Source organism: Ambystoma mexicanum, unplaced genomic scaffold, assembly GCF_040938575.1.
Source record: "Ambystoma mexicanum isolate Mex_15411 unplaced genomic scaffold, UKY_AmexF1_1 Mex_scaf4, whole genome shotgun sequence".
NCBI lineage: Eukaryota > Metazoa > Chordata > Amphibia > Caudata > Ambystomatidae > Ambystoma > Ambystoma mexicanum.
The window spans coordinates 5,313,863-5,385,951 of NW_027182455.1; positions in this window are offsets into that span (position 1 = coordinate 5,313,863).

The following is a 72,089-nucleotide window of genomic DNA, read 5'->3' on the forward strand; positions in this document are numbered from 1 at the left end:
GCTAAGGGTCCCCGTACAGGATGACCAAACAGAAGTTTGAAGGGGCTGAAGCCAACACCCTCCTGTGGTACCTCTCGGTAGGCAAACAGTAAGCATGGTAAAAGAAGATCCCATTGTCTTCTCTGAAGCTTCTCCAGAGCCCCAATCATGCTTTTTAACGTTCTGTTGAAACGTTCCACCAGACCATTGGTCTGGGGGTGGTATGCAGAAGAGAACTTGTAGGTGACCCCACATTCTTTCCACATAGCCTGCATATACTTTGACATAAAGTTGCTGCCACGATCTGACACAACTTCTTTAGGGAAGCCAACCCTAGTAAATATGCCAAGTAAAGCTTTTGCAACTGACTTGGCAGTTACAGTTTTCAATGGGATGGCCTCAGGATATCTGTTTGCATGGTCGACCAGCACCAGGATAAACCTATTGCCCGAGGATGTTTGCGGGTCAAGGGGACCAACGATGTCGATTCCTACCCTTTCAAATGGTACCCCCACAACTGGGAGCGGTACCAACGGAGCTTGGATTGTCGAGCCAACCTTACCAGATAACTGGCAGGAGGCACAACTCCTGCAGTGACTTTCTACTTGCACCCCCATCTTGGGCCAGTAGAAGTGCATGGATAACCTTTGCTTGGTCCTCTTAATACCAAGGTGACCAGCAAGGAGCACTTCATGCGCCAACTGCAGGAGGAAGGGCCTAACAGCAAGGGGAACCACCAACCTCCTATGGTCTCCTTCTGTAGACTCTGTGGGCTCACTATACAGGAGTCCACCTTCCCAATAAATCCTATGCGTCCCAGGAGGTTCACCCTCAAGCTGGGAGCAGGCCTGTCTCCTTAGGCCTTCCAGAGATGGGCACTCACGTTGGCCTTTACTGAATTCGTCCCTATCAGGACCTCCTTCAACTAACAAGTCTTTTAGTTCAGGATGGTCGTTGGGGTCAAATACTTCAGGCATCGCCACCTCCTCGTCAGGCCCGGGCGATTGACCAACTTCCTCCACCGCAGTGGTAGGCGAGCTCGGGGGAATATTCTCTTTCCCTCGTCTTGACTTGTTGACTCCTTTCGCCTTGGGTTTCCCCTTCGGCTGGGGCGGCGTATTGGTCTTGGCCAATGCTGCCCGTGCTTGAGACCGTGTGTAGGGTCTTTCGGCAGTGTCTCCTACGAGCCCTAAAGCTCTGAGATCATTACCTAACAAGACCTTTCCCGGGACGTTTCTCTGAATGCTCACTGGAATCCTGACTACTGTACCATTTAACGTAAGATTTACAGGTATTACTGGGAACATACGGAGTGGGCCGTCAGCCAACTTAGTGGGCATCAGAGTAGCTCTGGCAACTTCCTCTGAGTCTACCAAGGTAGAATCCACTACAGTTCGACTGCACCCACTATCCCTAAGAGCTGGAGTATCTACTCCATTGATCAGCACACTGGCCCTCATTACGACCCTGGCGGAAAGTGACTGACCTGACCGCCATAGCGTAAATAGCGTTTCCGCCATTGCACGACGTAGCAAAGTTTGGCTAATTCCGACCCATCGTGCACGAGCACTACGCCATGGCGGAAGTGCAAAGTCCGCGATGGCGGAAATGTCCCCAAAATGCCCCTCACCGCCGTCGTACGGCGCCCTAGGTGCAATTCCGCCACCCATCTGAGCGGTCACCGTAATGAGCGGCAATCGGAAAGTACGGTGACCGTAAATATACGGAAACGGAAGTTAAAAAATGGTCCCGGAACGGGAAACAGCACGGCGTACACCTATAAAATCTGAATTCCCACACAACCATAAAAAATACTACCCTGAGACACATCCCAACCCGTCATCCACCCCAGTGAAAGCAATAAAAATGGGAAAAGTAGCGAAAAAAGCGTGCGACCGCAAGCGGCAGGTCCACTTCTCCCGTGAGGAACTCACCGTGCTCACAGAGACCCTCCAGGAGAATGCTGCCGTCGTCTTCTCGACGCAAATGACCAGGGCAGCACTTGCGAACAAGAAGGCCATATGGGCCCTGGTGGCACAGCGGGTAAATGCGGTGGGGACCGCACCCCGCAACCCACAGCAATGCAGAAAGCGATGGGACGACCTGCGGATACGCGTACGGAGCATACTATCCGCCAACCGTAACATTGCCACAGCTACCGGGGGAGGATCGGAATCACCCATCAAGTTGACCCCCTGGGAAGAAATCTGTGCCTCCACCATTGGAATGGAGAGTATAGAGGGAGTCGGAGGGATGGAGAAAGGAGTGCAGACATCCGAAGAATCAGGTAGGTGGGCCAAATAAAACAATGCTAAATTCACAATGTCCAATCATGTGAAGTACCATGTGTCCACATAGTGCAACAGTAACACATGTCCAGGAGAACGTCCACATAAATTGGCCTGATAGCGCACTTTAAAACTCACATTAAATACAGAAATCATTAAAAATCCTAAAAACACCCTCTACACGTGCAGCAGGCACACCCTAACTGCAGGCTGCAAAACAACTGCATCCTCAATCCACACAAAAATGAAACCACCTCCAAGGCCCCGACCCAAATCACCCTTAGGTAACACCCCAATGCATGTGATACATTGCCATTCCAATTTCAACAGACCCATTAATAACGCTCGCCCTCCTTTACTCCACCACAGGGTCCGATTCAAACGACGAGCTCCAGGACACCCCTACCAGCACACCTGCAAAGACGGCCAAGACCAACGGCCAAAGACCCTCCACCTCAGCTGCACGCATCAAGACACGGCAGCAGCACAAATCAAGTGGCAGCACACAGGAGGGAACTTCAACAGGCACCCCAGCAGCCAGCATGCCCACAACAGCACCACCACAGGTCCCCCCAATGGATGCCACAGAAGGCACTGCTTCTGGTGGCAGCAGCACCATAGGTGACACTGCATTAATGGCAGCATGCTCCGACACAGAAAACGGGGATGTCGAAGTAAGATCCATCCATGACCTGTCTCAATCCCCCTGTTTGTTCCATCCCGTACACCATGAGGATACCACGCAGGGGAACCCACAAGACGACGACTGGCCATCCCCCACAAGCCCTGTGGCAAGGCAACATGAGATGCCCAGCCCCTCTGTGACACCACCGCAAATGGCCATGGCACAGCAGAGGCAACAGTCCCTCGACCAGGTGATCGTGCAACAGCAGCAACTGGCCACGCTCCTCAAGGACCATGCTGATGAATGTGGGGGCACTAGGGCAGCCATAGAAACATCAACTGAGACACTTAGGGCAGAAATGGAGAGAAGTACAGAGACACTAAGGGCACAAATGGAGAGAAGCACCGAGAGCCTGAGGGGGCAACTGCATGCGACGTCCAAAGACGTATGTGCTGAACTTGCCGCTGTGCGCCGTGTGCTCACTGAGCTCTCACAAACCCTTAGGGACATGCATGGACGTGAGCAGGCAGAGACATCATCCGTTGCAAGTTCCATCCAGGGCAGCCCCCAACGTAGATCTGGGAGGAACCTGCGCTCCACAGGCAGGGGTGCCCCTGATACCCGGAGAGGGGGCTTGCAATAGCGTCTGCCCACTGACAATGAGCATCTTCGGACACTGGTGTTCGGGGGGGAGGTAGGAGGGTGGAGGGGGTGTGTTGGGCTCACTTGGGTGGCGGGTCGATGGGGTGTGTAACATAATTTCACATATGCTATAAACATTTCATAATCATCCAATGAGATGTGTGGACATTGATCTTTGTGTACGAGGCCTTTATAGGCGTACAGTCCACATTGTGCATGTTCCAGACACACACAGTGCCACAAGTCCCGTGTCCATGTAACAGCCACCAGGCGTGAGTGCTAGAAGCATGCATCTATGATATTCTGACGAATCTCACGGCCCTCCTGTGCCTCGCGGACTCCTTGAGGTGCTGCCACATCCCCACCCTCATCATGACCATCTTCAGGTGCTTGCAGTTCTGCGTCAGGGGGCATGGGCACATTTCTACGTACGCACATGTTGTGTAGCATGACACATGCCATGACCATCTTTGCAACCTTCTCATGGCGGTACAGGAGTGCCCCGCCAGACCAGCTGAGGCAGCGGAAACGAGTCTTCAGTAGGCCGAATGCCTGTTCTATGACTACACGGGTACGTGAGTGGGCATGGTTGTAGTCCTCCTCAGGCTGGTTCTGTGGGTTCCGGAGTGGTGTAAGGAGCCATCTCTTCAGTGGATACCCGGCATCACCTGTATGTGGACAATAAAGGATGTTTGTGGAATGACATTGCTACGTACGCCCCCCCCCCCTCCTGCCAGGTCATTGCCGCATCACATACCCCACATTATCATGCATGAAATGAGACTCACCGAGTAGCCAGGATCTGTTCCCTGCGTGTCGCTCCATGTAGCGTGGTATTCTAGAGTTCCTCAAGACCATAGAATCATGGGTTGATCCAGGAAAGCGTGCACAACAATGTGTAATGATCCTGTTGGAGTCACACACCATTTGTACATTAAGAGAATGAAATTGTTTTCGGTTGCGGTACTGAGCCTCCATGGCATGTGGGACGACCAATTCAACATGGGTGCAGTCGATGGCACCAATGCAACCCGGTATGCCGCCAAGTGCATGGAATCCCACTTTTGTGTTCGTAATTTCCTGCTCCGAGCGTGGTAGAGAGATGTAGTCGTCTGCGTGCTTCAGGAGGGCATCGAGCACTTACAATAGTGTCCGTGAGAACACTGGCTGTGAAATGCCATGCAACTGTCCGACTGTGTGCTGGTAGGTGCCTGTGGCCAGGAAGTGGAGTACAGACACCACCTTCAGTAGGGGTGGGATGGCGGTTGGGCTATCTATCATGCTGACAAGGTCAGCCTGTGTCATGTCCACAATGGCGGTTATGGTGTCCCGGTCCAAACGGTAGAGGGTGTGGATCTGCTCATCCGTGAGGTTGAACGGATGTGCTCGGAGGCGTGGGATTGCGGGCTGCCTGCGTGGTGGTAGTGGCTGTGCTGGTGGGCCTTGCTGGCCCTGCCTTGCCCTCCTCCTCCTCCTGCGTCTCCTCTGTGCGGCCGGTTGTTGTAGTAGTTGGTGTTCGTCTTCTTCTTGAAGTTGGAGTACTTGCAGTGCTATCAGGTCCCCCAGGGCCAACATCGCTAGTCCTGCCGGTAGCATTTTGGAGTGGGTGTGGTTGTGTGAGGGGGTTGGGTGTGCAATTTATGTGTTTTCAAGCTGTATTGCCTCCACCTGTGGTGATTCATTCCACCTGTGCAAGCTGCAATCCCCTTTGGGCGAGCACGTCCCGCACGCAACGCTGCAATTCGACGCATGGCATCTTGCTATTACAATCATGTATTTGATCCCGATGGCAGTGAAATATTGGTTCATATGTTCATTCTGCTATGGTCCCATTGTTTCACATACTATCTTTGCAGTCGCGAACAAACTTGTGAAGGGTCAGTGGAATGTAGTACTCGATTAACGGTGGACCCTCATGCAGCACTGTACCGCGGTTCACCGACGGGCGGGGCGTCCCATTTGTGAGTGAAGCCACTTTGCATTTTCACACATTGCCGCACTACATGGATGGATTTGTTATTTCAAGCGGTCACAGATGCCTTTTCGACGTGATGTTGCAAATGAGGAATTCGAAGGACGGCGCTTTCGGTCTTCAGCTAGCGGCGAGGAGACGCCCACAGGTCTGACTGCAAATATAACGTTCTATTGTTTAATGTCCTTGGGACAGGGGCCATGGCGAGAATGCAATGATTGATATGAATAGTATGGGATGCGCAATAGCGTGGTGGACGATAAGTCAGGACGTTCCCAAATACATGTTACTTCACAACACTGGAATTCCGGCCTGGAGCACAGTGGATTTTGCAGACTGCATTACGCACAGACTCAATGGAAATTTCACATGTTATGTGAGTACATAATCAGGCGTTTTCATACCGGGATGAGGGAATGATGTATGGATGCATGGACAGATGATTTGATGGAGAGTTTGCCATGTACAGGGCTTTTTGGAATCTATCCACCTCCCCTGCGCTATGTGATGCAGAGCTGCCATAGTGGGACCATCGTCTATCTGGCCTTGTTGAACCCTCCCTGTCTCGACGCGCCTTCAAACACTTGTGTCTATGCACGTTACTAATCCCATCGAATGGATTCTGTTTTGACAGACGCATGCACACAAACACTCGTTTGTAATAGTGTTTTCACCTCAATATTTATAGTTATGATTCGCAAGTGATATTTGGGTGGGAATAATCCTTTGGAGTGGGCTAGCATGCATATGGCTGTAGATTTAGTGTGATCATTGAAGTGAGTAATACAAATCAAGTTCTGATGGCCATACTATTCTTTTTCATTTCATTTGGGTGACAGGTATCTCCTCCCCTTTTGCCGCTGCCATCTGTATGCCACTCCTGCAGATGGCTTTTACTCCCGACACCTGCTGCTTCGAGTTAATCAGTGGAGCACCATTACGATCTTATGGGACGATCGCCAATGGGCCACATGCCCTTACGCGGTACTAGTGGCTAGGAGCAACATTTCGACCTTTCAGCTGGACTAGTGCCTACCTAATGGGACGGCCCTGCGGTTCTAGGCGCTTCCATGTTGCCTTTTTTAACGTGAATGTAGCCCCTGTGTACCATGAAGGAACAGGGCGTCACACAAGAAGAAGCTGGTCATTTATTGCGGATGCAGCCCACAATGATGAAATATATTTTGGGGTTCATGACCTAATGGCTGTATGGGCTTGGTGATTTTGTGGTGCATTAAATTTCTATTCTGATATTAACCGTGTAGCGTTATTCTTTGCAAGTAATGTAGCATATTCCTATTTGTGGAGCGATGTATTGTGAGTAGATCTGCATTGGGTTCCGGCTTCTGAGTATAGTTGCGTGGTACTGTACTGGCCGCGTTTGCCTACGAAGCCCAGTGTGGTCAGGGATAGGGGCTACCATTATGACTGTTTTGATGATGTCATGCTCAGGGGCGGGGGATTAGCTTTTGTGTAACAGATGCCGGTCAGCCAGGTGGATTGGTGGAATGATGTGATTATCAGTATATGGCTGGTCACAGGTGCCTGTGTTTGCGTGCGCTTCTTGGAGGGAGACTGAGGTCATGTCCATTGGAATAGCTTCTGTATTCGTGCCATCTGTGCCCTGCAGCTCCCATTGGCCCCTCTTGAGATGTGCCTGGCTGCTCAGTCACTCTGCCAACTTGTGTGGTACATGCTTATGCTGATGGTTGGTTTGTTTACTGGCAGGAGTACAGGGCTGGTGCAGTCTCACTCAGGATACTGCTTTGAATGTTGCCTTACACTGGTGTCAGTCGATGGGGGGGCCTGTTTTTGTTTGTCTCATTTTTCTGCTCATGTTGCTGTACTTGAACCTTCACATGCCTGTGCTGCATCAGTGCGGCAATGGTGCCATGGCAAATATGGATGGCCACTCACAAGGCACTTGGAGCCCCTAGATTCATTTGTTCGTTGGCATGCATGGGTGACTTGTACATTTGACTGGTTGCATTGTGTGACTTCATTGCACCTACGAGGAGTTGTGCAATGTGGCCAGGGAGTGGTGTACAGGCACTCAGTAGGGCCGTTTACGGTTGATTCGCGATGCCGTACTTCTCACCATGGCGGAATGGTACTTTCCGCCATGCTTGATGGCGTTAGGTACATGTCCGCTAGGGTCAGAATTCGCGTACCATTGCGCCATGGTGGTAATTACGGTTTGGCATGGCGCGCGTGCGCGTACTTGGTGCAGTTAGCGTTGGCGTTCACTATGGTGTCGCTAATGGCATCGTACTTTACGGTGACGGGTCATAATCGCACCGAGCGCTATTCGATGGCGGTATTCCATTTCCGCCATCGTTTTTCGATTTCCGCCAGGGTCGTAATGAGGGCCACTGTCTTTAAAGTAGTGCTTGGTATTATCTGGAATCCTAGCATAAGCCTCTGCGACTTTAGGCTCCCAGGAACCCAGGGAAACTAAAACTACCTCAGCCTCTATCCCGCTGGGAAATGAGTCTGAGGAGAAGGATGCTCCTGTAATCTCTTCTTCCTCGTAGGAGGAGAAGGCCAGATTAGCGGAGTGGACCCCCAAAGGTCTAACCTTACACCGGGGATCCCCCTTCACGTGGTCAGTTGCTCCACAAGCAAAACAAGATCCATTGGGTCTGTTTACATAGGGAGGCTTATTGTAACCAGAGTTCTGTTTCGGAGGCTGACCTCCACTACCCTGTGAGTTCTCTTGTGTCTTACCCTTATTTTTCTTTTTGTGGCCCTTTTGAGAAGAAGATTTATCAGATTCTCCACCCTCCTTATCTTTGGACTTTTTCCCTTCCTCCTGCTTACCAGGATGAGTTTTGTCCTTATGGGACACTCGATGTGACACCCATAAGTCTGCTGCAATGGCCAGCTTCTTAGGATCTATCTCCTTCGAATAGGCCAAATGCTGCTTAAGCTCCGGGGAAAAAGATGCAAAAATGTGTTCCAGCATGACAAGCAGGAATCGCTGGTGACCCGCTGAAGGACTCCTCCTTTGCACTGCTGTCGTCCTGTGAAACCCTTTCCTCCTTTGATCGAACCAGAAGGCCTGTACTGGTGCTTCGACCTTTGGAATAGCAGGAACAGCTATTCTCGGCGACTTCATCATCTCCTGCCAGTAAGCCTTCGGAAGCGTCTCTGGGCCATCCAGTTGACTGACCAGCTTACACGGGAGTCCTGCTCTGTAACCGCCGCCAGGTTGTGTTGTATTTCGAGTCCTTGTCACTCTCACACGCTTAGTACACTTGGCGTTCCCAAGTCTGAAGTGAGTAGTGGACATTTGGCTCAGATAAACACGGCCGCTCCGTTGCCCTGCTGTGGTGACAAAACTGTGCAGGTTTCTTCGATTGGGACGTCTTTTTTCTCTACACGACGACAAGGCATTCCCGGCTCTTCTGAACCTGCCAGCTGCTGAAACTAACGTGGAGAAGCCTGGGTCTGCTTGCATCGGGGACCGGTGAGTAGTATAGCTAGGATCTGGTCGCCCTCCTGCAGTAGCCCATTGCTTTTCCCCGCTGTGTAAAAACAGCACCCTTTTGTCCGTACTAGCGCTCTGCTTCTGCTCACTGTGGAGGCTGCGCTTGAGTCGCGGAACCTGTTCTTCTTCTGTTGTGCACTAACCCGAACTGCCTGACTTCCTCCGAAGAGCTTCTCCTTTTGCCCGTTGGCACCAGCGTGTGCAGGTACTTTGAGCACAATGCTCCACTCTTCGCAGGGCTCGGACTTCCATCTAGTTAGGTGCCCCTGAAGGCGAACTGAGTCTAAAGCATTATCGCACTGCCTGTTTTCCTTCCCTTTCAGGTGGACTACACATTTCGTGCATATAACGCTTGCGACTGTCGTATTTGTATATATATTGTGTTGATATGGTATGTGTTGGCTTAATATTGTGATATTGTGATTTTCTCGCTACGGTCATTGTTTTAAAGGCCTTAAAATAAATTTGTATATATTTTTGATATAACAACTGTTTGGAGTAGTTTGTAAGTGATCTTGCTTTGTGTGCTCATTGCGGGCTTTCAGTCACCCTCACCCCTCTTGAGACCTAGTCTTGACCGCCGCGATCGCTACCTTGATTGGTCTGGCTCGTCCAGAAGTTACCCTGTTCCAAGTAATTAGGTTGGCCTTCTGAACTTCTGCGCCACCAGGACAGAGTTCAGAAATCCGTCTTAACAAATTGGTGTACAGTGGTGGGATACGACTGAAGGTATCCAGTGTTGCGCACGAACTAGGGCATTTCAGGTTATTCCAACCAGGACACGTAGTGAATTGTTGTAGTATAACTTTAAAAAGGCCATAGTCCTATCTAACAGTATGGAAACAAATACCTTGTTAACTTTAAATGCTTCCAAATCAGAAACATTGAAGAAGAAGTGTGCGGAGAGAGGTGTTTCCTCTCAAGGCACTAAATTGGAAATGATCCAAAGAATCGTGGCGTGGCAAGAAGCGCAGCTTGACGCTATAACTTCTGAGGACAGTGCAGAAGGTGGTGGGGCTGCTCTCACTGGTAGAACCGACGGTTCTGCCGCTGCACTGATCCATCGCGACCACGAGGACAGGGAGGATGTGATGTCTAATGTTTCCTCTGCCAGTGTTGATGGGGAGGCTATGCTTGAATTCAAGAAGCAAGAGCTGCGGTTTAGGCAACAGGAGCTTGAATTCAGCATAGCCAAACTAAAAATCGAACAGGCAGAAAAACAAAAAGACAGGGATCACCAGTTGGAACTGGCCAAGCTTCAGTTTGCAAATGGGTCCAAGGGTCCTGGACATGGGTCTGGGGCTTCCTCTCATCCACGGTTTCCGAAAGATCTGCTCAGTGTGTATGAAGAAAGGAATGACATTATGGACTGGCTGAATGCGCTTGAGTATGCATGCGAAGTTCAACAAGTTGACAATGCTGATAAGATTGCCTGGTTACTCAGCAGACTGCCCCATTCTGGCTGTAGTGCCATTATGGAAATGTCGAAGGCTGAGCGAGCTGATTTCGCAATGTTAAAGCAAAATCTCATTTTAAAGTTTGGGAAGACTCCGGCCCAATATTTGAAACGTTTCAGAGAGTATAAGAAAAAGGAAGGTGGTACTTGGGTATCTTATGTCACTGAATCCTTGAAAAACTTAACTGGCTGGGTCGAAGGTTATAAGGTTTCTACCTTCGAAGGCATGATAAATCTTGTCATGCTGGAACACATTTTTGCTTCTTCTTCCCCGTAGCTTAAGCAGCATTTGGCCGATTCGAAGGAGATAGATCCTAAGAAGCTGGCCATTGCAGCAGACTTATGGGTGTCACATCGAGTGTCCCATAAGGACAAAACTCATCCTGGTAAGCAGGAGGAAGGGAAAAAGTACAAAGATATGGAGGGTGGAGAATCTGCTAAATCTTCTTCTCATAAGGGCCACAAAAAGAAAAATAAGGGTAAGACACAAGAGAACTCGCAGGGTAGTGGAGGTCCGCCTCCGAAACAGAACTCTGGTTACAATAAGCCTCCCTATGTAAACAGACCCAATGGATCGTGTTTTGCTTGTGGATCAACTGACCATGTGAAGGGGGATCCCCGTTGTAAGGTTAGACCTTTGGGGGTCCACTCCGCTAATCTGGCCTTCTCCTCCTACGAGGAAGAAGAGATTACAGGAGCATCCTTCTCCTCAGACTCATTTCCCAGCGGGATAGAGGCTGAGGTAGTTTTAGTGTCCCTGGGTTCCTGGGAGCCTAAAGTCGCAGAGGCTTATGCTAGGATTCCGGATAATACCAAGCACTACTTTAAAGACAGTGTGCTGATCAATGGAGTGGATACTCCAGCTCTTAGGGATAGTGGGTGCAGTCGCACTGTAGTGGATTCTACCTTGGTAGACTCAGAGGAAGTTGCCAGAGCTACTCTGATGCCCACTAAGTTGGCTGACGGCCCCCTCCGTATGTTTCCAGTAATACCTGTAAATCTTACTTTAAATGGTACAGCAGTCAGGATTCCAGTGAGCATTCAGAGAAACGTCCCGGGAAAGGTCTTGTTAGGTAATGATCTCAGAGCTTTAGGGCTCGTAGGAGACACTGCCGAAAGACCCTACACACGGTCTCAAGCACGGGCAGCATTGGCCAAGTCCAATACGCCGCCCCAGCCAAAGGGGAAACCCAAGGAGAAAGGAGTCAACAAGTCACGACGAGGGAAAGAGAATATTCCCCCGAGCTCGCCTACCACTGCGGTGGAGGAAGTTGGTCAATCGCCCGGGCCTGACGAGGAGGTGGCGATGCCTGAAGTATTTGACCCCAACGATCATCCTGAACTAAAAGACTTGTTAGTTGAAGGAGGTCCTGATAGGGACGAATTCAGTAAAGGCCAACGTGAGTGCCCATCTCTGGAAGGCCTAAGGAGACAGGCCTGCGCCCAGCTTGAGGGTGAACCTCCTGGGACGCATAGGATTTATTGGGAAGGTGGACTCCTGTATAGCGAGCCCACAGAGTCTACAGAAGGAGACCATAGGAGGTTGGTGGTTCCCCTTGCTGTTAGGCCCTTCCTCCTGCAGTTGGCGCATGAAGTTCCCCTTGCTGGTCACCTTGGTATGAAGAGGACCAAGCAAAGGTTATCCATGCACTTCTACTGGCCCAAGATGGGGGTGCAAGTAGAAAGTCACTGCAGGAGTTGTACCTCCTGCCAGTTGTCTGGTAAGGTTGGCGCGACAATCCAAGCTCCGTTGGTACCGCTCCCAGTTGTGGGGGTACCATTTGAAAGGGTAGGGATCGACATCGTTGGTCCCCTTGACCCGCAAACATCCTCGGGCAATAGGTTTATCCTGGTGCTGGTCGACCATGCAACCAGGTATCCTGAGGCCATCCCATTGAAAACTGTAACTGCCAAGTCAGTTGCAAAAGCTTTACTCGGCATATTTACTAGGGTTGGCTTCCCTAAAGATGTTGTGTCAGATCGTGGCAGCAACTTTATGTCGAAGTATATGCAGGCTATGTGGAAAGAATGTGGGGTCACCTACAAGTTCTCTTCTGCATACCACCCCCAGACCAATGGTCTGGTGGAACGTTTCAATAGAACGTTAAAGAGCATGATTGGGGCTCTGGAGGAGCCTCAGAGAAGAAAATGGGATCTTCTGTTACCATGCTTACTGTTTGCCTACCGAGAGGTACCACAGGAGGGTGTTGGCTTGAGCCCCTTCGAACTTCTGTTCGGTCATCCCGTTCGGGGACCCTTAGCCATCGTCAAAGAGGGATGGGAGATGCCCACTCCCCCTGTCACTACCAACGTAGTTGATTATGTGCTAGGGCTCAGAAAACGGATGGTACTTCTGAAGGGCTTGGCTAGTGATAAATTGAAGGCAGGGCAAGCGCTGGTGAAACATTGGTACGACCAGAAAGCTTCCCTCATCAACTTTACACCTGGTCAGCAAGTCCTGATCATGAATCCCATAAGGCCTCGAGCTTTACAGGACAAATGGTCAGGCCCTTACACAGTGGTGGAGCCCCTGGGTGAGGTTAACTATTTAGTGGACCTTGGAAGGCCTGGACAGGCTCCAAAAGTGTTTCACGTAAATAGGCTGAATGCTTTCGTCCCAAGAGTCGAAATCGCAGCACTGCTACTGGCTTCAGATGTTGAGGAAGAGGAGTCTGAACCTCTCCCCGACCTGTTCCAAAGCGGTCCTTCAGATAGCTCCTTTGAGGGTGTCCGAGTGGCCCCTCACCTGACTTCTGATCAGCAGGCTGAGGTGAAAAGTTTGCTTAGGCAGTTTTCCCCCCTGTTTTCACAGTCGCCTGGTTTGACACCTTGGTGCAAACATAACATTGACACAGGAGACAGTGTACCTACCAAAAGTAGGGGATACAGGATTTCAGACAAAGTACGGTCTTATATTAAGACCGAGGTCAACAAAATGTTAGACCTTGGGGTGATTGAACCCTCTAGTAGTCCTTGGTCCAGCCCTGTGGTTTTGGTTCCAAAGGCAGGCACTTCTGAATTGAGGTTCTGCATGGATTACAGGGCTCTGAATGCTGTCACCAAGACAGATGCACACCCCTTGCCTCGAACAGATGAGCTGGTGGATACTTTGGGTGCCTCCAAGTACCTCAGCACGTTTGACCTCACTGCTGGCTATTGGCAAATAGCTTTAGCAGAACATGCCAAGGAGAAGACAGCATTTTCTACTCCAGACGGCCTTTACCAATTCCGGGTAATGCTGTTCAGGTTGAAGAATGCACCTGCCACTTTCCAGAGGCTTGTGAATCATGTGTTGAATGGGTTGGACGAATTCTGTCTTGCATATCTGGATGATATAGCAGTTTTCAGTGCCACCTGGGAAGACCATGTGAAACACCTCGGGATTGTGCTCCAGGCTCTTCAGAAAGCCCACTTGACCATTAAGGCTAGTAAATGCCAGATTGGACAAGGCTCAGTGGTTTACCTTGGACATGAAGTAGGTGGAGGGAGGATACAGCCTCTACCCAGTAAAGTACAAGCAGTACAAGACTGGCCTACCCCCACTACGCAAACCCAAGTGAGAGCCTTCTTAGGACTCACGGGGTATTACCGCAATTTTGTGGCAGACTATGGCACCATAGCTGCTCCTCTGACTGCCCTCCCAACTCCGAAGAAACCCAAGAAGGTAACTTGGACCGACGAGTGTGAGAAGGCCTTCAATGGCTTAAAAGACTCCTTGTGCCAGGCCCCTGTCCTCAGGGCCCCTGATTATCAAAGACCTTTTATCGTGCAGACGGACGCCTCTGACACTGGGATAGGAGCTGTACTATCACAAGTAGATGAGAAGGGTAAGGAACACCCTATCGGTTTTATTAGTCGCCAGCTTAAGGACAGAGAGCTCAGATGGTCCACGGTAGAGAAAGAATGTTTCTCTGTTGTGTGGGCCCTAAGGAAGCTGAGGCCATACCTCTATGGGACCCACTTCACTGTGCAAACTGACCATAAGCCGTTAAAGTGGCTAATGAACATGAAGGGGGAGAATCCAAAGTTGCTTAGGTGGTCCATAAGTCTACAAGGCTTCGACTTCACTATTGAGCATAGGCCAGGTGTCCAACATAGCAATGCTGATGGGTTGTCCAGAATGTTTAACCGACCTGAACAAGAGACTCATCCAGGGGTGGATTAGTTCCCCCTGTCCATAGTCTGGGAGGGGCGAGTGTTAGGAAAGATTTCGTAATTGTAGGTAATTTTCCTTCCATGTGGCAACCCCTAAACTTTTTGCTGTTGTTTTTCACCTTGTTCTTGACTTTGCCAGAGAAGTGCAGCCTTCTGCCGCACTCCTCTGGGCTTTCGCTCTTTTCTTACGGGGAAACTGACATGCCCTTAAGACATTCAGCACCGGGGAACGCTGTTTCCCGTAGTTTCTTTTATCATGTTGCGGCTTTAGTGCAACATGACACAAGAGGGCACTGTAAGCTAAGTTACAGCTCTCTTGGGTCTCTAGCCTTCTACAGGCCCTAGATACTCGTTTAGGATTGTATTTGATCGGTGCAAGTCATTCAGGGACTGGAATGGTGGCAGCGATCGTTTTGTGTATTTTGAGCTCCTTTTGGCGTTCTAAGCGCGTTTTTCGCGCTGAACCCAAAATGGTGGCCTGGCTCCCAAAATGGCCAGACCACGAGGCTCCTTTGTCCTGTCCACTGACCGTCTTGCTCCCTTCACCTTCCCCAGGTCGAGCGACCCGGGGCCTTCCTTATTTGGGCATGTACTTTCCCGCGAAACACAGATGCTTTCGCGGCTTCTACATGTCTTGTGTGTGCCTCCAGGGTGTGGGCTGGGATGTCTGGTCCCAATACACATCCTGGGTGCCAGAGAGTCTAGGGTAGTGTGAATGCCTGGGACCACCGTGGTCCGTGATTGGTCCACGAATGGTGTGTGTGTTGATGAGCGGATCTCCCATTGGCTCCCCTCCGTTTTGGCGCGAAGGGAACCGTGGATAAGAGGGGGCTGGAAACACCACTACCATGTCGATCTCCTGAGTTCTCACGAACAAAGGAATACAGGAGCCAAGTTTCCTGCAACCAAGAGGCTGGACCGAGGAATCGCTGGTGACCCGCTGAAGGACTCCTCCTTTGCACTGCTGTCGTCCTGTGAAACCCTTTCCTCCTTTGATCGAACCAGAAGGCCTGTACTGGTGCTTCGACCTTTGGAATAGCAGGAACAGCTATTCTCGGCGACTTCATCATCTCCTGCCAGTAAGCCTTCGGAAGCGTCTCTGGGCCATCCAGTTGACTGACCAGCTTACACGGGAGACCTGCTCTGTAACCGCCGCCAGGTTGTGTTGTATTTCGAGTCCTTGTCACTCTCACACGCTTAGTACACTTGGCGTTCCCAAGTCTGAAGTGAGTAGTGTACATTTGGCTCAGATACACACAGCCGCTCCGTTGCCCTGCTGTGGTGACAAAACTGTGCAGGTTTCTCCGATTGGGACGTCTTTTTTCTCTACACGACGACGAGGTATTCCCGGCTCTTCTGAACCTGCCAGCTGCTGAAACTAACGTGGAGAAGCCTGGGTCTGCTTGCATCGGGGACCGGTGAGTACTATAGCTAGGATCTGGTCGCCCTCCTGCAGTAGCCCATTGCTTTTCCCCGCTGTGTAAAAACAGCACCCTTTTGTCCGTACTCGCGCTCTGCTTCTGCTCACTGTGGAGGCTGCGCTTGAGTCGCGGAACCTGTTCTTCTTCTGTTGTGCACTAACCCGAACTGCCTGACTTCCTCCGAAGAGCTTCTCCTTTTGCCCGTTGGCACCAGCGTGTGCAGGTACTTTGAGCACAAGGCTCCACTCTTCGCAGGGCTCGGACTTCCATCTAGTTAGGTGCCCCTGAAGGCGACCTGAGTCTAAAGCATTATCGCACTGCCTGTTTTCCTTCCCTTTCAGGTGGACTACACATTTCGTGCATATAACGCTTGCGACTGTCGTATTTGTATATATTGTAAGAGTTGGCTTAATATTGATATTGTGATTTTCTCGCTACGGTCATTGTTTTAAAGGCCTTAAAATAAATGTGTATATATTTTTGATATAACAACTGTTTGGAGTAGTTTGTAAGTGATCTTGCTTTGTGTGCTCATTGCGGGCTTTCAGTCACCCTCACCCCTCTTGAGACCTAGTCTTGACCGCCGCGATCGCTACCTTGATTGGTCTGGCTCGTCCAGTGGTTACCCTGTTCCAAGTAATTAGGTTGGCCTTCTGAACTTCTGCGCCACCAGGACAGAGTTCAGAAATCCGTCTTAACAACCGTGGATGAGAGGAGGCCCCAGACCCATGTCCAGGACCCTTGGACCCATTTGCAACCTGAAGCTTGGCCAGTTCCAACTGGTGATCCCTGTCTTTCTGTTTTTCTGACTGTTCGATTTTTAGTTTGGCTATGCTGAATTCAAGCTCCTTCTGCCTAAACCGCAGCTCTTGCTTCTTGAATTCAAGCATAGCCTCCCCATCTACACTGGCAGAGGAAACATTAGACATCTCATCCTCCCTGTCCTCGTGGTCGCGGTGGATCAGTGCAGCGGCAGAACCGTCGGTTCTACCAGTGAGAGCAGCCCCACTTCCTTCCGCACTGTCCTCAGAAGTTATAGCGTCAAGCTGCGCTTCTTGCCACGCCACGATTCTTTGGATCATATCCAATTTCGTGCCTTGAGAGGAAACACCTCTCTCCGCACACATCTTTTTCAATGTTTCTGATTTGTAAGCATTTAAAGTTAACAAGGTATTTGTTTCCATACTGTTAGATAGGACTATGGCCTTTTTAAAGTTATACTACAACAATTCACTACGTGTCCTGGTAGGAATAACTTGAAATGCCTTAGTTCGTGCGCAACACTGGATACCTTCAGTGGTATCCCACCGCTGTACACCAATTTGTTAAGACGGATTTCTGAACTCTGTCCTGGTGGCGCAGAAGTTCAGAAGGCCAACCTAATTACTTGGAACAGGGTAACCTCTGGACAAGCCAGACCAATCAAGGTAGCGATCGCGGCGGTCAAGACTAGGTCTCAAGAGGGGTGAGGGTGACTGAAAGCCTGCAATGAGCACACAAAGCAAGGACACTTACAAACTACTCCAAACAGGTGCTATATTAAAAATATATACACATTTATTCCAAGGCCTTTAAAACAATGACCGTAGCGAGAAATCACAATACAACTCTAGTAAACCAACACATACCATACCAATACAATATATATACAAATACAAACAAGTCTCAAGCGTTAGATGCACGAAATGTGTAGTCCACCTAAAAGGGAAGGAAAACAGGCAGTGCGAAATAATGCTTAGACCCAGTCCGCCTTCAGAGGCACCTAACTAAAAGGAAGTCCGAGCCCTACGAAGAGTGGAGCCTTGTGCTCAAAAGTACCTGCACACGCTGGTGCCAACGGGCAAAAGGGGAGTCTCTTCGAGGGAGATCAGGCAGTTCAGTTTAGTGCACAAACGAAGAAGAACAGTGTTCCGCGACTCAAGGGCAGAAGCAGAGCGCGAGTACGGAAAGGCGTGCTGTTTTGACACAGCGGGGAAAAGCTATGGGTTCCTGCAGGAGGGCGACCAGTTCCTAGCTATGCTACTCACCGGTCCCCGATGCAAGCAGACCCAGGCTTCTCCGCGTCAGTTTCAGTCGCTGGCAGGTTCAGAAGAGCAGGGGATGTCTCGTCGTCGTGTTGAGTCTGCAGCAGCAGAGTTGAGTAAAAGACGTCCCAAACGAAGGAACCCGCACAGTTTGTTACCACAGCAGGGCAACGGAGCGGCCGTGTGTATCTGAGCCAAATGTACACTACTCACTTCAGACTTGGGAACGCCAAGTGTACGAATCGTGTGAGAGTGACAAGGACTCGATATACTACACAACCTGGTGGCAGTTACAGAGCAAGACTCCTGTGTAGGCTGGTCAGTCTGCTGGATGGGCCAGAGACGCTTCCGAAGGCTTACTAGCAGGAGCTGGTGAAGATGCCGAGAATAGCTGTCCCCGCTATTCCAAGGGTCGAAGTACTAGTACAGGCCTTCTGGTTCGATCAAAGGTGAAAAGGGTTTCACAAGGCGACAGCAGTGCAGAGGAGCAGTCCTTCAGCGGGTCACCAGCGATTCCTCGGTTCAGCCTCTTGGTTGCAGGATACTTGGCTCCTGTATTCCTTCGTTCGTGAGAACTCAGGAGATCGACATGGTAGTGGTGTTTCCAGCCCCCTCTTATCCACGGTTCCCTTCGCGCCAAAACGGTGGGGACCCAATGGGAGATCCGCTCATCAACACTCACACCATTCGTGGACCTATCACGGACCACGGTGGTCCCAGGCATTCACACGGGACCAGACATCCCAGCCCACATCCTGGAGGCACACACAAGACATGTAGAAGCCCGCGAAAGCATCCGTGTTTCGCGGGAAAGTACATGCCCAAATAAGGAAGGCCCCGGGTCGGCTCGACCTGGGGAAGGTGAAGGGAGCAAGACGGTCAGCGGACAGGACAAAGGAGCCTCGTGGTCTGGCCAATTTTGGGAGCCAGGCCATCATTTTGGGTTAAGTGCGAGAAACGCGCTTAGAACGCCAAAAGGAGCTCAAAACACAAGAAACGATCGCTGCCACCATTCCCGTCCGTGAATCACTTGCACCGATCAGTTACAATCCTGAAAGAGTATCTAGGGCCTGTAGAAGGCTAGAATCCCAAGAGAGCAGTAACTTAGCTTACAGTGCCCTCTTGTGTCATGTTGCACGAAAGCCGCAACATGATAAAAGAAACTACGGAAAACAGCGTTTCCCGGTACTGACTGTCTTAAGGCCATGCAAGTTTCCCCGTAAGAAAGGAGCGAAAGCCCAGAGGAGTGCGGCAGAAGGCTGCACTTCTCTGGCAAAGTCGAGAACAAGGTGAAAAACAACAGCAAAAAGTTTAGGGGTTGCCACATGGAAGGAAAATTACCTACAATTACGAAATCTTTCCTAACAGATATCACATCTCATGTCATAGGAAGAGTCTCAGGTTTGGTATAAGCATTGAGATATCACATCTCTGCAATCGGAAGTGTCTCAGGATTGGGATGGGAAGGAGTTGGATATCCCATCTCATGTTATAGGACGGGTCTCAGGATTGTTATTAGAATCATTGAGATATCATATATATTGCATGCTGTAGGAAGGGTCTAAGGATTGGAATGGGAAGGACTTGGATATCACATCTCATGCTATGGATAGGCTCTCAGGTTTGGAAAGGGAAGGAGTTGGATATCACATTTCATGTTAGAGGAAGGATCTCAGGTTTGGTATTAGAGGCATTGAGATATCACATCTCATGCTATAGGAAGGGTCTCAGGATTGGAATGGGAAGGAGTTGGATATCACATCTCATGCTATAGGAAGGGTCTCAGGTTTGGTATAAGCATTGAGATATCACATCTCATGCTATAGGAAGGGTCTCAGGATTGGAATGGAAGGAGTTGGATATCACATCTCATGTTAAACGAAGGATCTCAGGTTTGGTATTAGAAGCATTGAGACATCACATCTCATGCTATAGGAAGGGTCTCAGGATTGGAATGGGAAGGAGTTGGATATCACATCTCATGCTATAGGAAGGGTCTCAGGCTTGGTATAAGCATTGAGATATCACATCTCATGCTATCGGAAGGGTCTCAGGATTGGAATGGGAAGGAGTTGTATATGACATCTCAAGCCATAGGAAGGGTCTCAGGTTTGGTATAAGCTTTGAGATATCACATCTCTGCTATCGGAAGGGTCTCAGGATTGGAATGGGAAGGAGTTGGATATCCCATCTCATGTTATAGGAAGAGTCTCAGGTTTGGTATTAGAAGCATTGAGATATCACATCTCATGCTATAGGAAGTGTCTCAGGATTGGAATGGGAAGGACTTGGATATCACATCTCATGCTATAGGGAGGGTCTCAAGTTTGATATTAGAAGCATTGAGATATCACATCTTATGCTATAGGAAGGGTCTCAGGATTGGAATGGGAAGGAGTAGGATATCACATCTCATGCTATAGGAAGGATCTCAGGTTTGGTATAAGCATTGAGATATCACATCTCTTCTATCGGAAGGGTCTCAGGATTGGAATGGGAAGAGTTGGATATTCCCATCTCATGTTATAGGAAGGGTCTCAGGTTTGGTATTAGAAGCATTGAGATATCACATCTCATGCTATAGGAAGGGTCTCAGGATTGGAATGGGAAGGACTTGGATATCACATCTCATGCTATAGGGAGGGTCTCAAGTTTGATATTAGACGCATTGAGATATCACATCTCACGATATCGGAAGGGTCTCAGGATTGGAATGGGAAGGAGTTGGATATCACATCTCATGATAAAGGAAGGGTCTAAGGTTTGAAGGGGAAGGATTTGGATATCACATCTCATGTTATAGGACGGGTCTCAGGTTTGGTATTAGAAGCACTGAGATATCAAGTCTCATGGTATAGGAAGGGTCTCAGAATTGGAATCAGAAAGAGTTGGATATCACATCTCAAGCTATAGGAAGGGTCTCAGGATTGGAATGGGAAGGAGTTTGATATCACATCTCATGCAATAGTATGGGTCTCAGGTTTGGTATAAGCATTGGGATATCACATCTCATGCTATCGGAAGGGTATCAGGATTGGATTTGGAAGGAGCTGGATATCCCATCTCATGCTATACGAAGGGTCTCAGGTTGGAATGGGAAGGAGTTGGATATCACATCTCATGTTATAGGAAGGGTCTCAGGATTGGAATGGGAAGGACTTGGATATCACATCTCATGCTATAGGAAGGCTCTCAGGTTTGGAAGGGGAAAGAGTTGGATATCACATTTCATGTTAGAGGTAGGATCTCAGGTTTGGTATTAGAGGCATTGAGATATCACATCTCATGCTATCAGAAGGGTCTCAGGATTGGAATGGGAAGGAGTTGGATATCACATCTCATGCTAAAGGGAGGGTCTCAGGTTTGGAAGGGGAAGGATTTGGATATCGCATCTCATGTTATAGGAAGGATCTCAGGTTTGGTATTAGAAGCATTGAGATATCACATCTCATGCTATCGGAAGGATCTCAGGTTTGGTATTAGAAGCATTGAGATATCACATCTCATGCTATCAGAATGGTCTCAGGATTGGAATCGGAAGGAGTTGGATATCACATCTCATGCTAAAGGGAGGGTCTCAGGTTTGGAAGGGGAAGGATTTGGATATCACATCTCATGTTATCAGAAGGATCTCAGGTTTGGTATTAGAAGTATTGAGATATCACATCTCATGCTATAGGAAGGGTCTCAGGATTGGAATGGGAAGGAGTTGGATATCACATCTCATGCTATAGGAAGGGTCTCAGGTTTGGTATAAGCATTGAGATATCACATCACATGCTATAGGAAGGGTCTCAGGATTGGAATGGGAAGGAGTTGGATATCACATCTCATGTTATAGGAAAGATCTCAGGTTTGGTATTAGAAGCATTGAGACATCACATCTCATGTTATAGGAAGGGTCTCAGGATTGGAATGGGAAGAAGTTGGATATCACATCTCATGCTATAGGAAGAGTCTCAGGTTTGGTATAAGCATTGAGATATCACATCTCATGATATAGGAAGGGCTCAGGATTGGAATGGGAAGGAGTTGTATATGACATCTCATGCCATAGGAAGAGTCTCAGGTTTGGTATAAGCATTGAGATATCACATCACATGCTATAGGAAGGGTCTCAGGATTGGAATGGGAAGGACTTGGATATCACATCTCATGCTAAAGGGAGGGTCTCAGGTTTGGAAGGGGAAGGATTTGGATATCACATCTCATGTTATAGGAAGGATCTCAGGTTTGGTATAAGAAGCATTGAGATATCACATCTCATGCTATCGGAAGAATCTCAGATTTGGTATTAGAGGCATTGAGATATTACATCTCATGCTATCAGAAGGGTCTCAGGATTGGAATGGGAAGGAGTTGGATATCACATCTCATGTTATAGGAAGGATCTCAGGTTTGGAACGGGAAGGAGTTGGATATCACATCTCATGTTATAGGAAGAGTCTCAGATTTGGTATAAGCATTGAGATATCACATCTCTGCAATCGGAAGTGTCTCAGGATTGGGATGGGAAGGAGTTGGATATCACATCTCATGCTATAGGAAGGGTCTCAGGTTTGGAACGGGAAGGAGTTGGATATCCCATCTCATGTTATAGGACTGGTCTCAGGTTTGGTATTAGAAGCATTGAGATATCACATCACATGCTGTAGGAAGGGTCTCAGGTTTGGAATGGGAAGGAATTGGATATCACATCTCATGTTATAGGAAGGGTCTCAGGTTTGGTATAAGCATTGAGATATCACATCTCTGCTATCGGAAGTGTCTCAGGATTGGAATGGGAAGGAGTTGGATATCACATCTCATGTTATAGGACGGGTCTCAGGTTTGTTATTAGAATCATTGAGATATCATATTGCATGCTGTAGGAAGGGTCTAAGGATTGGAATGGGAAGGACTTTGATATCACATCTCATGCTATAGGTAGGCTCTCAGGTTTGGAAAGGGAAGGAGTTGGATATCACATTTCATGTTAGAGGAAGGATCTCAGGTTTGGTATTAGAGCCATTGGATATCACATCTCATGCTATAGGAAGGGTCTCAGGATTGGAATGGGAAGGAGTTGGATATCACATCTCATGCTATAGGAAGGGTTTTAGGTTTGGTATAAGCATTGAGATATCACATCTCATGCTATAGGAAGGGTCTCAGGATTGGAATGGGAAGGATCTGTATATGACATCTCATGCCATAGGAAGGGTCTCAGGTTTGGTATAAGCATTGAGATATCACATCTCTGCTTTCGGAAGGGTCTCAGGATTGGAATGGGAAGGAGTTGGATATCCCATCTCATGTTATAGGAAGAGTCTCAGGTTTGGTATTAGAAGCATTGAGATATCACATCTCATGCTATAGGAAGTGTCTCAGGATTGGAATGGGAAGGACTTGGATATCACATCTCATGCTATAGGGAGGGTCTCAAGTTTGATATTAGAAGCATTGAGATATCACATCTCATGCTATAGGAAGGGTCTCAGGTTTGGTATAAGCATTGAGATATCACATCTCTGCTATCGGAAGGGTCTCAGGATTGGAATGGGAAGGAGTTGGATATTCCCATCTCATGTTATAGGAAGGGTCTATCAGGTCTTAGCATGAGACTCTTCCTATAACATGAGATGTGATATCCAACTCCTTCCCATTCCAATCCTGAGACCCTTCCGATAGCTTGAGATGTGATATCTCAATGCTTCTAATATCAATACTGAGACCCTCCCTATAGCATGATATGTGATATCTAAGTCCTTCCCATTCCAAACCTGAGATCCTTCCTATAACATGAGATGTGATATCCAACTCCTTCCCATTCCAATCCTGAGACCCTTCCTATAGCATGAGATGTGATATCTCAATGCTTCTAATACCAAACCTGAGATCCATCCGATAGCATGAGATGTGATATCTCAATGCTTCTAATACCAAACCTGAGATCCTTCCTATAACATGAGATGTGATATCCAAATCCTTCCCCTTCTGAACCTGAGACCCTCCCTTTAGCATGAGATGTGATATCCAACTCCTTCCCATTCCAATCCTGATACCCTTCTGATAGCATGAGATGTGATATCTCAATGCCTCTAATACCAAACCTGAGATCCTAACTCTAACATGAAATGTGATATCCAACTCCTTCCCTTTCCAAACCTGAGAGCCTTCCTACAGCATGAGATGTGATATCCAAGTCCTTCCCATTCCAATCCTGAGACCCTTCCTATAACATGAGATGTCATATCCAACTCCTTCCCATTCCAACCTGAGACCCTTCCTATAGCATGAGATGGGATATCCAACTCCTTCCAAATCCAATCCTGATACCCTTCCGATAGCATGAGATGTGATATCCCAATGCTTCTACAAAACCTGAGACCCATACCATGGCATGAGATGTGATATCAAACTCCCGTCCTATACCATGAGACTTGATATCTCAATGCTTCTAATACCAAACCTGAGACCGGTCCAATAACATGAGATGTGATATCCAAATCCTTCCCCTTCCAAACCTTAGACCCTTCCTTTATCATGAGATGTGATATCCAAGTCCTTCCCATTCCATTCCTGAGACCCTTCCTATAGCATGAGATGTGATATCTCAATGCTTCTAATACCAAACCTGAGACCCTTCCTATAACATGAGATGTGATATCCAAGTCCTTCCCATTTCAATCCTGAGACCCTTCCTATAGCATGAGATGTGATATCTCAATGCTTCTAATACCAAACCTGAGACCCTTCCTATAACATGAATTCTGATATCCAAGTCCTTCCCATTCCAATCCTGAGACCCTTCCAATAGCAGAGATGTGATATCTCAATGCTTCTAATATCAAACCTGAGACCTGTCCTATAACATGAGATCGGATATCCAACTCCTTCCCGTTCCAAACCTGATACCCTTCCTATAGCATGAGATGTGATATCCAATTCCTTCCCATCCCAATCCTGAGACACCTCCGATAGCAGAGATGTGATATCTCAATGCTTATACCAAACCTGAGACTCTTCCTATAACATGAGATGTGATATCTAACTCCTTCCCGTTCCAAACCTGAGACCCTTCCTATAGCATGAGATGTGATATCCAACTCCTTCCCATTCCAATCCTGAGACCCTTCCTATAGCATGAGATGTGATATCTCAATGCTTATACCAAATCTGAGACCCTTCCTATAGCATAAGATGTGATATCCAACTCCTTCCCATTCCAATCCTGAGACCCTTCCTATAGCATGAGATGTGATATCTCAATGCTTCTAATACCAAACCTGAGATCCTTCCTATAACATGAGATGTGATATCCAACTCCTTCCCATTCCAATCCTGAGACCCTTATGATAGCATGAGATGTGATATCTCAATGCCTCTAATACCAAACCTGAGATACTTCCGATAGCATGAGATGTGATATCTCAATGCTTTTAATACCAAACCTGAGATCCTTCCTATAACATGAGATGTGATTTCCAAATCCTTCCCCTTCCAAACCTGAGACCCTCCCTTTAGCATGAGATGTGATATACAACTCCTTCCCATTCCAATCCTGAGACCCTTCTGATAGCATGAGATGTGATATCTCAATGCCTCTAATACCAAACCTGAGATCCTACCTCTAACATGAAATGTGATATTCAAGTCCTTCCCATTCCAATCCTGAGACCCTTCCTATAGCATGTGATGTGATATCTCAATGCGTATACCAAACCTGAGACCCTTCCTATGGCATGAGATGTCATATACAACTCCTTCCCATTCCAATCCTGAGACCCTTCCTATAGCATGAGATGTGATATCTCAATGCTTATACCAAACCTGAGACCCTTCCTATAGCATGAGATGTGATATCCAACTTCTTCCCATTCCAATCCTAAGACCCTTCCTATAACATGAGATGTGATGTCTCAATGCTTCTAATACCAAACCTGAGATCTTTCCTATAACATGAGATGTGATATCCAACTCCTTCCCATTCCAATCCTGAGACCCTTCCTATAGCATGAGATGTGATATCTCAATGCTTATACCAAACCTGAGACCCTTCCTATAGCTTGAGATGTGATATCCAACTCCTTCCCATTCCAATCCTGAGACCCTTCCTATAGCATGAGATGTGATATCTCAAGGCCTCTAATACCAAACCTGAGATCCTTCCTCTAACATGAAATGTGATATCCAACTCCTTCCCCTTCCTAACCTGAGACCCTTCCTATAGCATGAGATGTGATATCCAACTCCTTCCCATTCCAATCCTGAGACCCTTCCGATAGCTTGAGATGTGATATCTCAATGTTTCTAATATCAATACTGAGACCCTCCCTATAGCATGAGATGTGATATCTAAGTCCTTCCCATTCCAATCCTGAGACCCTTCCGATAGCAGAGATGTGATATCTCAATGCTTATACCAAACCTGAGACCCTTCCTATAGCATGAGATGTGATATCCAACTCCTTCCCATTCCAATCCTGAGACCCTTCCTATAGCATGATATGTGAAATCTCAATGCTTCTACCAAAACTGAGACCCTTCCTTTAGCATGAGATGTGATATCCAACTCCTTCCCATTCCAATCCTGAGACCAGTCCTATAGCATGAGATGTGATATCTCAATGCTTCTAATACCAAACCTGAGATCCTTCCTATAACATGAGATGTGATATCCAACTCCTTCCCATTCCAATCCTGAGACCCTTCCTATAGCATGAGATGTGGTATCTCAATGCTTCTAATACCAAACCTGAGATCCTTCCGATAGCATGAGATGTGATATCTCAATGCTTCTAATACCAAACATGAGATCCTTCATTTAACATGAGATGTGATATCCAAATCCTTCCCCTTCCGAACCTGAGACCCTCCCTTTAGCATGAGATGTGATATCCAACTCCTTCCCATTCCAATCCTGATACCCTTCTGATAGCATGAGATGTGATATCTCAATGCCTCTAATACCAAACCTGAGATCCTACCTCTAACATGAAATGTGATATCCAACTCCTTCCCTTTCCAAACCTGAGAGCCTTCCTACAGCATGAGATGTGATATCCAAGTCCTTCCCATTCCAATCCTGAGACCCTTCCTATAACATGGGATGTCATATCCAACTCCTTCCCATTCCAACCTGAGACCCTTCCTATAGCATGAGATGGGATATCCAACTCCTTCTTATGCCAAACCTGAGACCCTTCCTATGGCATGATATGTGATATCCAACTCCTTGCCATTCAAATCCTGAGACCCTTCCTATAGCATGAGAAGGGATATCCAACTCCTTCCCAATCCAATCCTGAGACCCTTCCGATAGCAGAGATGTGATATCTCAACGCTTCTACCAAACCTGAGACCCTTCCTATAAGATGAGATGTGATATCCAATTCCTTCCCATTCCAAACCTGAGACCCTTACTATTGGATGAGATGTGATATCCAACTCCTTCCCATTCCAACCCTGAGACCCTTCCTATACCATGAGATGTGATATCTCAATGCTTCTAATACCAAACCTGGGTCCCGTCCTATAACATGAGATATGATATCCAAATCCTTCCCCTTCCAAACCTGAGAACCTTCCTTTAGCATGAGATGTGATATCCAAATACTTCCCATTCCAATCCTAAAACCCTTCCTATAGCATGAGATGTGATATCTCAATGTTTCTAATAAAAAACCTGAGACCCTTCCTATAGCAAGAGATGCGATATCCAAATCCTTCCCATTCCAATCCTGAGACCCTTCCTATAACATGAGATGTGATATCCAACTCCTTCCCATTCCAACCTGAGACCCTTCCTATAGCATGAGAAGGGATATCCAACTCCTTCCCAATCCAATCCTGAGACCCTTCCGATAGCAGAGATGTGATATCTCAATGCTTATACCAAACCTGAGACCCTTCCTATGGCATGAGATGTGATATCCAACTCCTTGCCATTCAAATCCTGAGACCCTCCCTATAACAAGAGATGTCATATCCAACTCCTTCCCATTCCAAACCTGAGATCCTTCCTTTAGCATGAGATGTAATATCCAAATCCTTCACATTCCAATCCGGAGACCCTTCCTATAGCATGAGATGTGATATCTCAATGCTTCTAATACCAAACATGAGATCCTTCCTATAACATGAGATGTGATATCCAACTCCTTCCCATTCCAAACCTGAGACCCTTCCGATAGCATGAGATGTGATATCTCAATGCTTCAAAAACCAAACATGAGAACCATCCTATAACATGAGATGTGAAATCCAAATCCTTCCCTTCCCAAACCTGAGACTCTTCCTATAGCATGAGATGTGATATCTCAATGCTTCTACCAAACCTGAAACCCTTCCTATAGCATGAGAAGTGATATCCAACTCCTTCCCATTCCAATCCTGAGACACTTCCTATAGCATGAGATGTGATATCACAATGCTTCTAATACCAAACCTGAGACCCGTCCTATAACATGAGATGTGATATCCAAATCCTTCCCCTTCCAAACCTTAGACCCTTCCTTTATCATGAGATGTGATATCCAAGTCCTTCCCATTCCATTCCTGAGACCCTTCCTATAGCATGAGATGTGATATCTCAATGCTTCTAATACCAAACCTGAGACCCTTCCTATAACATGAGATGTGATATCCAAGTCCTTCCCATTCCAATCCTGAGACCCTCCCTTTAGCATGAGATGTGATATCCAACTCCTTCCCATTCCAATCCTGAGACCGTTCTGATAGCATGAGATGTGATATCTCAATGCTTCTAATACCAAACCTGAGATCCTTCCGATAGCATGAGATGTGATATTTCAATTCTTCTAATACCAAACCTGAGATCCTTCCTATAACACGAGATGTGATATTCAAATCCTTCCCCTTCCAAACCTGAGACCCTCCCTTTAGCATGAGATGTGATATCCAACTCCTTCCCATTCCAATCCTGAGACCATTCCTATAGCATGAGATGTGATATCTCAATGCTTCTAATACCAAACCTGAGATCCTTCCTATGACATGAGATGTGATATCCAATTCCTTCCCATTCCAAACCTGAGACCCTTCCTATAGCATGAGATGTGATATCTCAATGCTTCTAATACCAAACCTGAGATCCTTCCTATAACATGAGATGTGATATCCAAATCCTTCCCCTTCCAAACCAGAGACCCTCCCTTTAGCATGAGATGTGATATCCAACTCCTTCCCATTCCAATCCTGAGACCCTTCTGATAGCATTAGATGTTATATCTCAATGCCTCTAATACCAAACCTGAGATTCTACCTCTAACATGAAATGTGATATCCAACTCCTTCCCCTTCCAAACCTGGGAGCCTTCCTATAACATGAGATGTGATATCGAAGTCCTTCCCATTCCAATCCTGAGACCCTTCCTATAACATGAGATGTGATATCCAACTCCTTCCCATTCCAATCCTGAGACCCTTCCTATAGCATGAGATGTGATGTCTCAATGCTTCTAATACCAAATCTGAGATCCTTCCTATAACATGAGATGTGATATCCAACTCCTTCCATTCCAATCCTGAGACCCTTCCTATAGCATGGGATGTGATATTTCAATGCTTATAGCAAACCTGAGACCCTTCCTATAGCATGAGATGTGATATCCAAATCCTTCCCATTCCAATCGTGAGACCCTTCCTATAGCATGAGATGTGATATCTCAATGCCTCTAATACCAAACCTGAGATCCTTCCTCTAACATGAAATGTGATATCCAAATCCTTCCCTTTCCAAACCTGAGAGCCTACCTATAGCATGAGATGTGATATCCAACTCCTTCCCATTCCAATCCTGAGACCCTTCCTATAGCATGAGATGTGATATCTCAATGCTTATACCAAACCTGAGACCCTTCCTATAGCATGAGATGTGATATCCAAATCCTTCCCATTCCAATCCTGAGACCCTTCCTATAGCATGAGATGTGATATCTCAATGCCTCTAATACCAAACCTGAGATCCTTCCTTGAACATGAAATGTGATATCCCACTCCTTCCCTTTCCAAACCAGAGAGTCTACCTATAGCATGAGATGTGATATCCAAGTCCTTCCCATTCCAATCCTTAGACACTTCCTACAGCATGAGATGTGATATCTCAATGATTCTATTACCAAACCTGAGACCCGTCCTATAACATGAGATGGGATATCCAACTCCTTCCCATTTCAATCCTGAGAAACTTCCGATAGCAGAGATGTGATATCTCAATGCTTAGACCAAACCTGAGACCCTTCCTATAACATGAGATGTGATATCCAACTCCTTCCCGTTCCAAACCTGAGACCCTTTCTATAGCAAGAATCTAATATCCAACTCCTTCCCATTCCAATCCTGAGACCATTCCTATAGCATGAGATGTGATATCTCAATGCTTCTAATACCAAACCTGAGATCCTTCCTATGACATGAGATGTGATATCCAATTCCTTCCCATTCCAAACCTGAGACCCTTCCTATAGCATGAGATGTGATATCTCAATGCTTCTAATACCAAACCTGAGATCCTTCCTATAACATGAGATGTGATATCCAAATCCTTCCCCTTCCAAACCAGAGACCCTCCCTTTAGCATGAGATGTGATATCCAACTCCTTCCCATTCCAATCCTGAGACATTTCTGATAGCATGAGATGTGATATCTCAATGCCTCTAATACCAAACCTGAGATCCTACCTCTAACATGAAATGTGATATCCAACTCCTTCCCCTTGCAAACCTGAGAGCCTTCCTATAGCATGAGATGTGATATCGAAGTATTTCCCATTCCAATCCTGAGACCCTTCCTATAACATGAGATGTGATATCCAACTCCTTCCCATTCCAACCTGAGACCCTTCCTATAGCATGAGATGGGATATCCAACTACTTCCAAATCCAATCCTTATACCCTTCCGATAGCATGAGATGTGATATCTCAATCCCTCTAATACCAAACCTGAGATCCTTCCTATAACATGAGATGTGATATCAAAATCCTTCCCCTTCCAAACCTGAGACCCTCCCTTTAGCATGAGATGTGATATCCAACTCCTTCCCATTCCAATCCTGAGACCCTTCTGATAGCATGAGATGTGATATTCAATGCCTCTAATACCAAACCTGAGATCCTACCTCTAACATGAAATGTAATATCCAACTCCTTCCCTTTCCAAACGTGAGAGCCTCCCTATAGCATGAGATGGGATATTCAAGTCCTTCCCATTCCAATCCTGAGACACTTCCTATAGCATGAGATGTGATATCTCAATGCTTCTAATACCAAACCTGAGACCGTTCCTATAACATAAGATGGGATATCCAACTCCTTCCCATTCCAATCCTGAGACCCTTCCGATAGCAGAGATGTGATATCTCAATGCTGATACCAAACCTGAGACCCTTCCTATGGCATGAGATGTCATATACAACTCCTTCCCATTCCAATCCTGAGACCATTCCTATAGCATGAGATGTGATATCTCAATGCTTCTAATACCAAACCTGAGATCCTTCCTATGACATGAGATGTGATATCCAATTCCTTCCCATTCCAAACCTGAGACCCTTCCTATAGCATGAGATGTGATATCTCAATGCTTCTAATACCAAACCTGAGATCCTTCCTATAACATGAGATGTGATATCCAAATCCTTCCCCTTCCAAACCAGAGACCCTCCCTTTAGCATGAGATGTGATATCCAACTCCTTCCCATTCCAATCCTGAGACATTTCTGATAGCATGAGATGTGATATCTCAATGCCTCTAATACCAAACCTGAGATCCTACCTCTAACATGAAATGTGATATCCAACTCCTTCCCCTTGCAAACCTGAGAGCCTTCCTATAGCATGAGATGTGATAGCGAAGTATTTCCCATTCCAATCCTGAGACCCTTCCTATAACATGAGATGTGATATCCAACTCCTTCCCATTCCAACCTGAGACCCTTCCTATAGCATGAGATGGGATATCCAACTACTTCCAAATCCAATCCTGATACCCTTCCGATAGCATGAGATGTGATATCTCAATCCCTCTAATACCAAACCTGAGATCCTTCCTATAACATGAGATGTGATATCAAAATCCTTCCCCTTCCAAACCTGAGACCCTCCCTTTAGCATGAGATGTGATATCCAACTCCTTCCCATTCCAATCCTGAGACCCTTCTGATAGCAAGAGATGTGATATTCAATGCCTCTAATACCAAACCTGAGATCCTACCTCTAACATGAAATGTGATATCCAACTCCTTCCCTTTCCAAAAGTGAGAGCCTTCCTATAGCATGAGATGTGATATCTCAATGCTTCTAATACCAAACCTGAGACCCTTCCTATAACATAAGATGGGATATCCAACTCCTTCCCATTCCAATCCTGAGACCCTTCCGATAGCAGAGATGTGATATCTCAATGCTGATACCAAACCTGAGACCCTTCCTATGGCATGAGATGTCATATACAACTCCTTCCCATTCCAATCCTGAGACCCTTCCTATAGCATGAGATGTGATATCTCAATGCTTATACCAAACCTGAGACCCTTCCTATAGCATGAGATGTGATATCCAACTCCTTCCCATTCCAATCCTGAGACCCTTCCTATAACATGAGATGTGATGTCTCAATGCTTCTAATACCAAACCTGAGATCCTTCCGATGGCATGAGATGTCATATAAAACTCCTTCCCATTCCATTCCTGAGACCCTTCCTATAGCATGAGATGTGATATCCAACTCCTTCCCATTCCAATCCTGAGACCCTTCCTATAGCATGAGATGTGATATCCAAATCATTCCCATTCCAATCGTGAGACCCTTCCTATAGCATGAGATGTGATCTCCAAAACCTTCCCTTTCCAAAACTGAGAGCCTACCTATAGCATGAAATGTGATATCCAACTCCTTTCCATTCCAATCCTGAGACCCTTCCTATAGCATGAGATGTGATATCTCAATGCTTATACCAAACCTGAGACCCTTCCTATAGCATGAGATGTGATATCCAAATCCTTCCCATTCCAATCCTGAGACCCTTCCTATAGCATGAGATGTGATATCCAAATCCTTCCCCTTCCAAACCTGAGACCCTCCCTTTAGCATGAGATGTGATATCCAACTCCTTCCCATTCCAATCCTGAGACCCTTCTGATAGCATGAGATGTTATATCTCAATGCCTCTAATACCAAACCTGAGATCCTACCTCTAACATGAAATGTGATATCCAACTCCTTCCCCTTCTAAACCTGGGAGACTTCCTATAACATGAGATGTGATATCGAAGTGCTTCCCATTCCAATCCTGAGACCCTTCCTATAACATGAGATGTGATATCCAACTCCTTCCCATTCCAATCCTGAGACCCTTCCTATAGCATGAGATGGGATGTCTCAATGCTTCTAATACCAAATCTGAGATCCTTCCTATAACATGAGATGTGATATCCAAGTCCTTCCCATTCCAATCCTGATACCCTTCCTATAACATGAGATGTGATATCCAATTCCTTCCCATTCCAACCTGAGATCCTTCCTATAGCATGAGATGGGATATCCAACTCCTTCCAAATCCAATCCTGATACCCTTCCGATAGCATAGGATGTGATATCCCAATGCTTCTACAAAACCTGAGACCCATACATGGCATGAGATGTGATATCAAACTCCTTCCCATTCCAATCCTGAGACACTTCCTATAGCATGAGATGTGATATCTCAATGCTTCTAATACCAAACCTGAGACTCTTCCTATAACATGAGATGGGATATCCAACTCTTTCCCATTCCAATCCTGAGACCCTTCCGATAGCAGAGATGTGATATCTCAATGCTTATACCAAACCTGAGACCCTTCCTATAGCATGAGATGTCATATACAACTCCTTCCCATTCCAATCCTGAGACCCTTCCTATAGCATGAGATGTGATATCTCAATGCTTATACCAAACCTGAGACCCTTCCTATAGCATGAGATGTGATATCCAACTCCTTCCCATTTCAATCCTGAGACCCTTCCTATAGCATGAGATGTGATGTCTCAATGCTTCTAATACCAAACCTGAGATCCTTCCTATAACATCAGATGTGATATCCAACTCCTTCCCATTCCAATCCTGAGACCCTTCCTATAGCATGAGATGTGATATCTCATTGTTCATACCAAACCTGAGACCCTTCCTATAGCATGAGATGTGATATCCAACTCCTTCCCATTCCAATCCTGAGACCCTTCCTATAGCATGAGATGTGATATCTCATTGTTCATACCAAACCTGAGACCCTTCCTATAGCATGAGATGTGATATCCAACTCCTTCCCATTCCAATCCTGAGATCCTTCCTATAACATGAAATGTGATATCCAACTCCTTCCCTTTCCAAACCTGAGAGCCTACCTATAGCATGAGATGTGATATCCAAGACCTTCCCATTCCAATCCTTAGACCCTTCCTACATCATACAATATGATATCTCAATGATTCTAATAACAAACCTGAGACCCGTCCTATAACATGAGATGTGATATCCAACTCCTTCCCATTCCAATCCTGAGACACTTCCGATAGCAGAGATGTGATATCTCAATGCTTATTCCAAACCTGAGACCCTTCCTATAGCATGAGATGTGATATCCAACTCCTTCCCTTTCCAAACCTGAGACCCTTCCTATAGCATATGTGATATCCAACTCCTTCCCATTCCAAACATGAGACCCTTCCTATAGCAAGAATGTAATATCCAACTCCTTCCCATTCCAATCCTCAGACCCTTCCTACAGCATGCGATGTGATATCTCAATGCTTCTAATACCAAACCTGAGACCCGTCCTATAACATGAGATGGGATATCCAACTCCTTCCCGTTCCAAACCTGAGACCCTTCCTATAGCATGAGATGTGATATCCAACTCCTTCCCATCCCAATCCTGAGACACTTCCGATTGCAGAGATGTGATATCTCAATGCTTATACCAAACCTGAGACTCTTCCTATAGCATAAGATGTGATATCCAACTCCTTCCCATTCCAATCCTTAGACCCTTCCTACAGCATGCAATATGATATCTCAATGATTCTAATAACAAACCTGAGACCCGTCCTATAACATGAGATGGGATATCCAACTCCTTCCCATTCCAATCCTGAGACACTTCCGTTAGCAGAGATGTGATATCTCAATGCTTATACCAAACCTGAGACCCTTCCTATAACATGAGATGTGATATCCAACTCCTTCCCGGTCCAAACCTGAGACCCTTCCTATAGCATATGTGGTATCCAACTCCTTCCCATTCCAAACATGAGACCCTTCCTATAGCAAGAGTGTAATATCCAACTCCTTCCCATTCCAATCCTGAGACCATTCCTATAGCATGAGATGTGATATCTCAATGCTTCTAATACCAAACCTGAGATCCTTCCTATGACATGAGATGTGATATCCAATTCCTCCCCATTCCAAACCTGAGAACCTTCCTACAGCATGCGACGTGATATCTCAATGCTTCTAATACCAAACCCGAGACCAGTCCTATAACATGAGATTGGATATCCAACTCCTTCCCCTTCCAAACCTGAGACTCTTCCTATAGCATGAGATGTGATATCCAACTTCTTCCCATTCCAATCCTGAGACCCTTCCTATAACATGAGATGTGATGTCTCAATGCTTCTAATACCAAACCTGAGATCTTTCCTATAACATGAGATGTGATATCCAACTCCTTCCCATTCCAATCCTGAGACCCTGAGACCCCATGAGATGTGATATCTCAATGCTTATACCAAACCTGAGACCCTTCCTATAGCTTGAGATGTGATATCCAACTCCTTCCCATTCCAATCCTGAGACCCTTCCTATAGCATGAGATGTGATATCTCAAGGCCTCTAATACCAAACCTGAGATCCTTCCTCTAACATGAAATGTGATATCCAACTCGTTCCCCTTCCAAACCTGAGAGCCTTCCTATAACATGAAATGTGATATCCAATTCCTTCCCATTCCAACCTGAGACCCTTCCTATAGCATGAGATGGGATATCCAACTCCTTCCAAATCCAATACTGATACCCTTCCGATAGCATGAGATGTGATATCCCAATGCTTCTACCAAACCTGAGACCCATACTATGGCATGAGATGTGATATCAAACTCCTTCCCATTCCAATCCTGAGACCCTACCTATAGCTTGAGATGTGATATCCAACTCCTTCCCATTCCAATTCTGAGACCCTTCCTATACCATGAGACTTGATATCTCAATGCTTCTAATACCAAACCTGAGACCCGTCCTATAACATGAGATGTGATATCCAAATCCATCCCCTTCCAAACCTTAGACCCTTCCTTTATCATGAGATGTGATATCCAATTCCTTCCCATTCCAATCCTGAGACCCTTCCGATATCATGAGATTTGTTATCTCAATGCTTCTAATATCAAACTTGAGACCCTTCCTATACCATGAGACTTGATATCTCAATGCTTCTAATACCAAACCTGAGACCCGTCCTATAACATGAGATGTGATATCCAAATCCATCCCCTTCCAAACCTTAGACCCTTCCTTTATCATGAGATGTGATATCCAATTCCTTCCCATTCCAATCCTGAGACCCTTCCGATATCATGAGATTTGTTATCTCAATGCTTCTAATATCAAACTTGAGACCCTCCCTATAACATGAGATGTGACATCCAACTCCTTCCCATTCCAATCCTGAGACCCTTCCGATAGCAGAGATGTGATATCTCAATGCTTATACCAAACCTGAGACCCTTCCTATGGCCTGAGATGTCATATGCAACTCCTTCCCATTCCAATCCTGAGACCCTTCCTATAGCATGAGATGTGATATCTCAATGCCTCTAATACCAAACCTGAAATCCTTCCTCTAACATGAAATGTGATATCCAACTCCTTCCCTTTCCAAACCTGAGAGCCTACCTATAGCATGAGATGTGATATCCAAGACCTTCCCATTCCAATCCTTAGACCCTTCCTACAGCATACAATATGATATCTCAATGATTCTAATAACAAACCTGAGACCCGTCCTATAACATGAGATGTGATATCCAACTCCTTCCCATTCCAATCCTGAGACACTTCCGATAGCAGAGATGTGATATCTCAATGCTTATTCCAAACCTGAGACCCTTCCTATAGCATGAGATGTGATATCCAACTCCTTCCCGTTCCAAACCTGAGACCCTTCCTATAGCATATGTGATATCCAACTCCTTCCCATTCCAAACATGAGACCCTTCCTATAGCAAGAATGTAATATCCAACTCCTTCCCATTCCAATCCTCAGACCCTTCCTACAGCATGCGATGTGATATCTCAATGCTTCTAATACCAAACCTGAGACCCGTCCTATAACATGAGATGGGATATCCAACTCCTTCCCATTCCAAACCTGAGACCCTTCCTATAGCATGAGATGTGATATCCAACTCCTTCCCATCCCAATCCTGAGACACTTCCGATTGCAGAGATGTGATATCTCAATGCTTATACCAAACCTGAGACTCTTCCTATAACATGAGATGTGATATCCAACTCCTTCCCGTTCCAAACCTGAGACCCTTCCTATAGCATAAGATGTGATATCCAACTCCTTCCCATTCCAATCCTGAGACCCTTCCGATAGCATGAGATGTGATATCTCAATGCTTCTAATACCAAACCTGAGATCCTTCTTATAACATGTGATGTGATATCCAAATCCTTCCCCTTCCAAACCTGAGACCCTCCCTTTAGCATGAAATGTGATATCCAACTCCTTCCCATTCCAATCCTGAGACCCTTATGATAGCATGAGATGTGATATCTCAATGCCTCTAATACCAAACCTGAGATACTTCCGATAGCATGAGATGTGATATCTCAATGCTTCTAATACCAAACCTGAGATCCTTCCTATAACATGAGATGTGATATCCAAATCCTTCCCCTTCCAAACCTGAGACCCTCCCTTTAGCATGAGATGTGATATCCAACTCCTTCCCATTCCAATCCTGAGACCCTTCTGATAGCATGAGATGTGATATCTCAATGCCTCTAATACCAAACCTGAGATCCTACCTCTAACATGAAATATGATATCCAACTCCTTCCCTTTCCAAACCTGAGATCCTGCCTATAGCATGAGATGTGATATCCAAGTCCTTCCCATTCCAATCCTGAGACCCTTCCTATAGCATGAGATGTGATGTCTCAATGCTTATACCAAACCTGAGACCCTTCCTATGGCATGAGATGCCATATACAACTCCTTCCCATTCCAATCCTGAGACCCTGCTTATAGCATGAGATGTGATATCTCAATGCTTCTAATACCAAACCTGAGATCTTTCCTATAACATGAGATGTGATATCCATCTCCTTCCCATTCCAATCCTGAGACCATTCCTATAGCATGAGATGTGATATCTCAATGCTTATACCCAACCTGAGACCCTTCCTATAGCTTGAGATGTGATATCCAACTCCTTCCCATTCCAATCCTGAGACCCTTCCTATAGCATGAGATGTGATATCTCAATGCCTCTAATACCAAACCTGAGATCCTTCCTCTAACATGAAATGTGATATCCAACTCCTTCCCCTTCCAAACCTGAGAGCCTTCCTATAGCATGAGATATGATATCCAAGTCCTTTCCATTCCAATCCTGAGACCCTTCCTATAACATGAGATGTGATATCCAACTCCTTCCCATTCCAACCTGAGACCCTTCCTATAGCATGAGATGGGATATCCAACTCCTTCCAAATCCAATCCTGATACCCTTCCGATAGCATGAGATGTGATATCCCAATGCTTCTACCAAACCTGAGACCCATACTATGGCATGAGATGTGATATCAAACTACTTCCCATTCCAACCTGAGACCCTTCCTATAGCACGAGATGGGATATCCAACTCCTTCCAAATCCAATCCTGAAATCCTTCCGATAGCATGAGATGTGATATCCCAATGCTTCTACCAAACCTGAGACCCATACTATGGCATGAGATGTGATATCCAACTCCTTCCCATTCCAATTCTGAGACTCTTCTGATAGCATGAGATGTGATATATCAATGCCTCTAATACCAAACCTGAGATCCTACCTCTAACATGAAATGTGATATCCAACTCTTTCCCGTTGCAAACCTGAGAGCCTTCCTATAGCATGAGATGTGATATCCAAGTCCTTCCCATTCCAATCCTGAGACCCTTCCTATAACATGAGATGTGATATCCAACTCCTTCCCATTCCAACCTGAGACCCTTCCTATAGCATGAGATGGGATATCCAACTCCTTCCAAATCCAATCCTGATACCCTTCCGATAGCATGAGATGTGATATCCCAATGCTTCTACCAAACCTGAGACCCATACTATGGCATGAGATGTGATATCAAACTCCTTCCCCTTCCAAACCTTAGACCCTTCCTTTATCATGAGATGTGATATCCAACTCCTTCCCATTCCAATCCTGAGACTCTTCCGATATCATGAGATGTGATATCTCAATGCTTCTAATATCAAACTTGAGACCCTCCCTATAGCATGAGATGTGATATCCAAGTCCTTCCCATTCCAATCCTGAGACCCTTCCTATAGCATGAGATGTGATATCTCAATGCTTCTAATACCAAACCTGAGACCCTTCCTATAACATGAGATGGGAATATCCAACTCCTTCCCATTCCAATCCGGAGACCCTTCCGATAGCAGAGATGTGATATCTCAATGCTTATACCAAACCTGAGATCCTTCCTATAACATGAGATGTGATATCCAACTCCTTCCCATTCCAATCCTGAGACACTTCCTATAGCATGAGATGTGATATCTCACTGCTTATACCAAACCTGAGACCCTTCCTATAGCATGAGATGTGATATCCAACTCCTTCCCATTCCAATCCTGAGACCCTTTCTATAGCATGAGATGTGATATCTCAATGCTTCTAATATCAAACTTGAGACCCTCCCTATAGCATGAGATGTGATACCCAAGTCCTTCCCATTCCAATCCTGAGACCCTTCCTACAGCATGCGATGTGATGTCTCAATGCTTCTAATACCAAACCTGAGACTCTTCCTATAACATGAGATGGGATATCCAACTCCTTCCCATTCCAATCCTGAGACCCTTCCGATAGCAGAGATGTGATATCTCAATGCTTATACCAAACCTAAGACCCTTCCTATGGCATGAGATGTCATATACAACTCCTTCCCATTCCAATCCTGAGACCCTTCCTATAGCATGAGATGTGATATCTCAATGCTTATACCAAACCTGAGACCCTTCCTATAGCATGAGATGTGATATCCAACTCCTTCCCATTCCAATCCTGAGACCCTTCCTATAGCATGAGATGTGATGTCTCAATGCTTCTAATACCAAACCTGAGATCCTTCCTATAACATGAGATGTGATATCCAACTCCTTCCCATTCCAATCCTGAGACTCTTCCTATAGCATGAGATGTGATATCTCAATGCCTCTAATACCAAACCTGAGATCCTTCCTCTAACATGAAATGTGATATCCAACTCCTTCCCTTTCCAAACCTGAGAGCCTACCTATAGCATGAGATGTGATATCCAAGTCCTTCCCATTCCAATCCTTAGACCCTTCCTACAGCATGCAATATGATATCTCAATGATTCTAATAACAAACCTGAGACCCGTCCTATAACATGAGATGGGATATCCAACTCCTTCCCATTCCAATCCTGAGACACTTCCGATAGCAGAGATGTGATATCTCAATGCTTATACCAAACCTGAGACCCTTCCTATAACATGAGATGTGATATCCAACTCCTTCCCGGTCCAAACCTGAGACCCTTCCTATAGCATATGTGATATCCAACTCCTTCCCATTCCAAACATGAGACCCTTCCTATAGCAAGAGTGTAAAATCCAACTTCTTCCCATTCCAATCCTGAGACCATTCCTATAGCATGAGATGTGATATCTCAATGCTTCTAATACCAAACCTGAGATCCTTCCTATGACATGAGATGTGATATCCAATTCCTGCCCATTCCAAACCTGAGAACCTTCCTACAGCATGCGATGTGATATCTCAATGCTTCTAATACCAAACCCGAGTCCAGTCCTATAACATGAGATTGGATATCCAACTCCTTCCCCTTCCAAACCTGAGACTCTTCCTATAGCATGAGATGTGATATCCAACTTCTTCCCATTCCAATCCTGAGACCCTTCCTATAACATGAGATGTGATGTCTCAATGCTTCTAATACCAAACCTGAGATCTTTCCTATAACATGAGATGTGATATCCAACTCCTTCCCATTCCAATCCTGAGACCCTTCCTATAGCATGAGATGTGATATCTCAATGCTTATACCAAACCTGAGACCCTTCCTATAGCTTGAGATGTGATATCCAACTCCTTCCCATTCCAATCCTGAGACCCTTCCTATAGCATGAGATGTGATATCTCAAGGCCTCTAATACCAAACCTGAGATCCTTCCTCTAACATGAAATGTGATATCCAACTCCTTCCCCTTCCAAACCTGAGAGCCTTCCTATAACATGAAATGTGATATCCAATTCCTTCCCATTCCAACCTGAGACCCTTCCTATAGCATGAGATGGGATATCCAACTCCTTCCAAATCCAATACTGATACCCTTCCGATAGCATGAGATGTGATATCCCAATGCTTCTACCAAACCTGAGACCCATACTATGGCATGAGATGTGATATCAAACTCCTTACTATTCCAATCCTGAGACCCTACCTATAGCTTGAGATGTGATATCCAACTCCTTCCCATTCCAATTCTGAGACCCTTCCTATACCATGAGACTTGATATCTCAATGCTTCTAATACCAAACCTGAGACCCATCCTATAACATGAGATGTGATATCCAAATCCTTCCCCTTCCAAACCTTAGACCCTTCCTTTATCATGAGATGTGATATCCAATTCCTTCCCATTCCAATCCTGAGACCCTACCGATATCATGAGATTTGTTATCTCAATGCTTCTAATATCAAACTTGAGACCCTCCCTATAACATGAGATGTGACATCCAAGTCCTCCCCATTCCAATCCTGAGACCCTTCCTATAGCATGAGATGTGATATCTCAATGCTTCTAATACCAAACCTGAGACCCTTCCTATAACATGATTTGGGATATCCAACTCCTTCCCATTCCAATCCTGAGACCCTTCCGATAGCAGAGATGTGATATCTCAATGCTTATACCAAACCTGAGACCCTTCCTATGGCCTGAGATGTCATATGCAACTCCTTCCCATTCCAATCCTGAGACCCTTCCTATAGCATTAGATGTGATATCTCAATGCTTATACCAAATCTGAGACCCTTCCTATAGCATGAGATGTGATATCCAACTTCTTCCCATTCCAATCCTGAGACCCTTCCTATAGCATGAGATGTGATGTCTCAATTCTTCTAATACCAAACCTGAGATCCTTCCTATAACATGAGATGTGATATCCAACTCCTTCCCATTCCAATCCTGAGACCCTTATGATAGCATGAGATGTGATATCTCAATGCCTCTAATACCAAACCTGAGATACTTCTGATAGCACGAGATGTGATATCTCAATGCTTCTATTACCGAACCTGAGATCCTTCCTATAACATGAGATGTGATTTCCAAATCCTTCCACTTCCAAACCTGAGACCCTCCCTTTAGCATGAGATGTGATATCCAACTCCTTCCCATTCCAATCCTGAGACCCTTCTGATAGCATGAGATGTGATATTTCAATGCCTCTAATACCAAACCTGAGATCCTACCTCTAACATGAAATGTGATATCCATCTCCTTCCCTTTCCAAACCTGAGACCCTGCCTATAGCATGAGATGTGATATCCAAGTCCTTCCCATTCCAATCCTGAGACCCTTCCTATAGCATGAGATGTGATATCCAACTCCTTCCCATTCCAATCCTGAGACCCTTCCTATAGCATGAGATGTGATGTCTCAATGCTTCTAATACCAAACCTGAGATCCTTCCTATAACATGAGATGTGATATCCAACTCCTTCCCATTCCAATCCTGAGACCCTTATGATAGCATGAGATGTGATATCTCAATGCCTCTAATACCAAACCTGAGATACTTCCGATAGCATGAGATGTGATATCTCAATGCTTCTAATACCAAACCTGAGATCCTTCCTATAACATGAGATGTGATTTCCAAATCCTTCCCCTTCCAAACCTGAGACCCTCCCTTTAGCATGAGATGTGATATCCAACTCCTTCCCATTCCAATCCTGAGACCCATCTGATAGCATGAGATGTGATATTTCAATGCCTCTAATACCAAACCTGAGATCCTACCTCTAACATGAAATGTGATATCCATCTCCTTCCCTTTCCAAACCTGAGACCCTGCCTATAGCATGAGATGTGATATCCAAGTCCTTTCCATTCCAATCCTGAGACCCTTCCTATAGCATGTGATGTGATATCTCAATGCTTATACCAAACCTGAGACCCTTCCTATGGCATGAGATGTCATATACAACTCCTTCCCATTCCAATCCTGAGACCCTTCCTATAGCATGAGATGTGATATCTCAATGCTTATACCAAACCTGAGACCCTTCCTATAGCATGAGATGTGATATCCAACTTCTTCCCATTCCAATCCTGAGACCCTTCCTATAACATGAGATGTGATGTCGCAATGCTTCTAATACCAAACCTGAGATCTTTCCTATAACATGAGATGTGATATCCAACTCCTTCCCATTCCAATCCTGAGACCCTTCCTATAGCATGAGATGTGATATCACAATGCTTATACCAAACCTGAGACCGTTCCTATAGCTTGAGATGTGATATCCAACTCCTTCCCATTCCAATCCTGAGACCCTTCCTATAGCATGAGATGTGATATCTCAAGGCCTCTAATACCAAACCTGAGATCGTTCCTATAACATGAAATGTGATATCCAACTCCTTCCCCTTCCAAACCTGAGAGCCTTCCTATAACATGAGATGTGACATCCAAGTCCTCCCCATTCCAATCCTGAGACCCTTCATATAGCATGAGATGTGATATCTCAATGCTTCTAATACCAAACCTGAGACCCTTCCTATAACATGATTTGGGATATCCAACTCCTTCCCATTCCAATCCTGAGACCCTTCCGATAGCAGAGATGTGATATCTCAATGCTTATACCAAACCTGAGAGCCTTCCTATGGCCTGAGATGTCATATGCAACTCCTTCCCATTCCAATCCTGAGACCCTTCCTATAGCATTAGATGTGATATCTCAATGCTTATACCAAATCTGAGACCCTTCCTATAGCATGAGATGTGATATCCAACTTCTTCCCATTCCAATCCTGAGACCCTTCCTATAGCATGAGATGTGATGCCTCAATTCTTCTAATACCAAACCTGAGATCCTTCCTATAACATGAGATGTGATATCCAACTCCTTCCCATTCCAATCCTGAGACCCTTATGATAGCATGAGATGTGATATCTCAATGCCTCTAATACCAAACCTGAGATACTTCTGATAGCATGAGATGTGATATCTCAATGCTTCTAATACCAAACCTGAGATCCTTCCTATAACATGAGATGTGATTTCCAAATCCTTCCACTTCCAAACCTGAGACCCTACCTTTAGCATGAGATGTGATATCCAACTCCTTCCCATTCCAATCCTGAGACCCTTCTGATAGCATGAGATGTGATATTTCAATGCCTCTAATACCAAACCTGAGATCCTACCTCTAACATGAAATGTGATATCCATCTCCTTCCCTTTCCAAACCTGAGACCCTGCCTATAGCATGAGATGTGATATCCAAGTCCTTCCCATTCCAATCCCGAGACCCTTCCTATAGCATTTGATGTGATATCTCAATGCTTAGTCCAAACCTGAGACCCTTCCTATGGCATGAGATGTCATATACAACTCCTTCCCATTCCAATCCTGAGACCCTTCCTATAGCATGAGATGTGATATCTCAACGCTTATACCAAACCTGAGACCCTTCCTATAGCATGAGATGTGATATCCAACTTCTTCCCATTCCAATCCTGAGACCCTTCCTATAACATGAGATGTGATGTCTCAATGCTTCTAATACCAAACCTGAGACCCTTCCTATAACATGAGATGGGATATCCAACTCCTTCCCATTCCAATCCTGAGACCCTTCCGATAGCAGAGATGTGATATCTCAATGCTTTTACCAAACCTGAGACCCTTCCTATGGCCTGAGATGTCATATACAACTCCTTCCCATTCCAATCATGAGACCCTTCCTATAGCATGAGATGTGATATCTCAATGCTTATACCAAATCTGAGACCCTTCCTATAGCATGAGATGTGATATCCAACTCCTTCCCATTCCAATCCTGAGACCCTTCCTATAGCATGAGATGTGATGTCTCAATGCTTCTAATACCAAACCTGAGATCCTTCCTATAACATGAGATGTGATATCCAACTCCTTCCCATTCCAATCCTGAGACCCTTATGATAGCATGAGATGTGATATCTCAATGCCTCTAATACCAAACCTGAGATACTTCCGATAGCATGAGATGTGATATCTCAATGCTTCTAATACCAAACCTGAGATCCTTCCTATAACATGAGATGTGATTTCCAAATCCTTCCCCTTCCAAACCTGAGACCCTCCCTTTAGCATGAGATGTGATATCCAACTCCTTCCCATTCCAATCCTGAGACCCATCTGATAGCATGAGATGTGATATTTCAATGCCTCTAATACCAAACCTGAGATCCTACCTCTAACATGAAATGTGATATCCATCTCCTTCCCTTTCCAAACCTGGGACCCTGCCTATATCATGAGATTTGATATTCAAGTCCTTTCCATTCCAATCCTGAGACCCTTCCTATAGCATGTGATGTGATATCTCAATGCTTATACCAAACCTGAGACCCTTCCTATGGCATGAGATGTAATATACAACTCCTTCCCATTCCAATCCTGAGACCCTTCCTATAACATGAGATGTGATGTCGCAATGCTTCTAATACCAAACCTGAGATCTTTCCTATAACATGAGATGTGATATCCAACTCCTTCCCATTCCAATCCTGAGACCCTTCCTATAGCATGAGATGTGATATCACAATGCTTATACCAAACCTGAGACCGTTCCTATAGCTTGAGATGTGATATCCAACTCCTTCCCATTCCAATCCTGAGACCCTTCCTATAGCATGAGATGTGATATCTCAAGGCCTCTAATACCAAACCTGAGATCGTTCCTCTAACATGAAATGTGATATCCAACTCCTTCCCCTTGCAAACCAGAGAGCCTTCCTATAACATGAGATGTGATATCCAACTCCTTCCCATTCCAATCCTGAGACCCTTATGATAGCATGAGATGTGATATCTCAATACCTCTAATACCAAACCTGAGATACTTACGATAGCATGAGATGTGATATCTCAATGCTTCTAATACCAAACCTGAGATCCTTCCTATAACATGAGATGTGATTTCCAAATCCTTCCCCTTCCAAACCTGAGACCCTCCCTTTAGCATGAGATGTGATATCCAACTCCTTCCCATTCCAATCCTGAGACCCTTCTGATAGCATGAGATGTGATATTTCAATGCCTCTAATACCAAACCTGAGATCCTACCTCGAACATGAAATGTGATATCCATCTCCTTCCCTTTCCAAACCTGAGACCCTGCCTATAGCATGAGATGTGATATCCAAGTCCTTTCCATTCCAATCCTGAGACCCTTCCTATAGCATGTGATGTGATATCTCAATGCTTATACCAAACCTGAGACCCTTCCTATGGCATGAGATGTCATATACAACTCCTTCCCATTCCAAACCTGAGACCCTTCCTATAGCATGAGATGTGATATCTCAATGCTTATACCAAACCTGAGACCCTTCTTATAGCATGAGATGTGATATCCAACTTCTTCCCATTCCAATCCTGAGACCCTTCCTATAACATGAGATGTGATGTCGCAATGCTTCTAATACCAAACCTGAGATCTTTCCTATAACATGAGATGTGATATCCAACTCCTTCCCATTCCAATCCTGAGACCCTTCCTATAGCATGAGATGTGATATCACAATGCTTATACCAAACCTGAGACCGTCCCTTTAGCTTGAGATGTGATATCCAGCTCCTTCCCATTCCAATCCTGAGACCCTTCCTATAGCATGAGATGTGATATCTCAAGGCCTCTAATACCAAACCTGAGATCGTTCCTCTAACATGAAATGTGATATCCAACTCCTTCCCCTTCCAAACCTGAGAGCCTTCCTATAGCATGAGATATGATAGCCAAGTCCTTCCAATTCCAATCCTGAGACCCTTCCTATAACATGAAATGTGATATCCAACTCCTTCCCATTCCAACCTGAGACCCTTCCTATAGCATGAGATGGGATATCTCAATGCTTCTAATACCAAACCTGAGACTCTTCCTATAACATGAGATGGGATATCCAACTCATTCCCATTCCAATCCTGAGACCCTTCCGATAGCAGAGATGTGATATCTCAATGCTTATACCAAACCTGAGACCCTTCCTATGGCCTGAGATGTCATATACAACTCCTTCCCATTCCAATCCTGAGACCCTTCCTATAGCATGGGATGTGATATCTCAATGCTTATACCAAATCTGAGACCCTTCCTATAGCATGAGATGTGATATCCAACTCCTTCCCATTCCAATCCTGAGACCCTTCCTATAGCATGAGATGTGATGTCTCAATGCTTCTAATACCAAACCTGAGATCCTTCCTATAACATGAGATGTGATATCCAACTCCTTCCCATTCCAATCCTGAGACCCTTATGATAGCATGAGATGTGATATCTCAATGCCTCTAATACCAAACCTGAGATACTTCCGATAGCATGAGATGTGATATCTCAATGCTTCTAATACCAAACCTGAGATCCTTCCTATAACATGAGATGTGATTTCCAAATCCTCCCCCTTCCAAACCTGAGACCCTCCCTTTAGCATGAGATGTGATATCCAACTCCTTCCCATTCCAATCCTGAGACCCTTCTGATAGCATGAGATGTGATATCTCAATGCCTCTAATTCCAAACCTGAGATCCTACCTCTAACATGAAATGTGATATCCATCTCCTTCCCTTTCCAAACCTGAGACCCTGCCTATAGCATGAGATGTGATATCCAAGTCCTTCCCATTCCAATCCTGAGACCCTTCCTAAAGCATGTGATGTGATATCTCAATGCTTATACCAAACCTGAGACCCTTCCTATGGCATGAGATGTCATATACAACTCCTGCCCATTCCAATCCTGAGACCCTTCCTATAGCATGAGATGTGATATCTCAATGCTTATACCAAACCTGAGACCCTTCCTATAGCATGAGATGTGATATCCAACTTCTTCCCATTCCAATCCTGAGACCCTTCCTATAACATGAGATGTGATGTCTCAATGCTTCTAATACCAAACCTGAGATCTTTCCTATAACATGAGATGTGATATCCAACTCCTTCCCATTCCAATCCTGAGACCCTTCCTATAGCATGAGATGTGATATCTCAAGGCCTCTAATACCAAACCTGAGATCCTTCCTCTAACATGAAATGTGTTATCCAACTCTTTCCCCTTCCAAACCTGAGAGCCTTCCTATAGCATGAGATATGATATCCAAATCCTTCCCATTCCAATCCTGAGACCCTTCCTATAACATGAAATGTGATATCCTACTCCTCCCCATTCCATCCTGGGACCCTTCCTATATCATGAGATGGGATATCTCAATGCTTCTAATACCAAACCTGAGACCCTTCCTATAACATGAGATGGGAATATCCAACTCCTTCCCATTCCAATCCTGAGACCCTTCCGATAGCAGAGATGTGATATCTCAATGCTTATACCAAACCTGAGATCCTTCCTATAACATGAGATGTGATATCCAACTCCTTCCCATTCCAATCCTGAGACACTTCCTATAGCATGAGATGTGATATCTCAATGCTTATACCAAATCTGAGACCCTTCCTATAGCATGAGATGTGATATCCAACTCCTTCCCATTCCAATCCTGAGACCCTTCCTATAGCATGAGATGTGATATCTCAAGGCCTCTAATACCAAACCTGAGATCCTTCCTCTAACATGAAATGTGATATCCAACTCTTTCCCCTTCCAAACCTGAGAGCCTTCCTATAGCATGAGATATGCTAGCAAAGTCCTTCCAATTCCAATCCTGAGACCCTTCCTATAACATGAAATGTGATATCCTACTCCTCCCCATTCCATCCTGGGACCCTTCCTATATCATGAGATGGGATATCTCAATGCTTCTAATACCAAACCTGAGATCCTTCCTATAACATGAGATGTGATATCCAACTCCTTCCCATTCCAATCCTGAGACCCTTATGATAGCATGAGATGTGATATCTCAATGCCTCTAATACCAAACCTGAGATACTTCCGATAGCATGAGATGTGATATCTCAATGCTTCTAATACCAAACCTGAGATCCTTCCTATAACATGAGATGTGCTTTCCAAATCCTCCCCCTTCCAAACCTGAGACCCTTCCTATAGCATGAGATGTGATATCCAACTTCTTCCCATTCCAATCCTGAGACCCTTCCTATAACATGAGATGTGATGTCTCAATGCTTCTAATACCAAACCTGAGATCTTTCCTATAACATGAGATGTGATATCCAACTCCTTCCCATTCCAATCCTGAGACCCTTCCTATAGCATGAGATGTGATATCTCAAGGCCTCTAATACCAAACCTGAGATCCTTCCTCTAACATGAAATGTGATATCCAACTCTTTCCCCTTCCAAACCTGAGAGCCTTCCTATAGCATGAGATATGATATCCAAATCCTTCCCATTCCAATCCTGAGACCCTTCCTATAACATGAAATGTGATATCCTACTCCTTCCCATTCCATCCTGGGACCCTTCCTATATCATGAGATGGGAATATCCAACTCCTTCCCATTCCAATCCTGAGACCCTTCCGATAGCAGAGATGTGATATCTCAATGCTTATACCAAACCTGAGATCCTTCCTATAACATGAGATGTGATATCCAACTCCTTCCCATTCCAATCCTGAGACACTTCCTATAGCATGAGATGTGATATCTCACTGCTTATACCAAACCTGAGACCCTTCCTATAGAATGAGATGTGATATCCAACTCCTTCCCATTCCAATCCTGAGACCATTCCTATAGCATGAGATGTGATATCTCAATGCTTCTAATATCAAACTTGAGACCCTCCCTATAGCATGAGATGTGATACCCAAGTCCTTCCCATTCCAATCCTGAGACACTTCCTATAGCATGAGATGTGATATCTCAATGCTTCTAATACCAAACCTGAGACTCTTCCTATAACATGAGATGGGATATCCAACTCCTTCCCATTCCAATCCTGAGACCCTTCCAATAGCAGAGATGTGATATCTCAATGCTTATACCAAACCTAAGACCCTTCCTATGGCATGAGATGTGATATCCAACTCCTTCCCATTCCAATCCCGAGACCCTTCCTATAGCATGAGATGTGATATCTCGATGCTTATACCAAATCTGAGACCCTTCCTATAGCATGAGATGTGATATCCAACTCCTTCCCATTCCAATCCTAAGGCCCTTCCTATAGCATGAGATGTGATGTCTCAATGCTTCTAATACCAAACCTGAGATCCTTCCTATAACATGAGATGTGATATCCAACTCCTTCCCATTCCAATCCTGAGACCCTTCCTATAGCATGAGATGTGATGTCTCAATGCTTCTAATACCAAACCTGAGAACCTTCCTACAGCATGCGATGTGATATCTCAATGCTTCTAATACCAAACCTGAGACCAGTCCTATAACATGAGATTGGATATCCAACTCCTTCCCCTTCCAAACCTGAGACCCTTCCTATAGCATGAGATGTGATATCCAACTTCTTCCCATTCCAATCCTGAGACCCTTCCTATAACATGAGATGTGATGTCTCAATGCTTCTAATACCAAACCTGAGATCTTTCCTATAACATGAGATGTAATATCCAACTCCTTCCCATTCCAATCCTGAGACCCTTCCTATAGCATGAGATGTGCTATCTCAATGCTTATACCAAACCTGAGACCCTTCCTAAAGCTTGAGATGTGATATCCAACTCCTTCCCATTCCAATCCTGAGACCCTTCCTATAGCATGATATGTGATATCTCAATGCCTCTAATACCAAACCTGAGATCCTTCCTCTAACATGAAATGTGATATCGAACTCCTTCCCTTTCCAAACCTGAGAGCCTACCTATAGCATGAGATGTGATATCCAAGTCCTTCCCATTCCAATCCTTAGACCCTTCCTACAGCATGCAATATGATATCTCAATGATTCTAATAACAAACCTGAGACCCGTCCTATAACATGAGATGTGATATCCAACTCCTTCTCGTTTCAAACCTGAGACCCTTCCTATAACATGAGATGTGATATCCAACTCCTTCCCGTTTCAAACCTGAGACCCTTCCTATAGCATATGTGATATCCAACTCCTTCCCATTCCAAACATGAGACCCTTCCTTTAGCAAGAATGTAATATCCAACTCCTTCCCATTCCAATCCTGAGACCATTCCTATAGCATGAGATGTGATATCTCAATGCTTCTAATACCAAACCTGAGATCCTTCCTATGACATGAGATGTGATATCCAACTTCTTCCCATTCCAATCCTGAGACCCTTCCTATAACATGAGATGTGATGTCTCAATGCTTCTAATACCAAACCTGAGATCTTTCCTATAACATGAGATGGGAATATCCAACTCCTTCCCATTCCAATCCTGAGACCCTTCCGATAGCAGAGATGTGATATCTCAATGCTTATACCAAACCTGAGATCCTTCCTATAACATGAGATGTGATATCCAACTCCTTCCCATTCCAATCCTGAGACATTTCCTATAGCATGAGATGTGATATCTCACTGCTTATACCAAACCTGAGACCCTTCCTATAGAATGAGATGTGATATCCAACTCCTTCCCATTCCAATCCTGAGACCATTCCTATAGCATGAGATGTGATATCTCAATGCTTCTAATATCAAACTTGAGACCCTCCCTATAGCATGAGATGTGATACCCAAGTCCTTCCCATTCCAATACTGAGACACTTCCTATAGCATGAGATGTGATATCTCAATGCTTCTAATACCAAACCTGAGACTCTTCCTATAACATGAGATGGGATATCCAACTCCTTCCCATTCCAATCCTGAGACCCTTCCAATAGCAGAGATGTGATATCTCAATGCTTATACCAAACCTAAGACCCTTCCTATGGCATGAGATGTGATATCCAACTCCTTCCCATTCCAATCCCGAGACCCTTCCTATAGCATGAGATGTGATATCTCGATGCTTATACCAAATCTGAGACCCTTCCTATAGCATGAGATGTGATATCCAACTCCTTCCCATTCCAATCCTAAGGCCCTTCCTATAGCATGAGATGTGATGTCTCAATGCTTCTAATACCAAACCTGAGATCCTTCCTATAACATGAGATGTGATATCCAACTCCTTCCCATTCCAATCCTGAGACCCTTCCTATAGCATGAGATGTGATGTCTCAATGCTTCTAATACCAAACCTGAGAACCTTCCTACAGCATGCGATGTGATATCTCAATGCTTCTAATACCAAACCTGAGACCAGTCCTATAACATGAGATTGGATATCCAACTCCTTCCCCTTCCAAACCTGAGACCCTTCCTATAGCATGAGATGTGATATCCAACTTCTTCCCATTCCAATCCTGAGACCCTTCCTATAACATGAGATGTGATGTCTCAATGCTTCTAATACCAAACCTGAGATCTTTCCTATAACATGAGATGTAATATCCAACTCCTTCCCATTCCAATCCTGAGACCCTTCCTATAGCATGAGATGTGCTATCTCAATGCTTATACCAAACCTGAGACCCTTCCTAAAGCTTGAGATGTGATATCCAACTCCTTCCCATTCCAATCCTGAGACCCTTCCTATAGCATGATATGTGATATCTCAATGCCTCTAATACCAAACCTGAGATCCTTCCTCTAACATGAAATGTGATATCGAACTCCTTCCCTTTCCAAACCTGAGAGCCTACCTATAGCATGAGATGTGATATCCAAGTCCTTCCCATTCCAATCCTTAGACCCTTCCTACAGCATGCAATATGATATCTCAATGATTCTAACAACAAACCTGAGACCCGTCCTATAACATGAGATGTGATATCCAACTCCTTCCCGTTTCAAACCTGAGACCCTTCCTATAACATGAGATGTGATATCCAACTCCTTCCCGTTTCAAACCTGAGACCCTTCCTATAGCATATGTGATATCCAACTCCTTCCCATTCCAAACATGAGACCCTTCGTATAGCAAGAATGTAATATCCAACTCCTTCCCATTCCAATCCTGAGACCATTCCTATAGCATGAGATGTGATATCTCAATGCTTCTAATACCAAACCTGAGATCCTTCCTATGACATGAGATGTGATATCCAATTCCTCCCCATTCCAAACCTGAGAGCCTTCCTACAGCATGCGATGTGATATCTCAATGCTTCTAATACCAAACCTGAGACCAGTCCTATAACATGAGATTGGATATCCAACTCCTTCCCCTTCCAAACCTGAGACCCTTCCTATAGCATGAGATGTGATATCCAACTTCTTCCCATTCCAATCCTGAGACCCTTCCTATAACATGAGATGTGATGTCTCAATGCTTCTAATACCAAACCTGAGATCTTTCCTATAACATGAGATGTGATATCCAACTCCTTCCCATTCCAATCCTGAGACCCTTCCTATAGCATGAGATGTGATATCTCAAGGCCTCTAATACCAAACCTGAGATCGTTCCTCTAACATGAAATGTGATATCCAACTCCTTCCCCTTCCAAACTTGAGAGCCTTCCTATAGCATGAGATATGATAGCCAAGTCCTTCCAATTCCAATCCTGAGACCCTTCCTATAACATGAAATGTGATATCCAACTCCTTCCCATTCCAACCTGAGACCCTTCCTATAGCATGAGATGGGATATCTCAATGCTTCTAATACCAAACCTGAGACTCTTCCTATAACATGAGATGGGATATCCAACTCATTCCCATTCCAATCCTGAGACCCTTCCGATAGCAGAGATGTGATATCTCAATGCTTATACCAAACCTGAGACCCTTCCTATGGCCTGAGATGTCATATACAACTCCTTCCCATTCCAATCCTGAGACCCTTCCTATAGCATGAGATGTGATATCTCAATGCTTATACCAAATCTGAGACCCTTCCTATAGCATGAGATGTGATATCCAACTCCTTCCCATTCCAATCCTGAGACCCTTCCTATAGCATGAGATGTGATGTCTCAATGCTTCTAATACCAAACCTGAGATCCTTCCTATAACATGAGATGTGATATCCAACTCCTTCCCATTCCAATCCTGAGACCCTTATGATAGCATGAGATGTGATATCTCAATGCCTCTAATACCAAACCTGAGATACTTCCGATAGCATGAGATGTGATATCTCAATGCTTCTAATACCAAACCTGAGATCCTTCCTATAACATGAGATGTGATTTCCAAATCCTCCCCCTTCCAAACCTGAGACCCTCCCTTTAGCATGAGATGTGATATCCAACTCCTTCCCATTCCAATCCTGAGACCCTTCTGATAGCATGAGATGTGATATCTCAATGCCTCTAATTCCAAACCTGAGATCCTACCTCTAACATGAAATGTGATATCCATCTCCTTCCCTTTCCAAACCTGAGACCCTGCCTATAGCATGAGATGTGATATCCAAGTCCTTCCCATTCCAATCCTGAGACCCTTCCTAAAGCATGTGATGTGATATCTCAATGCTTATACCAAACCTGAGACCCTTCCTATGGCATGAGATGTCATATACAACTCCTGCCCATTCCAATCCTGAGACCCTTCCTATAGCATGAGATGTGATATCTCAATGCTTATACCAAACCTGAGACCCTTCCTATAGCATGAGATGTGATATCCAACTTCTTCCCATTCCAATCCTGAGACCCTTCCTATAACATGAGATGTGATGTCTCAATGCTTCTAATACCAAACCTGAGATCTTTCCTATAACATGAGATGTGATATCCAACTCCTTCCCATTCCAATCCTGAGACCCTTCCTATAGCATGAGATGTGATATCTCAAGGCCTCTAATACCAAACCTGAGATCCTTCCTCTAACATGAAATGTGTTATCCAACTCTTTCCCCTTCCAAACCTGAGAGCCTTCCTATAGCATGAGATATGATATCCAAATCCTTCCCATTCCAATCCTGAGACCCTTCCTATAACATGAAATGTGATATCCTACTCCTTCCCATTCCATCCTGGGACCCTTCCTATATCATGAGATGGGATATCTCAATGCTTCTAATACCAAACCTGAGACCCTTCCTATAACATGAGATGGGAATATCCAACTCCTTCCCATTCCAATCCTGAGACCCTTCCGATAGCAGAGATGTGATATCTCAATGCTTATACCAAACCTGAGATCCTTCCTATAACATGAGATGTGATATCCAACTCCTTCCCATTCCAATCCTGAGACACTTCCTATAGCATGAGATGTGATATCTCAATGCTTATACCAAATCTGAGACCCTTCCTATAGCATGAGATGTGATATCCAACTCCTTCCCATTCCAATCCTGAGACCCTTCCTATAGCATGAGATGTGATATCTCAAAGCCTCTAATACCAAACCTGAGATCCTTCCTCTAACATGAAATGTGATATCCAACTCTTTCCCCTTCCAAACCTGAGAGCCTTCCTATAGCATGAGATATGCTAGCCAAGTCCTTCCAATTCCAATCCTGAGACCCTTCCTATAACATGAAATGTGATATCCAACTCCTTCCCATTCCAACCTGAGACCCTTCCTATAGCATGAGATGGGATATCTCAATGCTTCTAATACCAAACCTGAGACTCTTCCTATAACATGAGATGGGATATCCAACTCATTCCCATTCCAATCCTGAGACCCTTCCGATAGCAGAGATGTGATATCTCAATGCTTATACCAAACCTGAGACCCTTCCTATGGCCTGAGATGTCATATACAACTCCTTCCCATTCCAATCCTGAGACCCTTCCTATAGCATGAGATGTGATATCTCAATGCTTATACCAAATCTGAGACCCTTCCTATAGCATGAGATGTGATATCCAACTCCTTCCCATTCCAATCCTGAGACCCTTCCTATAGCATGAGATGTGATGTCTCAATGCTTCTAATACCAAACCTGAGATCCTTCCTATAACATGAGATGTGATATCCAACTCCTTCCCATTCCAATCCTGAGACCCTCATGTTAGCATGAGATGTGATATCTCAATGCCTCTAATACCAAACCTGAGATACTTCCGATAGCATGAGATGTGATATCTCAATGCTTCTAATACCAAACCTGAGATCCTTCCTATAACATGAGATGTGATTTCCAAATCCTCCCCCTTCCAAACCTGAGACCCTCCCTTTAGCATGAGATGTGATATCCAACTCCTTCCCATTCCAATCCTGAGAACCTTCTGATAGCATGAGATGTGATATCGCAATGCCTCTAATTCCAAACCTGAGATCCTTCCTATAACATGAGATGTGATATCCAACTCCTTCCCATTCCAATCCTGAGACCCTCATGATAGCATGAGATGTGATATCTCAATGCCTCTAATACCAAACCTGAGATACTTCCGATAGCATGAGATGTGATATCTCAATGCTTCTAATACCAAACCTGAGATCCTTCCTATAACATGAGATGTGATTTCCAAATCCTCCCCCTTCCAAACCTGAGACCCTCCCTTTAGCATGAGATGTGATATCCATCTCCTTCCCTTTCCAAACCTGGGACCCTGCCTATAGCATGAGATGTGATATCCAAGTCCTTCCCATTCCAATCCTGAGACCCTTCCTATAGCATGTGATGTGATATCTCAATGCTTATCCCAAACCTGAGACCCTTCCTATGGCATGAGATGTCATATACAACTCCTTCCCATTCCAATCCTGAGACCCTTCCTATAGCATGAGATGTGATATCTCAATGCTTATACCAAACCTGAGACCCTTCCTATAGCATGAGATGTGATATCCAACTTCTTCCCATTCCAATCCTGAGACCCTTCCTATAACATGAGATGTGATGTCTCAATGCTTCTAATACCAAACCTGAGATCTTTCCTATAACATGAGATGTGATATCCAACTCCTTCCCATTCCAATCCTGAGACCCTTCCTATAGCATGAGATGTGATATCTCAAGGCCTCTAATACCAGACCTGAGATCCTTCCTCTAACATGAAATGTGATATCCAACTCTTTCCCCTTCCAAACCTGAGAGCCTTCCTATAGCATGAGATATGATATCCAAATCCTTCCCATTCCAATCCTGAGACCCTTCCTATAACATGAAATGTGATATCCTACTCCTTCCCATTCCATCCTGGGACCCTTCCTATATCATGAGATGGGAATATCCAACTCCTTCCCATTCCAATCCTGAGACCCTTCCGATAGCAGAGATGTGATATCTCAATGCTTATACCAAACCTGAGATCCTTCCTATAACATGAGATGTGATATCCAACTCCTTCCCATTCCAATCCTGAGACAGACACTTCCTATAGCATGAGATGTGATATCTCACTGCTTATACCAAACCTGAGACCCTTCCTATAGAATGAGATGTGATATCCAACTCCTTCCCATTCCAATCCTGAGACCATTCCTATAGCATGAGATGTGATATCTCAATGCTTCTAATATCAAACTTGAGACCCTCCCTATAGCATGAGATGTGATACCCAAGTCCTTCCCATTCCAATCCTGAGACACTTCCTATAGCATGAGATGTGATATCTCAATGCTTCTAATACCAAACCTGAGACTCTTCCTATAACATGAGATGGGATATCCTACTCCTTCCCATTCCAATCCTGAGACCCTTCCAATAGCAGAGATGTGATATCTCAATGCTTATACCAAACCTAAGACCCTTCCTATGGCATGAGATGTGATATCCAACTCCTTCCCATTCCAATCCCGAGACCCTTCCTATAGCATGAGATGTGATATCTCGATGCTTATACCAAATCTGAGACCCTTCCTATAGCATGAGATGTGATATCCAACTCCTTCCCATTCCAATCCTAAGGCCCTTCCTATAGCATGAGATGTGATGTCTCAATGCTTCTAATACCAAACCTGAGATCCTTCCTATAACATGAGATGTGATATCCAACTCCTTCCCATTCCAATCCTGAGACCCTTCCTATAGCATGAGATGTGATGTCTCAATGCTTCTAATACCAAACCTGAGAACCTTCCTACAGCATGCGATGTGATATCTCAATGCTTCTAATACCAAACCTGAGACCAGTCCTATAACATGAGATTGGATATCCAACTCCTTCCCCTTCCAAACCTGAGACCCTTCCTATAGCATGAGATGTGATATCCAACTTCTTCCCATTCCAATCCTGAGACCCTTCCTATAACATGAGATGTGATGTCTCAATGCTTCTAATACCAAACCTGAGATCTTTCCTATAACATGAGATGTAATATCCAACTCCTTCCCATTCCAATCCTGAGACCCTTCCTATAGCATGAGATGTGCTATCTCAATGCTTATACCAAACCTGAGACCCTTCCTAAAGCTTGAGATTTGATATCCAACTCCTTCCCATTCCAATCCTGAGACCCTTCCTATAGCATGATATGTGATATCTCAGTGCCTCTAATACCAAACCTGAGATCCTTCCTCTAACATGAAATGTGATATCGAACTCCTTCCCTTTCCAAACCTGAGAGCCTACCTATAGCATGAGATGTGATATCCAAGTCCTTCCCATTCCAATCCTTAGACCCTTCCTACAGCATGCAATATGATATCTCAATGATTCTAATAACAAACCTGAGACCCGTCCTATAACATGAGATGTGATATCCAACTCCTTCTCGTTTCAAACCTGAGACCCTTCCTATAACATGAGATGTGATATCCAACTCCTTCCCGTTTCAAACCTGAGACCCTTCCTATAGCATATGTGATATCCAACTCCTTCCCATTCCAAACATGAGACCCTTCCTTTAGCAAGAATGTAATATCCAACTCCTTCCCATTCCAATCCTGAGACCATTCCTATAGCATGAGATGTGATATCTCAATGCTTCTAATACCAAACCTGAGATCCTTCCTATGACATGAGATGTGATATCCAATTCCTCCCCATTCCAAACCTGAGAACCTTCCTACAGCATGCGATGTGATATCTCAATGCTTCTAATACCAAACCTGAGACCAGTCCTATAACATGAGATTGGATATCCAACTCCTTCCCCTTCCAAACCTGAGACCCTTCCTATAACATGAGATGTGATATCCAACTTCTTCCCATTCCAATCCTGAGACCCTTCCTATAACATGAGATGTGATGTCTCAATGCTTCTAATACCAAACCTGAGATCTTTCCTATAACATGAGATGGGAATATCCAACTCCTTCCCATTCCAATCCTGAGACCCTTCCGATAGCAGAGATGTGATATCTCAATGCTTATACCAAACCTGAGATCCTTCCTATAACATGAGATGTGATATCCAACTCCTTCCCATTCCAATCCTGAGACACTTCCTATAGCATGAGATGTGATATCTCACTGCTTATACCAAACCTGAGACCCTTCCTATAGAATGAGATGTGATATCCAACTCCTTCCCATTCCAATCCTGAGACCATTCCTATAGCATGAGATGTGATATCTCAATGCTTCTAATATCAAACTTGAGACCCTCCCTATAGCATGAGATGTGATACCCAAGTCCTTCCCATTCCAATCCTGAGACACTTCCTATAGCATGAGATGTGATATCTCAATGCTTCTAATACCAAACCTGAGACTCTTCCTATAACATGAGATGGGATATCCAACTCCTTCCCATTCCAATCCCGAGACCCTTCCTATAGCATGAGATGTGATATCTCGATGCTTATACCAAATCTGAGACCCTTCCTATAGCATGAGATGTGATATCCAACTCCTTCCCATTCCAATCCTAAGGCCCTTCCTATAGCATGAGATGTGATGTCTCAATGCTTCTAATACCAAACCTGAGATCCTTCCTATAACATGAGATGTGATATCCAACTCCTTCCCATTCCAATCCTGAGACCCTTCCTATAGCATGAGATGTGATGTCTCAATGCTTCTAATACCAAACCTGAGAACCTTCCTACAGCATGCGATGTGATATCTCAATGCTTCTAATACCAAACCTGAGACCAGTCCTATAACATGAGATTGGATATCCAACTCCTTCCCCTTCCAAACCTGAGACCCTTCCTATAGCATGAGATGTGATATCCAACTTCTTCCCATTCCAATCCTGAGACCCTTCCTATAACATGAGATGTGATGTCTCAATGCTTCTAATACCAAACCTGAGATCTTTCCTATAACATGAGATGTAATATCCAACTCCTTCCCATTCCAATCCTGAGACCCTTCCTATAGCATGAGATGTGCTATCTCAATGCTTATACCAAACCTGAGACCCTTCCTAAAGCTTGAGATGTGATATCCAACTCCTTCCCATTCCAATCCTGAGACCCTTCCTATAGCATGATATGTGATATCTCAATGCCTCTAATACCAAACCTGAGATCCTTCCTCTAACATGAAATGTGATATCGAACTCCTTCCCTTTCCAAACCTGAGAGCCTACCTATAGCATGAGATGTGATATCCAAGTCCTTCCCATTCCAATCCTTAGACCCTTCCTACAGCATGCAATATGATATCTCAATGATTCTAATAACAAACCTGAGACCCGTCCTATAACATGAGATGTGATATCCAACTCCTTCTCGTTTCAAACCTGAGACCCTTCCTATAACATGAGATGTGATATCCAACTCCTTCCCGTTTCAAACCTGAGACCCTTCCTATAGCATATGTGATATCCAACTCCTTCCCATTCCAAACATGAGACCCTTCCTATAGCAAGAATGTAATATCCAACTCCTTCCCATTCCAATCCTGAGACCATTCCTATAGCATGAGATGTGATATCTCAATGCTTCTAATACCAAACTTGAGATCCTTCCTATGACATGAGATGTGATATCCAATTCCTCCCCATTCCAAACCTGAGAACCTTCCTACAGCATGCGATGTGATATCTCAATGCTTCTAATACCAAACCTGAGACCAGTCCTATAACATGAGATTGGATATCCAACTCCTTCCCCTTCCAAACCTGAGACCCTTCCTATAGCATGAGATGTGATATCCAACTTCTTCCCATTCCAATCCTGAGACCCTTCCTATAACATGAGATGTGATGTCTCAATGCTTCTAATACCAAACCTGAGATCTTTCCTATAACATGAGATGTGATATCCAACTCCTTCCCATTCCAATCCTGAGACCCTTCCTATAGCATGAGATGTGCTATCTCAATGCTTATACCAAACCTGAGACCCTTCCTAAAGCTTGAGATGTGATATCCAACTCCTTCCCATTCCAATCCTGAGACCCTTCCTATAACATGAAATGTGATATCCAACTCCTTCCCATTCTAACCTGAGACCCTTCCCATAGCATGAGATGGGATATCCAACTCCTTCCAAATCCAATACTGATACCCTTCCAATAGCATGAGATGTGATATCCCAATGCTTCTACCAAACCTGAGAACCATACTATGGCATGAGATGTGATATCAAACTCCTTCCCATTCCAATCCTGAGACTCTTCCTATAGCTTGAGATGTGATATCCGAAATCCTTCCCATTCCAATTCTGATACCCTTCCTATACCATGAGACTTGATATCTCAATGCTTCTAATACCAAACCTGAGACCCGTCCTATAACATGAGATGTGATATCAAACTCCTTCCCATTCCAATCCTGAGACTCTTCCTATAGCTTGAGATGTGATATCCGAAATCCTTCCCATTCCAATTCTGAGACCCTTCCTATACCATGAGACTTGATATCTCAATGCTTCTAATACCAAACCTGAGATCCGTCCTATAACATGAGATGTGATATCAAACTCCTTCCCATTCCAATCCTGAGACTCTTCCTATAACATGAGATGTGATATCCAACTCCTTCCCATTCCAATCCTGAGACCCTTCCGATATCATGAGATTTGTTATCTCATTGCTTCTAATATCAAAATTGAGACCCGCCTATAACATGAGATGTGATATCCAAATCTTTCCCCTTCCAAACCTTAGACCCTTCCTTTATCATAAGATGGGATATCCAACTCCTTCCCATTCCAATCCTGAGACCCTTCCGATAGCAGAGATGTGATATCTCAATGCTTATACCAATCCTGAGACCCTTCCTATGGCCTGAGATGTCATATACAACTCCTTCCCAATCCAATCCTGAGACCCTTCCTATAGCATGAGATGTGATATCTCAATGCTTATACCAAATCTGAGACCCTTCCTATAGCATGAGATGTGATATCCAACTCCTTCCCATTCCAATCCTGAGACCCTTCCTATAGCATGAGATGTGATGTCTCAATGCTTCTAATACCAAACCTGCGATCCTTCCTATAAAATGAGATGTGATATCCAACTCCTTCCCATTCCAATCCTGCGACCCTTCCTATAGCATGAGATGTGATGTCTCAATGCTTCTAATACCAAACCTGAGAACCTTCCTACAGCATGCGATGTGATATCTCAATGCTTCTAATACCAAACCTGAGACCAGTCCTATAACATGAGATTGGATATCCAACTCCTTCCCCTTCCAAACCTGAGACCCTTCCTATAGCATGAGATGTGATATCCAACTTCTTCCCATTCCAATCCTGAGACCCTTCCTATAACATGAGATGTGATGTCTCAATGCTTCTAATACCAAACCTGAGATCTTTCCTATAACATGAGATGTAATATCCAACTCCTTCCCATTCCAATCCTGAGACCCTTCCTATAGCATGAGATGTGCTATCTCAATGCTTATACCAAACCTGAGACCCTTCCTAAAGCTTGAGATGTGATATCCAACTCCTTCCCATTCCAATCCTGAGACCCTTCCTATAGCATGAGATGTGATATCTCAATGCTTCTAATATCAAACTTGAGACCCTTCCTATAGCATGAGATGTGATATCCAACTCCTTCCCATTCCAATCCTGAGACCCTTCCTATAGCATGAGATGTGATGTCTCAATGCTTCTAATACCAAACCTGAGATCCTTCCTATAACATGAGATGTGATATCCAACTCCTTCCCATTCTAATCCCGAGACCCTTCCTATAGCATGAGATGTGATATCTCGATGCTTATACCAAACCTGAGACCCTTCCTATAGCATGAGATGTGATATCCAACTCCTTCCCATTCCAATCCTGAGACCCTTCCTATAGCATGAGATGTGATATCTCAATGCCTCTAATACCAAACCTGAGATCCTTCCTCTAACATGAAATGTGATATCCAACTCCTTCCCTTTCCAAACCTGAGAGCCTACCTATAGCATGAGATGTGATATCCAAGTCCTTCCCATTCCAATCCTTAGACCCTTCCTACAGCATGCAATATGATATCTCAATGATTCTAATAACAAACCTGAGACCCATCCTATAACATGAGATGGGATATTCAACTCCTTCCTATTCCAATCCTGAGACACTTCCGATAGCAGAGATGTGATATCTCAATGCTTATACCAAACCTGAGACCCTTCCTATAACATGAGATGTGATATCCAACTCCTTCCCGGTCCAAACCTGAGACCCTTCCTATAGCATATGTGATATCCAACTCCTTCCCATTCCATACATGAGACCCTTCCTATAGCAAGAATGTAATATCCAACTCCTTCCCATTCCAATCCTGAGACCATTCCTATAGCATGCGATGTGATATCTCAATGCTTCTAATACCAAACCCGAGACCAGTCCTATAACATGAGATTGGATATCCAACTCCTTCCCCTTCCAAACCTGAGACCCTTCCTATAGCATGAGATGTGATATCCAACTTCTTCCCATTCCACTCCTGAGACCCTTCCTATAACATGAGATGTGATGTCTCAATGCTTCTAATACCAAACCTGAGATCTTTCCTATAACATGAGATGTGATATCCAACTCCTTCCCATTCCAATCCTGAGACCCTTCCTATAGCATGAGATGTGATATCTCAATGCTTATACCAAACCTGAGACCCTTCCTATAGCTTGAGATGTGATATCCAACTCCTTCCCATTCCAATCCTGAGACCCTTCCTATAGCATGAGATGTGATATCTCAAGGCCTCTAATACCAAACCTGAGATTCTTCCTCTAACATGAAATGTGATATCCAACTCCTTCCCCTTCCAAACCTGAGAGCCTTCCTATAGCATGAGATATGATATCCAAGTCCTTCCCATCCAATCCTGAGACCCTTCCTATAACATGAAATGTGATATCCAACTCCTTCCCATTCCAACCTGAGACCCTTCCTATAGCATGAGATGGGATATCCAATTCCTTCCAAATCCAATACTGATACCCTTCCGATAGCATGAGATGTGATATCCCAATGCTTCTACCAAACCTGAGACCCATACTATGGCATGAGATGTGATATCAAACTCTTTCCCATTCCAATCCTGAGACCCTACCTATAGCTTGAGATGTGATATCCAACTCCTTCCCATTCCAATTCTGAGACCCTTCCTATACCATGAGACTTGATATCTCAATGCTTCTAATACAAAACCTGAGACCCGTCCTATAACATGAGATGTGATATCCAAATCCTTCCCCTTCCAAACCTTAGACCCTTCCTTTATCATGAGATGTGATATCCAATTCCTTCCCATTCCAATCCTGAGACCCTTCCGATATCATGAGATTTGTTATCTCAATGCTTCTAATATCAAACTTGAGACCCTCCCTATAGCATGAGATGTGACATCCAAGTCCTCCCCATTCCAATCCTGAGACTCTTCCTATAGCATGAGATGTGATATCTCAATGCTTCTAATACCAAACCTGAGACCCTTCCTATAACATGAGATGGGATATCCAACTCCTTCCCATTCCAATCCTGAGACCCTTCCGATAGCAGAGATGTGATATCTCAATGCTTATACCAAACCTGAGACCCTTCCTATGGCCTGATTTGTCATATACAACTCCTTCCCATTCCAATCCTGAGACCCTTCCTATAGCATGAGATGTGATATCTCAATGCTTATACCAAATCCGAGACCCTTCCTATAGCATGAGATGTGATATCCAACTCCTTCCCATTCCAATCCTGAGACCCTTCCTATAGCATGAGATGTGATGTCTCAATGCTTCTAATACCAAACCTGAGATCCTTCTGATAGCATGAGATGTGATATCTCAATGCTTCTAGTACCAAACCTGAGATCCTTCCTATAACATGAGATGTGATTTCCAAATCCTTCCACTTCCAAACCTGAGACACTCCCTTTAGCATGAGATGTGATATCCAACTCCTTCCCATTCCAATCCTGAGACCCTTCTGATAGCATGAGATGTGATATTTCAATGCCTCTAATACCAAACCTGAGATCCTACCTCTAACATGAAATGTGATATCCATCTCCTTCCCTTTCCAAACCTGAGACCCTGCCTATAGCATGAGATGTGATATCAAAAGTCCTTCCCATTCCAATCCTGAGACCCTTCCTATAGCATGTGATGTGATATCTCAATGCTTATACCAAACCTGAGACCCTTCCTATGGCATGAGATGTCATATACAACTCCTTCCCATTCCAATCCTGAGACCCTTCCTATAGCATTAGATGTGATATCTCAATGCTTATACCAAACCTGAGACCCTTCCTATAGCATGAGATGTGATATCCAACTTCTTCCCATTCCAATCCTGAGACCCTTCCTATAACATGAGATGTGATGTCTCAATGCTTCTAATACCAAACCTGAGACCCTTCCTATAACATGAGATGGGATATCCAACTCCTTCCCATTCCAATCCTGAGACCCTTCCGATAGCAGAGATGTGATATCTCAATGCTTATACCAAACCTGAGACCCTTCCTATGGCCTGAGATGTCATATACAACTCCTTCCCATTCCAATCCTGAGACCGTTCCTATAGCATGAGATGTGATATCTCAATGCTTATACCAAATCTGAGACCCTTCCTATAGCATGAGATGTGATATCCAACTCCTTCCCATTCCAATCCTGAGACCCTTCCTATAGCATGAGATGTGATGTCTCAATGCTTCTAATACCAAACCTGAGATCCTTCCTATAACATGAGATGTGATATCCAACTCCTTCCCATTCCAATCCTGAGACCCTTAAGATAGCATGAGATGTGATATCTCAATGCCTCTAATACCAAACCTGAGATACTTCCGATAGCATGAGATGTGATATCTCAATGCTTCTAATACCAAACCTGAGATCCTTCCTATAACATGAGATGTGATTTCCAAATCCTTCCCCTTCCAAACCTGAGACCCTCCCTTTAGCATGAGATGTGATATCCAACTCCTTCCCATTCCAATCCTGAGACCCTTCTGATAGCATGAGATGTGATATTTCAATGCCTCTAATACCAAACCTGAGATCCTACCTCTAACATGAAATGTGATATCCATCTCCTTCCCTTTCCAAACCTGAGACCCTGCCTATAGCATGAGATGTGATATCCAAGCCCTTCCCATTACAATCCTGAGACCCTTCCTATAGCATGTGATGTGATATCTCAATGCTTATACCAAACCTGAGACCCTTCCTATGGCATGAGATGTCATATACAACTCCTTCCCATTCCAATCCTGAGACCCTTCCTATAGCATGAGATGTGATATCTCAATGCTTATACCAAACCTGAGACCCTTCCTATAGCATGAGATGTGATATCCAACTTCTTCCCATTCCAATCCTGAGACCCTTCCTATAACATGAGATGTGATGTCTCAATGCTTCTAATACCAAACCTGAGATCTTTCCTATAACATGAGATGTGATATCCAACTCCTTCCCATTCCAATCCTGAGACCCTTCCTATAGCATGAGATGTGATATCTCAAGGCCTCTAATACCAAACCTGAGATCGTTCCTCTAACATGAAATGTGATATCCAACTCCTTCCCCTTCCAAACCTGAGAGCCTTCCTATAGCATGAGATATGATAGCCAAGTCCTTCCAATTCCAATCCTGAGACCCTTCCTATAACATGAAATGTGATATCCAACTCCTTCCCATTCCAACCTGAGACCCTTCCTATAGCATGAGATGGGATATCTCAATGCTTCTAATACCAAACCTGAGACTCTTCCTATAACATGAGATGGGATATCCAACTCATTCCCATTCCAATCCTGAGACCCTTCCGATAGCAGAGATGTGATATCTCAATGCTTATACCAAACCTGAGACCCTTCCTATGGCCTGAGATGTGATATCCAACTGCTTCCCATTCCAATCCTGAGACCCTTCCTATAGCATGAGATGTGATATCTCAAGGCCTCTAATACCAAACCTGAGATCGTTCCTCTAACATGAAATGTGATATCCAACTCCTTCCCCTTCCAAACCTGAGAGCCTTCCTATAGCATGAGATATGATAGCCAAGTCCTTCCAATTCCAATCCTGAGACCCTTCCTATAACATGAAATGTGATATCCAACTCCTTCCCATTCCAACCTGAGACCCTTCCTATAGCATGAGATGGGATATCTCAATGCTTCTAATACCAAACCTGAGATCTTTCCTATAACATGAGATGTAATATCCAACTCCTTCCCATTCCAATCCTGAGACCCTTCCTATAGCATGAGATGTGCTATCTCAATGCTTATACCAAACCTGAGACCCTTCCTAAAGCTTGAGATGTGATATCCAACTCCTTCCCATTCCAATCCTGAGACCCTTCCTATAGCATGATATGTGATATCTCAATGCCTCTAATACCAAACCTGAGATCCTTCCTCTAACATGAAATGTGATATCGAACTCCTTCCCTTTCCAAACCTGAGAGCCTACCTATAGCATGAGATGTGATATCCAAGTCCTTCCCATTCCAATCCTTAGACCCTTCCTACAGCATGCAATATGATATCTCAATGATTCTAATAACAAACCTGAGACCCGTCCTATAACATGAGATGTGATATCCAACTCCTTCTCGTTTCAAACCTGAGACCCTTCCTATAACATGAGATGTGATATCCAACTCCTTCCCGTTTCAAACCTGAGACCCTTCCTATAGCATATGTGATATCCAACTCCTTCCCATTCCAAACATGAGACCCTTCCTATAGCAAGAATGTAATATCCAACTCCTTCCCATTCCAATCCTGAGACCATTCCTATAGCATGAGATGTGATATCTCAATGCTTCTAATACCAAACCTGAGATCCTTCCTATGACATGAGATGTGATATCCAATTCCTCCCCATTCCAAACCTGAGAACCTTCCTACAGCATGCGATGTGATATCTCAATGCTTCTAATACCAAACCTGAGACCAGTCCTATAACATGAGATTGGATATCCAACTCCTTCCCCTTCCAAACCTGAGACCCTTCCTATAGCATGAGATGTGATATCCAACTTCTTCCCATTCCAATCCTGAGACCCTTCCTATAACATGAGATGTGATGTCTCAATGCTTCTAATACCAAACCTGAGATCTTTCCTATAACATGAGATGTGATATCCAACTCCTTCCCATTCCAATCCTGAGACCCTTCCTATAGCATGAGATGTGCTATCTCAATGCTTATACCAAACCTGAGACCCTTCCTAAAGCTTGAGATGTGATATACAACTCCTTCCCATTCCAATCCTGAGACCCTTCCTATAACATGAAATGTGATATCCAACTCCTTCCCATTCTAACCTGAGACCCTTCCCATAGCATGAGATGGGATATCCAACTCCTTCCAAATCCAATACTGATACCCTTCCAATAGCATGAGATGTGATATCCCAATGCTTCTACCAAACCTGAGAACCATACTATGGCATGAGATGTGATATCAAACTCCTTCCCATTCCAATCCTGAGACTCTTCCTATAGCTTGAGATGTGATATCCGAAATCCTTCCCATTCCAATTCTGATACCCTTCCTATACCATGAGACTTGATATCTCAATGCTTCTAATACCAAACCTGAGACCCGTCCTATAACATGAGATGTGATATCAAACTCCTTCCCATTCCAATCCTGAGACTCTTCCTATAGCTTGAGATGTGATATCCGAAATCCTTCCCATTCCAATTCTGAGACCCTTCCTATACCATGAGACTTGATATCTCAATGCTTCTAATACCAAACCTGAGACCCGTCCTATAACATGAGATGTGATATCAAACTCCTTCCCATTCCAATCCTGAGACTCTTCCTATAACATGAGATGTGATATCCAACTCCTTCCCATTCCAATCCTGAGACCCTTCCGATATCATGAGATTTGTTATCTCATTGCTTCTAATATCAAAATTGAGACCCGCCTATAACATGAGATGTGATATCCAAATCTTTCCCCTTCCAAACCTTAGACCCTTCCTTTATCATAAGATGGGATATCCAACTCCTTCCCATTCCAATCCTGAGACCCTTCCGATAGCAGAGATGTGATATCTCAATGCTTATACCAATCCTGAGACCCTTCCTATGGCCTGAGATGTCATATACAACTCCTTCCCAATCCAATCCTGAGACCCTTCCTATAGCATGAGATGTGATATCTCAATGCTTATACCAAATCTGAGACCCTTCCTATAGCATGAGATGTGATATCCAACTCCTTCCCATTCCAATCCTGAGACCCTTCCGATAGCAGAGATGTGATATCTCAATGCTTATACCAAACCTGAGATCCTTCCTATAACATGAGATGTGATATCCAACTCCTTCCCATTCCAATCCTGAGACAGACACTTCCTATAGCATGAGATGTGATATCTCACTGCTTATACCAAACCTGAGACCCTTCCTATAGAATGAGATGTGATATCCAACTCCTTCCCATTCCAATCCTGAGACCATTCCTATAGCATGAGATGTGATATCTCAATGCTTCTAATATCAAACTTGAGACCCTCCCTATAGCATGAGATGTGATACCCAAGTCCTTCCCATTCCAATCCTGAGACACTTCCTATAGCATGAGATGTGATATCTCAATGCTTCTAATACCAAACCTGAGACTCTTCCTATAACATGAGATGGGATATCCAACTCCTTCCCATTCCAATCCTGAGACCCTTCCAATAGCAGAGATGTGATATCTCAATGCTTATACCAAACCTAAGACCCTTCCTATGGCATGAGATGTGATATCCAACTCCTTCCCATTCCAATCCCGAGACCCTTCCTATAGCATGAGATGTGATATCTCGATGCTTATACCAAATCTGAGACCCTTCCTATAGCATGAGATGTGATATCCAACTCCTTCCCATTCCAATCCTAAGGCCCTTCCTATAGCATGAGATGTGATGTCTCAATGCTTCTAATACCAAACCTGAGATCCTTCCTATAACATGAGATGTGATATCCAACTCCTTCCCATTCCAATCCTGAGACCCTTCCTATAGCATGAGATGTGATGTCTCAATGCTTCTAATACCAAACCTGAGAACCTTCCTACAGCATGCGATGTGATATCTCAATGCTTCTAATACCAAACCTGAGACCAGTCCTATAACATGAGATTGGATATCCAACTCCTTCCCCTTCCAAACCTGAGACCCTTCCTATAGCATGAGATGTGATATCCAACTTCTTCCCATTCCAATCCTGAGACCCTTCCTATAACATGAGATGTGATGTCTCAATGCTTCTAATACCAAACCTGAGATCTTTCCTATAACATGAGATGTAATATCCAACTCCTTCCCATTCCAATCCTGAGACCCTTCCTATAGCATGAGATGTGCTATCTCAATGCTTATACCAAACCTGAGACCCTTCCTAAAGCTTGAGATGTGATATCCAACTCCTTCCCATTCCAATCCTGAGACCCATCCTATAGCATGATATGTGATATCTCAATGCCTCTAATACCAAACCTGAGATCCTTCCTCTAACATGAAATGTGATATCGTACTCCTTCCCTTTCCAAACCTGAGAGCCTACCTATAGCATGAGATGTGATATCCAAGTCCTTCCCATTCCAATCCTTAGACCCTTCCTACAGCATGCAATATGATATCTCAATGATTCTAATAACAAACCTGAGACCCGTCCTATAACATGAGATGTGATATCCAACTCCTTCTCGTTTCAAACCTGAGACCCTTCCTATAACATGAGATGTGATATCCAACTCCTTCCCGTTTCAAACCTGAGACCCTTCCTATAGCATATGTGATATCCAACTCCTTCCCATTCCAAACATGAGACCCTTCCTTTAGCAAGAATGTAATATCCAACTCCTTCCCATTCCAATCCTGAGACCATTCCTATAGCATGAGATGTGATATCTCAATGCTTCTAATACCAAACCTGAGATCCTTCCTATGACATGAGATGTGATATCCAATTCCTCCCCATTCCAAACCTGAGAACCTTCCTACAGCATGCGATGTGATATCTCAATGCTTCTAATACCAAACCTGAGACCAGTCCTATAACATGAGATTGGATATCCAACTCCTTCCCCTTCCAAACCTGAGACCCTTCCTATAACATGAGATGTGATATCCAACTTCTTCCCATTCCAATCCTGAGACCCTTCCTATAACATGAGATGTGATGCCTCAATGCTTCTAATACCAAACCTGAGATCTTTCCTATAACATGAGATGGGAATATCCAACTCCTTCCCATTCCAATCCTGAGACCCTTCCGATAGCAGAGATGTGAT